Source organism: Xyrauchen texanus, chromosome 43 (genome assembly GCF_025860055.1).
Source record: "Xyrauchen texanus isolate HMW12.3.18 chromosome 43, RBS_HiC_50CHRs, whole genome shotgun sequence".
Taxonomy (NCBI): domain Eukaryota; kingdom Metazoa; phylum Chordata; class Actinopteri; order Cypriniformes; family Catostomidae; genus Xyrauchen; species Xyrauchen texanus.
This window is the reverse complement of record NC_068318.1, coordinates 15,547,863-15,619,951: the sequence shown is the minus strand read 5'-3', so window position 1 is coordinate 15,619,951 and position 72,089 is coordinate 15,547,863. Positions and strand designations below refer to the sequence as shown.

Genomic DNA, 72,089 nt, shown 5'->3' with positions numbered 1-72,089 from the left:
AAAATGTTACAAATTTTACTTACATAAACACGCAAAAACAAATAAATTCCAGTAATCAGCTATTATTTGTAGAGCTGACCAACTAACAGTTGTAGCTATCTGAATTAATGGGATAATAATGGTATTGTGAAGAAGACATCTGAAATATTTATAAAGGCAAATTTGTTAAAAACCTGTCACACTTTAGAGGAGAGAAGGTTGAACTTTGATCAAATGAAATATTTATATAGATTAAACATATACCATTCAGTATTGTCCATTAAAATTCGCGCAATTTTATAATTATTTCCAATTTTACCAATATTATTTCGATCAAAATATAAGAAAAATAGTTTTGCAAAATTAACTTAACACAATTATTAATTTGTTTAAAGACCAAAATAATAATACAAGATGGCAAAATCGTAACATATTTTGGCTCGTACAAAATGGTACGACTTTTATTCCTATATGAGACACACCAATCAAAAACAGAATTTCATATTGATACAATACAGGCATCAAATTTTAGCTAGCCTCCTATCCAATACTTTAAGAACGGAAATGTCTGTGAACAAATTTGGTTATATTAATGTATATTTATGTATACAATACAAATGATTTTTGACTGATGCGTGTCAACAACCTGTTCCAAACCAAATGTTAACTTTCTTCCGTCATGAAAGATATTTTCCTAATAAAATCATGGTTAGGTTTAGAGTTTGGGAAAGGGGTTACACTTTACTGTTACGTTCAAGTTAAGGTTTGGGGTTAAACTTAGGATAAATCATAATAATAGAAATAGTTGATTGGTTTACTTTGCTCTAAAGAAGTCGTTTTTGTACGAGCCAATTCATACAATTTCTTACAGCTTCTTATGAGACCAGATTATCCTGTTGCTAATTGCTTGTGATTGCCATTTAGTACTGTGTGAGGGATTTGTCAACCCAACCCAGTATTGCTTGGTGTATAAATATAACTAAATTAGGTTAAACTAGAAACAGAATACAGTGCAGTAAATACATATGAAAACAAGTCAAGCGACAAATGTAAATTCTCTACTCTAATTGCCCCTACTGTCCACTCTATTTTCCATCTCTTCTTTTTCCCCCCTCCATTTTCTCAATATCTCATGGCAGACGGCAGACAGCAGAGGAAAGGGAGGCAGAGCGTCAGCAGGCCAATCGGCTGATGATCCAACTCCAGCACGATGTTTTCCAGAAGTCATTGTCCGACTCAGTTCCATCTGACCCACTCTGCATCCACAACTCCTCACTGTTCGCCCTGCAGAATCTACAGCCTTGGGCCAGCGAAGAGAGTGGCAAGCTTGGGGGAGTGACAGCACTTGTATGAATATCTGAATTCAAGATGAAATTCTTGTTCTTTTTTGAAGGGCAAGGATGTTGACTGAACTTATCTCCGTCCAACAGAGAGACTTTTTCATTCCACAGACAAGTAATGAACTAATTTTGCATTACTTTGATCAAACTCGTATAAATAAAAGACATCTGCATTTTAGGAGTCTCTGCAGAATACAGTATATGATGGCTGTGTGTATGCGCATAGAGGCTTTTTCCAATCAGGGTGAGTTTCAATGTGTCAGTGATCTATAGAAAGGAACAGGCCATCTCAGCTGACCCTCAAGCTCTCTACTATACTGACTGACTACATTACAGATCCACTGTTCTCCATCATCCTTCCATTTGCCCTTCTGCACCTCTGTCTCGTTCCTCCACCACTCAGAACCATAGATTAGATGATTAATGCAGAAGAGGAAAGTAACAAGGAATTAACTATTTATAATGCGAGTTGCACAACCTAACATGCTCCCAATCTGGCCATTTGTGAAAATGTAAGGATGCAAACATGCACAACTAGGCACACACTCATTATCTACCATGTCATGTCCCTCTCATGCAGGCAACTTTGCTTATATTGTCAACCCGGGTAATACGATAATACTTAATCAATAATTTTATAATTCTCACCAGTCTTTTTGAAGTCCAAGGGCTAACCTGCTACATTTTGTCCCCTAACCATTTGGGGAAATTGCATGAAACGTCCAGCTCGTACAAGGTGGTAGCATTTTCCTTTATTCTATTCGATTTATTCAGCAGTAACTACAAACACAGCTCAGATGAGAAACTCTTACATGCTTTGATGGCTGAGTGTTGTGTGTTAGAAGGAAAGATAAAGAGAACAATTTGAGATGAAAGATTTCCATTGAAGTAAAAGTCAGTTGGACGCCCCTATGATGTTGGTGCGCTGTTGCATCCCAAACTGTGTATCATACTTTGTATTTGATAAATATGTAAATAGCAGACAAAAAGTAATAAACATTCTGTTTTGGCATTAACGCAAAACATGTGCATTGCTTACTTTATTACCCTAATGTTCTTGGATAAGGCAGAAAGCTGCAATTTTCCAAATCCCTAAGCAGCAGCATGTCTTACTTTTGGAGGTCCACCAAAGCCCACCACACTGCTATGCAACTTGATCGACAAATAAACAATGAGCCATGGTAGTTGGCTGTAGTCGATTATGCCTGCCACAGCAAAGAAGCACTTATGTCCTCAAGCAAATAAATGTGGGATCCTGAGGGACCATAAATATGCCTTTATGCCCTCTGCAACCAACCCCCTCCTCCCAAAGTGCTGACTGTCAGGAACTGACCTGTTTTAAAGGGTTGGGTGGGGGTAAATGGAGGGGTGTCCATTATAAAGTGATTTAACAGACTCCGTACATTATGATGTTGTCGTAGCCTCCGCAGGGTAAACCTGTGGAGTTCTGCAGCTGCTTTTTGTGGACATATGGTTTGTAGTGACCTGTGCCTGGTCAATTTGATTGCAGAGGGTGGGGTGAGGTGATGCGTACAGTTGAGTCAGGGCAGTCTTAGGGAGATGCTCAGGATAATTTGCATAGGAAGTATTCCTGGCTCCTTGCCACATCTACGGCAATTACACCACTCTTACGGTCGCTCAACTACAGATTCACATGTTATGGTGCTTCGTGGTGTTTTCGTGCCCTCTGCTGGCTATTACGTGCAAGAGACCCAAATGCCTAGAAACCGACGCAGTCAAGAGGTGGCGCTACAATTCAGAGGTACGTGTGAAGCTTTTGGATGAAAAACATTTTCTTCAAACCATGGTTATAGGTAAATTCAACTTTTGTTAACTGCAAATACCTGCCAATTTATATAAAGGACAAATGGTTATAGAGCAAACTTGTGGCACAAATGAAGAATCTGACACAATACTGCCAAAACCTGTTGCCACTACTGTCAAACATTCCAGTTTAAGTGAACTGCGATTGGTTAATGCTCTTTCAATAAAAAGCAAAAAAACAACAACATTTAAACAAGGTCGAAGCGAGAAACTCTAAATCAGCCGAAAGCGTTCTGAATTCGGGAAACGATTCGCGAACTACAAATTTATGACTGCACGAAAACTCACTGAGGACAGCTTCGTTCAGAGTCTGAAGAGCAAGTCTTCTAAGGTGAGGCATTTAAAAAGTGAAAAACATAAAATAACATGAGTTATTGGTTACCTACAGTTGACATCAATTTTCTGGCTCTTCTGAGCAGATGTAACTATTGTGCTTCTGAGGTGTGTAATTTCTCCGCGATTAGCGTCACACGGTCCGCAGTACTCAACGTTTTCTATTGGCTGTACAAAGAGATTACACACAATTAATTGGTCGAGCCAATGTTGCGGACGGGCGGCAGCTCCAATGTTAGAAGTTCTTTGGCTCAAGGAAACAACCTACAAATGGGTAGCAGACTATGAGCATTGAAGCCGTAATACGAGTAAGTTTAGAAGTCAAAAATTTATATTTTGGTTTCAGAGTGTAGTATTACTACATTAAGACAATTTAATTTTCAGTAAAACTCTTTAAAAACAGTGCGGGTAATGAAAAGGACTGTTCATTGTGTTCCTAACATGGCTGCCCCCATGAGGAGACCCTCTTATAACCAGATTAATTATATGACAGTGCGTCATCGTAATTTAATAGATATGCTTAAAAATATTTTATTAAGGAAAAAAAAGTTATGTACTTTTAAATTCAGTCTGTTGGAGCCTTTAAAGTGATTAAATGGATGCCCACTTCCATATCCCACATCAGCTGTAGGGTTTATTTTTGGAATCTATCACTGTATTTCCTTGACTTTTGAAGTCATTTCAGACATGTTTGAACTTTAGTGAAGCATGTCTTTCAAAAACTCTTGAAAGTACGAGGAAAATGGCCCCATATATATATATTTTTGCACTATAGTAGATGGCAAGATGTACCTCATCTCAAATATACCTGCAAGAATGCAGCTTGGCTTTAAACCGTATGAGAAAAAAAAAGTCACCGACTTAGAATAATTTGACTTACAACAGAAAACAAGTCCCTACATAATGCACATAGAAGCCGTGATAAACGCCACAAAGAAATTGGGTTTACGCTTCTGAAATAAAGTTTATTTATATTTATTTGCCAGTTTCAAAATGTCACAGAACTCACATTTAAATTTCAATCAAAAGTCTGTTTTGGTTCTGTTACCAGGATTTAGCTGCACAGACCTCATTATGAAATACAAAACTCATTGCTGACATTTGGATTTAGTTCACATCAATTCTAAACATCAGTACATTCCAACCTTTATGTTACAGAATTTTAACAATGTCAAAATGAATGCAACTGCAGAAATACTGAAATTAAGCAATGATTAATTGGAATTATTCAGGAACCCACTAATTATGTATAACAAACCAGGTCAAGTTTCACAAGATTCATGTAAATTAACATCAGGTGCTATCTGTCCTTAGAACACAAAGCAAAAATTCCATGTTTTAAAGAAACCATGGACAGATGCAGTCAACAAAGCCCCATATAAATGACTGTAGAGGGCTGAGAGATAGGTTGTGAGACTGTGCTAAGAGTCTCATTTGACCTTTAAGGTTGCCAGATTGAGGCCAGGCTCCATGGACATGACAACACATGGTTGAGGTGAGGGCGGATTGCAAAGAATGAAAGGTGTCACTTTCCGAATAGTCTTTTAAAAAGAAAAAAGGAATGGCAGGAATTTAACAAAACTCGAGAATGCAGGACAAACATAAAATTACAGGTAACAAAGTAAAATCATGGGTAACAAGAAAAAAACAAAAAAAAACAAACCCTAATAATTTAAGCAAAATAAAAGGCTGTTTAGTTCTTCTCTTTGACAGTTTGTCTCCACTTCCACAGCTCCTCAATGACCTTAAAGATACAACAAAAGAACAGATAAGATGTGTGTATTATGCTGGTGTGCATACATACACACATTCCTTTGACTTGCCACTGGTACCATTGCACATACTGCACAATTCAAGGGATAGTTCACCCAAAAATGAAAATTCTCTAATCATTTACACACATTCATGCGGTCACTGATGTGTTAAGACACATCAGTGACCACATGTGTTCTTCTGCTGAATAAAAATGAAGATTGTTAAAAGAATATTCCAGCACTGTTGGTCCTCACAATGCAAGAGAATGGGTGCCAAAAATTATCATCTCCAAAATCCACATAAAGGCAGCATAAAAGTAACCCATGACTCAAGTGATTAAATCTGTATCTTCAGAAACAGGTCAATAATTTAAGTAATTTATCATAAATTCTCCTCCCTGCCCTGTAGGGGGCAATATGCATGAAGAAAGCGAATCACCAAAAACAGTAGAATGTCAAATTGAAAGTTAAATTGGAGATTGAGCAGGGAGAAGAATTTATAGCAAAAAACAAAAACGACTTAATATTGATCTGGATTTAACCACCAGACTCGTCTAGAGTACTCTTATGTGCCCTTATTTGAAGCGTAAAAATGTTTTGCAGAAGTCATAGACATCTGAGATGGCACAAGGGCGAGTAGATGAGATTATTATCTCTTCTACTTTCCAAAGCATGTCTACGGACCATAGAACATCAAAACAATTTGCACTACAACCTGTAAAGTTAAATTTTTGTAAATAAATCACAAAAAGTATATACCTTTGCCTCACTGTTTTTGAAACAGTTCTTAACATAGTTCTCAAACTTCAGCTGTAGTTTCGGTAGTGATCCACCCTAAAAAAAAAAAAAAAACAATTTCATATGTGGCCATTACTACAATATTTGTTTATCTCTGTATCAATAAATGAACTGCAGAATTTAAATTTAATGAACATTAATTCAGTGCACAATCAAGTCAGGCAGAAAAACACTGACTAGACAGTGTGCTTTGATGAAGAGTGGACTGTGCAAAACAAACCTTTTCAACACTCGCCATCATTTTGGTCTTGATTTCTTCTACTGTGAGAGGTGCTCGATCGGTCTGTGGTGTTTTCGGCGACTGTGCTTTCTTGTTGCCCTTGTTGTTTTCTGGAGTCTTGTTCTGTGAGAACACACAACATTATCAACCTGACAAAGGCATGTAAGCCAAGGTATTGAAGTGTTGGGACGAGTTAAATGTTCAAATACAACGAAGGGTGGAAAAGTTACTGCTACTGAGGTACTAACCGGTTTAGCAGTTGGTGTGCTGGGTTTGGGTCCTTTTCCATTTTGTGCTGGGGTCTGTGGCTTGGATGGTTTCTTTTCCTGACAGAACAATGAAATAATTGTTACTTAAAAGTAACATTACATTTTTAAAAATTAGAGATTATTTGGGGCTAAAATAACTGATTTCACCTTTACAGGTGTCTCTTCTTCACTTTCCTCATCATCATCTTCCTCATCCCTGGAAGGGAAATAAAAAGACAGACACCCATTAATCACTTAATCAAAAACAGTAGATGTTGCCAGCAAAATCCCAGACTAACTGTCTGTTAAAGGGATAGTTCACCCAAAAATGAATTTTCTTGTAATTTACTCACCATCATGCCATCCCAGATGTGCATGACTTTCCTTCTTCTGCAGAACATAAATGTAGTTTGTATATTTCAGCTCTGTAGGTCCTCACAATGCAAGTGAATGTTGACCAGAACTCAGGTCCAAAAAGCACATAAATGCAACATAAAAGTAATCCATACAACTTCACTTGTTAAATCCATGTCTTCCAATCGATATGATGTGTGAGAAACAGATCAATATTTAAGTCCTTTTTTACAGTAACACTTTCACTTTCAGCCACTTACTGGTCAGGGTTGGTCACAGGTGGAGATAAATTGACTCACCCACACCTATCATATCACTTAAGACATGGATTTAACCACTGGAGTCATATGGATTACTTGCATTTTGACGACTAAAAGAGCTGAAATATTCTTCTAAAAATCTTTGTGTTAAGCGGACACATATGGGATGGCATTAGGTCGAGTAAATGATGGAAGTTTTATTTTTTTAAACAAAAACAACTTTAAGTTATAAACAATGCTAAAATACTAAACTCTACTCCAGATGATGGAGGACAAGTCAACACTTACACATCCTCTTCGTCATCATCCTCCTCCTCCATCTTTATTTTTTTCTATGGGAGAAAGTTTGTTAAATTAAAAACCACCACATTTCATTTAATCAAACATTGAATAAGCTGCTACAAATGCAGTCCAGTACTTACTGAAGGCTTCAGGGACAATGGCGCTGGCCGTTTCTTAGAAGTCTTCAACTCTTCTTCTTCCTCCTCCTCCTCTTCTTCTTCTTCTTCTTCTTCTTCTTCAAAGGACTGATCTCCTCCCATGACTAAAACAAAACAGTATATCACCACAAGGCAATGCTATGCGAGCTACAAAGTAAAAACCACTCTCCGAATGTCCTGTTAAAGGTGCTGTAAGTGATTATATTAACATCACACAGACATAAAATAAATAAATCAGGTCACCCCTAGCCAATCAGAATCAGTCTTAATTGGTAAGGGTTACGGAGCAAGCAACTTTAACAGTACAGGCACATCATCAAGCTTGCCCGTAGCATGGTGCAAGCTCTATGTTTCTTGCATGAGATGTGCAAAACGGTCTAGATTAGCATGAACCACAACAGTATCAGTTACTTACTGACAAGATGCTGTCCGCTAATGTGAACTGGACCAGAACCAGTGCGTAGTCTGAACACAACAGGTGGAGTGATCTCAAACCCGCCCAAACACACCTGCAACACAAACATGCCAGTTAGAAGACATGCAATGATGTTGTATATAAAAAAATATATATTTTCCACTTAAAACAGCAGTACATTGTGGCCACATATTTTAAGTTTTACCAGGTATTGTCCTCTAGTGTTATGTTATCAAAAGTCATATTTCAGGCATTGGAGCAATTCACCAATGATTATCAGCAACCTTAAATTTGTAGCAGGCCTGGGTAGCTCAGAGAGTATTGACACAGACTACCACCCCTGGAGTCACGAGTTTGAATCAAGGGTGTGCTGAGTGACTCCAGCCAGGTCTCCTAAGGAAACAAACTGGCCCGATTGCTAGGGAGGGTAGTCACATGGGGTAACCTCCTTGTGATCACGCTTAGTGGTTCTCTCAATGGGGTGCGTGGATTGCGGAGTTTAGCATAAGCCTCCACAGTCTCATGCACAGCAAGCAACATAAGATGTGCAGAGTGATGGTCCCAGAAGCGGAGGCAACTGAGACTTGTCCTCAAACAACCGGATTGAGGCAAGTAACCGCACCACCATGAGGACTAATGTAGTGGAAATTGGGCATTCCAACATTGGGAGAAAAGGAGATTAAAAAAATAACCTTAAATTCATTATGACATACTCATTTGGCAATGCACCATACACTGGTGCATAAAAATGTTTCTATTAATAATTTGAAAAAGCATTTGACATTATTTTTATTAAAACTACATGTTTGTCCTTATGACAATGGGATTTCGTAACCATTTTTTTTTGCCATATTTGTGTTAACTAGAATCATATTATCCAGTCTACATTTCTATGAAACTGCACGTCAAACAGAGACCCGAAATCCCACAGAGCTCGTAATAAATTGACACATCATAACAAATGAACAGAAGCAGAGTTAAATGCCGTAACAATAGATTCGCAAGTGCACAGGACAAGTTGAGCATGCACATGCCCTCTGTGAACGAGTGCAGGGAAATGTCATAAGAGCAGTGTATCTTTGAGAGCGCACATCTAGTTTAATGAGAACAAAGGAAATCGGTGTGCTAGCAGAGAGATTCACACTTGCACACCCTATAAGTGCATGTGCTCTCGACATTTACTATAAAAGTAATACAATGCCATAGAGCTAGGGTCCATTCAGCTATTAATTTTCATTCATCTTCACAGCACATTTTTATTGTATTTATGCTTTTGATTTTAAATGGCAAATGTATCACCAATCTCCACCCCCTGTGTGTGACAAGTGCAATTCCAAGGCATCAACTCAAGTTGATCCAACAGCTGCACGATAGAACACTGGTCATTTGAGTGAAAATTAACAACTCTACTTACACTGGGAAGGGTGGAAGGCTTAAGTGTGGCCAGCACTGCATTGACCTTCTGACCCTCCATGTCTTGTCCTTCGATCTCCACAACATTCAGCTCATCTTTAGTTGTGGGATCAACACACACCTGCAGGGATATTAATGAATATCTTAAATTAGATCTAAATATTACCAGAATGATTGTTATTTAAATTAAGTGGTATGCCACCTTGTAACAGCAGTTCAACCGTAAACTCCACACATACCATTCTGACTGATAACTGATGATCAAAATCATCATCCTCTGGGTTAAAAATGATATCCTTTCCTGCCTTGAGCTCACAACCTGTAAAACACAAATTAACAAATGTTAACTGCAGAAAAAGAGAACATCATGGCCCTTGGCCTTGCTGGATGAGAAGGGTTAAAGGGGTGCTTTAATATGAAGCGTTTTCCCCCACCACGTGACTTCATGGAGAATCAACCCCATTAAGTTACTATAAAGTTAATATGAAAATTCAACGAATGAGTTAATTAGTACTACTCTCCGACAACTTAAGTGTGAACGGTAAATAAAAATAAACAAACCAACAATACTCATAGGTCTGGGTATGTAAGAGTACAGAACGTAATATATAAGAGAACACATAGGCATACCATAAACAATTGTATTAAACGAAAAATGCAATATTAAACTTGAGCAAACTTTATTCACATTTGCGCTTCCAAACCCACGTGTAGCCCAATGACGCCATTTTGGAAGTTACAGGCCGGTGCACGTGCTTTCAAAGCCACGCGCGGAGAGATAGCGTGCATTGAGATTAAATCGATTTGAATGCATTATGTGCTTCATACATACTTGTGCTTTGAATATGACATATCAGACTTAAAACTAACATATATAGGCGGCCAGTCAGCAGCTGACAATCGGTATGTGCCGAATCTCGTGCTAACCGATTAGCCACTTTGAGTTCATGCTAAACACGTTGCAGTCGAGTGTCAGTCTGCGTCGAGCTATTTTAGAAAGATGTTAGATTGCATTTAATTTACTTAACAAAGGCGCTGTTAATTAGTTTGTGGTCGAGTTATATAACTTGGGTTTACTGGCAGGCTAAGTTAACTTAAAAGTGCGAATATTGCCACGTTTACGTTTGAGACTTGTGGTCTAACAGACTTCTAACTTCTTACAGAATTGATCGATGTAAGTATTTTATGATCTACATACCGTACAGGAAGGTCTGGGGACCCATTTGTTCTAGATCCATCTCAGCAGTCTGTTTGAGCGTCTGAATGTAGCCTAAACTGCCGTGTAAATGAAACAGACACACTAACCCACATTGTGTATATCACGCCCATTACTGGGACGGTCCTCCGGTAAAGCCAATGAACGAGCTCCATATACGAGACAAAAGAACTTTAGGTGTGATTTCACAATTATTGTAATCGTATGTATTTTAGTGTTGTACAGGTATGTGTTACAATATACAACAAATATAATAAAAAATGTAAATGATTTAAAACACATTAAGATATTATAATTGAATTTGGCATTATTATTACACAACTCGACAATAATAATGATGATAATAATAACAACAATAAAAACAACAACAAAAAACACGGCAAACTCAGCAGCATGGTTATTTCACAAATATTTTAATCAGTTTTGACTGAGATTGCACAGCATATATTTCAGAAAATTCCTTTTTCACAGTTTGTATTTGCCTCGTTGGACATTTCCTCATGTGGCACCATACTTGCAAGTATTTACATAGCTTATACTTCTTTTGCTTGACCTGGACCACGTGCAATCAATATAAATACTATTTTATATATATATATATATATATATATATACTGGCAGCCAAAAGTTTGGAATAATGTTATGAAAGAGATTGGTACTTTTATTCACCAAAGTGGCATTCATCTGATCACAATGTATATTCAGGACATTAATAACATGAAAAATTACTATTACAATTTACTATTACTATTACTTAAAGTACTTCAAAGAGTTCTCATATAAAAATCCTCCAGGTGCAGCAATGACAGCTTTGCAGATTTTTGGCACTCTAGCTGTCAGTTTGTCCAGATACTCAGGTGACATTTCACCCCACACTTCCTGCAGCACTTGCCATAGATGTGTCTGTCTTGTCGGGCACTTCTGATCCACCTTACAGTCTAGCTGATCCCACAAAAGCTCAATGGGATTAAGATCCATAACACTCTTTTCCAATTATCTGTTGTTCAATGTCTGTGTTTCTTTGCCCACTCAAACATTTTCTTTTTGTTTTTCTGTATCAGAAGTGGATTTTTCTTTGCAATTCTTCCCATAAGGCCTCCTGAGTCTTCTCTTTACTGTTGTACATGAAACGGGTATTGAGTGGGTAGAATTCAATGAAGCTTCAGCTCTATTTCTCAAACTAGAGACTCTGATGTACATATTCTCTAGTTTAGTTGTACATCTGGCCTTCCACATCTCTTTCTTTCCCTGCTAGTGCCAGTTGTCCTTTGTCTTTGAAGAATGTAGTGTACACCTTTGTAGGAAATCTTCAGTTTTTTGGCAATTTCAAGCATTGTATAGCCTTCATTCCTCAAAACAATGATTGACTGATGGGTTTCTAGAGAAGCTGTACCTTTTTTGCCATTTTTGACCTAATACTGACTTTAAGACATGCCAGTCTATTGTATACTGTGACACCTCAAAAACTAACACAATGTTAAGCTTCATTTAATGAACCAAATAGCTTTCAACTGTGTTTGATATAATGGCAAGTGATTTTCTAGTACCAAATTAGCAATTTAGCAGGATTACTCAAGAATAAGATGTTGGAGTGAAGGCTGCATATAGGCTTGTCTAGATTTGATAAAAAATGAATGACTGTTTTCAAATATTAATGGTGCTGTTTTTTACATCAGTAATGTCCTGACTATACTTTGTGATCAGTTGAATGCCACTTTGGTGAATTAAAGTACCAATTTCCTTCCAAAACCACAAAATATTTTTTACATTATTCCAAATGTTTGGCCCCCAGTGTATATATACTGTATGTAATTCATCTGGATTTTCCTTTGTTCCTTGGATGTATGTACTTGTATTGGGGTACAGATTGTCATTTATTGGGTTTATATATATATATATATATATATATATATATATATATATATATATATATATAGTGATTCTGCTGTCTCTTCTCAATCCTCACATACATAGACACGCACACACACACACACACACACACACACACACACACACACACACACACACCTCTAACCTTAGAGCCAGCATATTTGCTAAAATCTATTGGGCAATGGTTTGGCTGGTACTGAGACAGACATAAGTAGGCAGACTGGAGATAGCAAATACCTACAAACAACATTATTATCACTGACAACACAAGACACAAAATCAGCCTCCAATTAAGGATCCCACAAGTCCATGTCATAAATAAATGAATCATTAAATGTATATGCAGATTAATAACATCAGGTTAGTTATCTGAAGGCCAATGTTATCTTCAAGCAACTCATTGGGAACATATATGCAGTTTTTTTTTTTTACATTTTTTTTATCATGCCAGCTCTTTAGGCAAGAAAGCAAGCAAAGGAGGCTGTATACCTCCTGGATGCAGTTCCAATACAAATGTATTGGGTCCTGAGCTCTAGTGTCAAGCAAACCAAAAAAGCCTGAGAATAGCGTTCTCTTTCACAGGCAGGGGGGAGTGTGCTGATCATGGCCACCCCAATGGTCACACATCAGACAATGCACTTTCAAACATATGCAGTGTTCTGGATCAGCTTGAAGGTCTGAAAGGTTTACAAGTGACAATATTAAACATGTTACATGGTTTGAATAGAGATAGAAAAAGAAAGCCTACTGACTCTCGTGCATCCATCTACTGACCACCATGTCCCTCCAAAACTCAATTCAGTGAAATCTGGCAAATGTACATTTTAACATAAACTCCTTTTTGCTCTCTTTTCCCACTCTCTGGTTCTTTCTTTTCTTCTTCTGTTTCATCTTCTTTACATCACATTTTCAAAGAGCTGCATGGATTTCATCATATTTTCATCCTGAGAAAAAAGTGGCAAAAAAGAGACACTTTGAATGAGCATAGTTGCAGACATGCAGTTCTTTAGTTTGACCACACTGAGACAGTATAATCTTTTCAATGCAACTGGATCACATAACATGCATGTCACAGTTTATGTGGATGTTTACACAAAGTGCTAATATAGGCTATAATAAAATATATATATATTTTTAAATCTGAACATGCTACTATGCAATGTAAACTTACTTCCTGACAGGCAAGGACGAACTCCTCTAATGTTACAACTCCATCTTTGTTTTTGTCCATTTTCTATGTGAAGGTGAAAATTCATTTAGGTTGTTCTGACAATTTACTTTGCATATCATACATAGAGAATTGCTAATTTCATCTAATAATGTCTGACCTCAAAGAAAGCATCCACATGTTGCTTTGGTACATCTCCTTTTAAAGCCGGATAAGTGTACTTCCCCATCATGTCATAGATGGCTCTCACTATCTCTGTCATTTCCTGTGAGGTACATGAATACAGAATTAAGTTATTATACATACATTTTTGCTAAATTACTTTTACGTGGCTCCTTGTACACATCGCAGCAGTTTCCTGGTGAACTGAACAACAATTTCAGGGTAATCACAAATAAAATGGCAGATTATCACTTACATAAATACATACTTTTCACCCGATTCCTCCCAGAATGTTATGTTATGAAAAAATTATTTACTCTGGCCATGACTTGTAAGACGATATATTGTAACATTTGCATTACATATCCATTTAAGATTTAGGGTAGAGAGGTAGGTTTTGTTGATTTAAAACTCGATAAGCTTTTACCAACACACAGAGGACATTTTCCATTGAAACTGCCGCCACATGTGTCATTAACCACATAATTTTGAAAAATGTTGACACATTTACATAATTTTCATGAGATCAATCTGTTATTGATTTAAGTTATGATAGTAATTGTAGCTTTTGAACCAGCAAATGTGCCACACACACCTCCTTGTTGATAAATCCATCTTTGTTAATGTCATATAGATAAAATGTCCACTCAAGTTTATCTCTGACCGTCCCCCTCAATAGGGTAGATAATCCCATCACAAAGTCCTGAGAGAGCAAGAAAGTTAATCCTGTGTGCAAGGTTATACACATATGTATTCTCATACTGTGCCATGAATGCACATAAGCTATACTTTCATACCTCAAACTTTATTGATCCATCATTTCTGGTATCAAATGCATTGAAGAGGTAATGTGCATATGTGCTAGCATCTGGAAGAAGTAGAGCAGTGACAACAACAACATAAGACACTTTGTATCTTTCATAAAATGTTGGGTAAGGGGAATCCAATACAAATTCCAATACACACTCGCCCTTCAGCTTTCACAGAAATGCTAAGATATGAACATAATTCATGTTTTAAACTCTACATATATAATACTAGAAATTTTTAACCAAGTAATCTGAAAGTCAGTAACTGTAATCTACTAGATTTCTAGAAATAAAATGTCATTTGTTACACAATTGTTTTTTTACTAAAAAAGTAATTAGATTACAGTAATTTATTTGTTATCAGATTACACCCAACAATGGATATGTGCTCAGTGAAGCATGTCATACACAAGGATTCCTTGAGGTTAAATGAAAGTAACATACCGCCATGTGGAAAAAACTGTGCATAAATGTGTTTGAAGGTCTCTTCATCCACCACTCCACTTGGACACTCCTGGGGGGAAAATGAGACTTGATCTGAGACTGATTCATGTATGTGCGTAGAGTTGTGTTTCTTAACTGAGGATCTGTGGGCCCTTAACTTAATTACAGGGGGGTCCACAGAATAATTTTAAACAATACATAAAACATTTGATTAATATAATGTGCTAAAATATACATAGAATGTTAAACACATAAGATTTATTTGATTATATTATGACATTATATTTTTCAATAAAAATACAGAATATGGATAGCATGTTAAAGGAATAGTTCACATTAATTTCACAATAAATTATCACTTTTTTTTTAATGCTAACCTAAAATGGCAATTCAACTTGTACATTGTTACATTTAAACAATTACATTGTAAAAAATGTCCATTCCTGACCAAAAAATAAATTACAGCTAGTAAAAATGCAAATTTTGATATCCTTAAATTTATTCGAACCCCGCTCCTCTGCCCCATCCCCGCTTCACCGAGCACACACACGCACTCCGCGAGCATACTCGCTCGCTTCCCGCTCCCTCGCTCCGCCCCCTCGAGCTTCTACGCTCGTTTTTCTCGCTCGAGCTTGCACGCTCGTTTTACTCCTATGAGCTCACATGCTCGTACACTATCTCCCCCCCTCGGGCTCACATGCCCACTTCTATCGCCAGAATATTATGTACACCTGCACTCGCGTCATCTGCACTCCTGTTCATTGTATACACCTGCACTCGTCCCTATCACCTGTCATTGTTTACACCTGCACTCGTCTCTATAAATATCACAGCACATTCGTCTCCCGCTTGTTGGTTATTGTATTTAGTTTCCCGTGTCCTTGCCCCCCCGCTAGTCTCGTCTAGTTTTGAACTCCTCTTGTCTTCCTCTTAGCTTGCCAGCTCCCCTTGTTCCCCTGTCTTTTGCTCCCACTAGTCTTGTCATTCTCATCTACTGATTCCCCGGCTTCGACCTCACGCTCCCTTTGACTACTCTTCACTGGATTTGCCCTTTTTGTGTACTTTGCACGCTTTGTTCTCTAATAAAGCTGTTTGAATTCGACATTGTGACTGTCTCATCTTGTGCGGGTTACAGAATAACCAACCTTACCGAAGACAGTCACAAATGTCCCGCGCTGAGGATTCGCGCAGCTCACTAGAGCGGAGGTACACGTCACATTCAGCGCGAGGAGCTACGGTTTGGAGGCATGACCGAGCGCTCATGGCCCAGGGACAGCAGGTACGTGCGATTTTTGATTTGTTTCACCCTGTTCCGCCTGTGTCTGTCCCTGAGCCCGGTTATGCTCCCAACACATCCCCGAGCGCCGTAAGCCTTCAACCCCCTGAGAGGTTTGATGGCTCTTCGGGCAATGCCAAGGGTTGTTTATTCAGGGCAGCGGTTGTAGAACTTTGCGTCAGGGGAGTATGTGGTTGACTTTTGTGCCCTGGCTAACCAGGTGAATTTTGATGAGGTGGCTCTAAAAGACATTTTTCAATATGGACTGAATGAGCCAGCCTCATCATTCATGCCTGGTGGTCGCTGCTCTCTCAACCTGGCTCAGTTTATTGACCTCGCCCTACTGTACGCTGGTTCCTCGTTTACTGTGGGGGAGGCAGACACTGAACCAGCGCTCCACACCACGGCCCCCGTCTCGAAGCCTACCACGGCCCCCGTCCCGAAGCCTGTCACGGCCCCCGTCCCGAAGCCTGTCACGGCCCCCGTCCCGAAGCCTGTCACGGCCAGCGAGTCAACGCCCACGCCCGCCACGGCCAACAAGCCAGCGCCCACGCCCGCCACGGCCAACGAGCCAGCGCCCACGCCCGCCACGGCCAATGAGCCAGCGCCCACGCCCGCCACGGCCAACGAGCCAGCGCCTACGCCCGCCACGGCCGGCGAGCCAGCGCCCATGTCTGCCACGGTCAGCGAGCCAGCACCTGTAGCCTCGACCGCCCCAGAGCCAGCGCCTGTAGCCTCGACCGTCCCCATGGCCACGTCCCCTGTTGGCCGAAGACGTAAGAGAAGGAAGAGGGCCCCTTCTCCCCAGTCTCGTCTTGTGCTCAAGACCGCAGAGGTTCCCTCAGAGTCTTCCACAGCTCTACCGACCTCTGCTCCGCCCTCAGAGTCTTCCACGGCTCTGCCGGGTTCTGCTCCGCCCTCAGAGTCTTCCACGGCTCTGCCGGGTTCTGCTCCGCCCTCAGAGTCTTCCACGGCTCTGCCGGGTTCTGCTCCGCCCTCAGAGTCTTCCACGGCTCTGCCGGGTTCTGCTCCGCCCTCAGAGTCTTCCACGGCTCTGCCAGCCTCTGCTCACCCCTCAGAGTCTTCCACGGCTCTGCCAGCCTCTGCTCACCCCTCAGAGCCCTCGCGGGCTCCGCCTCACGAGCCTCCTAAGGCTCCTCCTCTTGAGCCTCCCAGAGCTCTACCTCCCAAGCCCCCCAGGGTTCTGCCTTTCAAGTCTCTCGAGCCTCCCAGAGCTCTACCCCTCGAGCCTCTCAGAGCTCTGCCTCTCAAGCCTCTCAGGGCTTCTCCTCACGAGTCTTTCAAGGCTCCTCCTCCCAAGCCTCCCAGGGCTCCTCCTCTCGAGCCTCCCAGGGCTCCGCCTCACGAGCCTCCCAAGGCTCCTCCTCCTAAGCCTCCCAGGGCTCCTCCTCTCGAGCCTCTCAGGGCTTCTCCTCTCGAGTCTTTCAGGGCTCCCCCTCCCAAGCCTCTCAGGGCTTCTCCTCTCGAGTCTTTCAGGGCTCCACCCCTCAAGCCTCTCACGGCTTCGCCTCTCGAGTCTCTCAGGGCTCCTCCCCCCCTCAAGCCTCTCAGGGCTTCCCCTCTCGAGTCTTTCAGGGCTCCTCCTCCCCTCGAGCCTCTCAGGGCTCCGTCCCTCGAGTCTTTCATGGCTCCACCCCTCAAGCCTCTCACGGCTTCGCCTCTCGAGTCTCTCAGGGCTCCTCCCCCTCTCAAGCCTCTCAGGGCTTCCCCTCTCGAGTCTTTCAGGGCTCCTCCTCCCCTTGAGCCTCTCAGGGCTCCATCCCTCGAGTCTTTCATGGCTCCACCCCTCAAGCCTCTCACGGCTTCGCCTCTCAAGTCTCTCAGGGCTCCTCCCCCTCTCAAGCCTCTCAGGGCTTCCCCTCTTGAGTCTCTCAGGGCTCCTCCTCCCCTACAGCCTCTCAGGGCTTCTCCTCTCGAGTCTTTCAGGGCTCCACCTCCTTCCAAGCCTCTCAGGGCTTCTCCTCTCGAGTCTTTCAGGGCTCCTCCTCCCCTCAAGCCTCTCAGGGCTTCTCCTCTCGAGTCTTTCAGGGCTCCACCTCCTTCCAAGCCTCTCAGGGCTTCTCCTCTCGAGTCTTTCAGGGCTCTTCTTCCCCTTGAGTCTCTCAGGGCTCCTCCTCCCCTCCGGCCTCTCGGGGCTTCGTCTCTCGAGTCTTTCATGGCTCCCCCCTCGAGCCTCTCGAGCCTTCCAGGGCCCCACCCCTAGAGCCTCTCGAGTCTTCCACGACCTTTTTCCCCGAGCCTCTCACGGCTCTACTCCCAGAGACTCCAGAGCTTCCTAGGGCTCCGCCTCCCGAGCCTCCTACGGCCTCCGCCTCCCGAGCCTCCCACGGCTCCCCTCCAGAGCCTCCCACGGCTCCACCTCCCGAGCCCCTCACGGCTCTGCTCCCAAAGACTCCAGAGCTTTCTATGGCTCCGCCTCTCGAGCCTCCTACGGCTCTACTCCCCGAGAATACAGAGCCTGCCAGGTCGTCGCCTCGGGGACCTCCCACGGCGCCACCTCCATTGGCTCCACCTCCTGAGCCTTCCAGGCCTTCCCTCCTAAAGCCTCCTTCGGCTCCACCTCCAGAGCCTTCCAGGCCTTCGCCCCTAAAGCCTCCTTCGGCTCCACCTCCAGAGCCTTCCAGGCCTCCGCCTCTAGAGCCGCCCACGGCATCACTGTCATTGGCTCCACCTCCTGAGCCTTCCAGGCCTTCCCCCCTAAAGCCTCCTTCGGCTCCACCTCCAGAGCCTTCCAGAACCCCACCTCCAGAGCCGCCTACAGTGCCGCCTCTGACGGCACCGCCTTTCACGGCTCAGCCCGGACTTTCTGACCCCCTTCCTGTCCTGTGGCCTCTTCCCTGGCCTCCGAACCCTATTCCTGTCCGGTGGTCACCTTCCAGACCCCCGGACCCAGTCCCTGTCCTCCAGTCACCTTCCAGACCCCCTGACCCAGTCTCTGCCCTTTGGATGCCCCCTAGATCTCCCGACCACCCGCCTGTCCGCTATGTTCCCCCTGACCTTGCCTTGAAACTGCCCATTGACCCCATGGACTGTCTCATTTCCCTCTGTGCCCCTTGGACTGTCCTCAATTTTGTTTTTGTGTTTTGTGGGTTGTCTGTTCAAGGTTTTTTGTTTGTTGGGATCGTCCAGCACCACTTCCCAGAGGTCGCGCTCCTCACAACCGAGCGCGGCCGTCAGGAGCCATCCGTTATAGAGGGGGGAGTACTGTCACGAACCCCGCTCCTCTGCCCCATCCCCGCTTCCTCGAGCACGCACACGCGCTCCCCTTCGTCCAGCTCACACGCACGCTCGGCTTCACCGAGCACACACACGCACTCTGCGAGCGTACTCGCTCGCTTCCCGCTCCCTCGCTCCGCCCCCTCGAGCTTCTACGCTCGTTTTGCTTGCGCGAGCTTGCACGCTCGTTTTACTCCTACGAGCTCACATGCTCGTACACTATCTCCCCCCCTCGGGCTCACATGCCCACTTCTATCGCCAGAACATTATGTACACCTGCACTCGCGTCATCTGCACTCCTGTTCATTGTATACACCTGCACTCGTCCCTATCACCTGTCATTGTTTACACCTGCACTCGTCTCTATAAATATCACAGCACATTCGTCTCCCGCTTGTTGGTTATTGTATTTAGTTTCCCGTGTCCTTGCCCCCCGCTAGTCTCATCTAGTTTTGAACTCCTCTTGTCTTCCTCTTAGCTTGCCAGCTCCCCTTGTTCCCCTGTCTTTTGCTCCCACTAGTCTCGTCATTCTCATCTACTGATTCCCCGGCTTCGACCTCACGCTCCCTTTGACTACTCTTCACAGGATTTGCCCTTTTTGTGTACTTTGCACGCTTTGTTCTCTAATAAAGCTGTTTGAATTCGACATTGTGACTGTCTCATCTTGTGCGGGTTACAATGTTAGATTTGCTATTTTAGATAGCAGGAAATGTATTCCAAATATCAATAAATTGAATAGTAATTATATCTTAAAAGGCTTTCTTACTAGCTACAATCAAAAAAGATATATGAAATAACATTGCCACTACATTGAAAACCATAAAAAAAGAAAGAAAAAAAAAGAAAGCATTTTTACCTGCTGTAATTCAATTGTTGATTTAAGCAATGATACTATTCCTTAATTTGTACTAGTAATAGTGCAATTATTGATATAAAAAAATATAATACGTTTTCACGTGTAAGAAGTTCATTGGTGATATATGTGTTAGGAATTTCCTCTTGTAAGAAATTAAAGAAATGAATAATGGATATCTGTAACTGTCTTTTGAACAGGAGCGAATGACAGATCATTGTGAAATTCCTTTTGGGATAATGCAGTTACAGATATGAAAAATACAGCTTTTTCTAATTGAAATTAAATTTTTTATATCAAGAATGGGTATTTCTGCATATAATGATGTCATTTTTTGACATTAAGAATTAACGTTTTAGTAATAAAAACCTCATTACTTTACAATAATTTGCATTTCACTAGTAGTAATTCTATTGCAGATATGAAGCATTTTGACAACTGAAAACTGAATTACAGATATCAATAATTCACATCCATGATTAAATATGGAAAGAGCTTGCAATATAAGGCAATAATGATATCAACAAGCTTATACTGCTCTGCACGCCACTGTCGGGTAAAACCTTCCTTTTGAGCACAGTACCCAAAAATGGTTAACAATCGCTGCCTTAGAATACTATTCAGTGCACAGAGGTTTTGGAATGGCTTTTTGAAGAAACAAATATGAGCTGCTGTGTGGGTGTGTTGCTGAGAATGACTGTTTGTGTGTGCGTCTAATATATTGCATGAATGCTTGTATTGTGAAATATGACTAGCTGACTATTGCTGCAGGCCTGTACGTAGTGATTAGTGACATGCTGGATAATGCAGAAAGAAAAAAATAAGAGTTTACAGAGTTTTAAAGACAGATGAGACACAACAAACAGAACCACAGGGACTGTATATGCAGATGAGAGACTATGATTCATAAGAGAGGATATTGAGGCATAGGCATAAATTTAATAAACACAACATCATCATCTTAAAAGATTCCAAAACGTGTCAAAAGACATTTGAAGAAAGTGAGTGTGAGGCTATGGGAGAGATGGGATGGATGAATGGGGAATACTGGGCAGGTATAAATGGGAGCGTACATTTTTGAAGCCTCTGTAAAGGACTTGTAGCTCTTGCTTGGTGAAGTTTGTCTGTGCTTCGAGCTGCTCGAGACCCTCCGGCCGGTGGCAGACCATCGTCATCTCTAGTTCATCATCTATTTTATCTAGAGAGAGAAAAACAGAGTCAGTTTTATTCTGATAAACGTTTATTGCTGCGAATCTCAGGGTACTTTCTTTGCAGATGAGACTTTATGTAGTGCTTTATTAGTGTCAACTTGGATGTTCCTTCTAAATTTGAGAAATAATAATAAATATTATAATTTTTTTGCTTCCAATGGGATGAACTGTTGTTTTGAAACTCAAAAGATGGGCCGAATGAACTCTGTCCTCGGAAGTCTTGATTTGAAGCAAACATGTAAACATGGTTTTTCCTCAATACAGTTTGGTGAGATTATGGGAGACATGGCAGTGGTGATTAGGAATGGACAGAGTCGCTGTTTCTCTTTTAAAAATAGAGACAAAACTCTGCTGGAACCAAATCCATAACCTACACCTGCACATCAAAGACTTTCATTTTGGTAGAAAAGAAACTCAGATGACTCATGTGTCTCAAGATACTCATACACACTCACAGATTCATACAGACTAGCACACACAGACCCCTGCAGGCCCTACTACTGCTGCTGCTGTGTCAGCTCTGGAGAAGTGATTGGCTTGCGGGTGAAGAGGCAGATGAGGTGATGGGGAAATCTGCAGAATGAATGAAAATTGGCATGGATAGCTAAGGGGGAGACCTTCATCTTTCACAGAACTCTGGAGAGCCATTGCATCCCCTTATATACAGTATGCCCCCAACCCCTTATAAATCCTGTCTCTGGCTTTCAAATGCACACACACACACACACACACACACACACACACACACACACACACACACACACACACACACACACACACACACACACACCTGTGATAAACTATTAAGAGGAAAACGGTCTAGACTGAACAATAAGTGTGTTTACATGCACAATTGTACACCGAATATGCTTCTTAAGCTGACAAAGTGTATCTTTAAGGCCATGAACAGTTTAAGCAAAAAGTGTTTATTAAAAGATAATGTGCACTTTTACTCATGATTTGTGTGAAAGTGAATTAAAGTCATTTATGGCACCTCAATTGTAGGAAAAATATAATTAGCAAAAATGTGGGTAAAGTGTGTGATTCTGTGAGACCAGGTTGCGGATCTTTCTGGTGAAGCTGGTTGACAAGATAAGTGTTGCTGGTAAGGCTAGTTAAGAATCCTGGTGGAGAAACCAGCATGAAAAATACAACATATGCTGTTATCTAGAAATGCTGGTCTTTCCAGCTGGTTTCTTTCACTTCTTTCTGTTCTTTGGATGTTCAATCAGCGGGAGATATTTCACTCTAATTTGTCTTCACAGATGCTGCTGTATATATCATAACTGTATATATCTTAATGTTAATCATGGAAATGCTTTTCTTCAATGCTGGCTATAGATGGTGAGATAAAGACTGGATAAGAAACCGTTAAAATAATCCACTCAAGGTTTTGTTTTTCTTGTGAAAACTCCAGAGCCGGTGCGTTCTTGAAAAAAATCATAAACCTACCAAATGCTAAGATGTTAAGTCTTTATCTTGCCGCAAGCTATTTTCAGATCCTCCAGCCTCTTCATTTTAATTTTTAAAATCCTGTTTGCTTCAGTTTTAATCTCACTTGATAAAAGATCTCTGACATCTTCAAACAATTTCTGAATCCATGGAGAAACTACTTTAATCTGCTTGACAAGCTAAAATCATAATGGAAAATATAAACACATGAATCTGAGGTGAATTATAACACAACTTTGCCAGATATTGTCCAGTCCATCTGATAACTGTGATAAATGAATGTAATAGATACATCTCATGACAATAAACAGATGTGAAGTTTCTGCTTATACAAGAAAACCACAAGCAACCCTCTAAATTCTTCGTCACTCAGAATAATCACCTTCCCTTTTTTAACACCTACAAACTGATTTGACAGTGAGAATGGAAAAGAGTGGTGCGAGAAAAACTATGGAAACAAACCCGAGAAAGATATGATTGTATGAAGATTCTCAGAGGAGAGAGTCAGAGAGAAACATACAGAGTAAAGGCCAATTAAACAATCATTTCCTGTGTACCTAATTACATCGGGGATGAAAATTATATGCTGACAGTTGTTTTTTTACAGAAAGGCAGTTTATTTTTCTTTGTCTGAAACTGAAAACTGAATGACCAATGAGATGTGAATGCAATAACTGAACTCAAATCTGCAATTAATAAATAATATACTGTACATTAAAAAAAATATTTTAAGACTTATGCATTTCAATTTCATAATAAATTCCATCAAATTGAATTGAGTATTCTTAAAAAATTTTTTTCATTAATTAAACTTGGTTAAAAATTACACAATTCTCTTTGATGAATTTGTTTTATAAAATAGAAATGGGAAAATCTTAAAAACAGGCAAAATCTTTTTTTTTGTTGTTGTTGTTGAGCATAATACATTTCCCCAGCAGTCCTGTATTAGTGTTTATCAAAAAGTGCCACCTAATGTATGGGAGTAAATTTGGTTTTCATTTTAACCTAATGAATATTTGGTTTGTTCTTGGTGTGAATCTTAGTAAAACTTAATATTCTTGTTGTTAAGGGTTTATAAAGGGGTTCATTAGCTATGAGTTAATGCATTATAAATCATTGATATACGGTTATAACAACAATAAAATGAGTGACTGCCATGCAGTACTTGCCAAAAAATTATTATACATAATAAATTATAACAATTATATATTCAAATGTAAATTATCAATCAGTGATTATATACAATACTTGCCAACATGTTATAAATGCTTAATAACACTTATCCAACATTAGTAACCAAGTAACACTGTTCTCATTCTTTAGTCATCTTTTGCTGGAATGGGTGTAGCCGAACTTTTTTCACCCGAGATCGGAACAGAAAACAGAGACTCACTCCCGGTTGGACATTACCAGGTGTATTAGAGAGCAAGTTCAGTTAGCCAAGCATTACCGTGGATTGCAGATGTAAAAACTATTGTTTTTAAAAATAACTCCTTCTCCACACTTGATTGCTATTCATGATAGCAAGAACGACAAATAATCTGCATAATTCTACACAGTTGTAGGTAAATGTGGGCCTGCAGCTGATTAGCAAAACTATTTCAATACAATAACATTAGTTAGCAGGTTAGCAGAGACCTACAGCTGTGCACAGGTTGTACAACGTAGCTTCAACACAAAACTCTGCATTTGAACTCTTGGTAGCAGATAAATCCACAAATAATCAAGCATATTTACAGGTTGTGATCCTGAAGCCCCAGATTGTCCCAACAAAGTGGGAACTGCACCATCTTTCAGGAGTAATCGTCTTGAAAATCCAGCATTGGTTGTGGTTGAGGAATAGTGCTAAAAATACATTTTAACCACTGATACTATCATTTGTCTGCTTTTGGAAGTCCAAACAAAGAGGTTTTGCTTTCAAAGTGAAGAAAAAAGCCAACACTAACCCAACTCATCCTGGCCTCGGCTATAACTACCTTTGTTTCAGGGCGGGACAAAGTAGCCCTTAGGGGGGCATTAAGCAAATGTCTTACATAGTGACGTAGATACTTTATGGAACAAATGGCTGGACTACAATCCAGCCATTTCTTGTAGTTCATGAGCAATGTTGTCTGTAGGAGAGAATAACTCCCTTTTGCATGGACTTTGTGCTTTGTAACTTTGCAGAACTTTTATATGCACAAACAGCTAGCACACTAAAGGAAAGGTAAAATCACAAAAGGCATAATAGGGCCTCTTTAATAAAATAATAACATCCAAGGGCAGTCATGGGAAAATGTATAAAAAAATAAATAAGTCTATTCATAACTGGAGGCTATAAGAAAAAAAAATGTCACACTGGAAAAAATAAACCAGGCCTCCAATGTCCAAACAATAAATATACCTCTGGTTAACAAAGTGGCAACCAAAGAAAAATAACTAAAACACAAAATCAAAATGTGAGTCAGCTGCCCATGACTGTAAAGGCTAACCTTAGTTCAACTGAACTGAAATGTTCTTTCACCACACCTAACTTGGTCTCTACCAAACACAAAATAAAGATAGTATCAAATAATAGATTACTCAAATAACTCCAAAACTAAAAAATAAATAAATAAAATAAATCATAACTAATATACAGTAATCAATGTCCTAAATCACTTAAATAGACAAACAGAAAAATGAAATATATTATATGAATGAACGGACCTCTCTCCAGTTCTGAAAATAATGGTCAATACCATAGTGAGATAGGGCTATCGCGATTTGTCGATTTATTTCACTTACTCATAATGCTACAACTTTATTCTCATAATTTGTACTTTATTCGCAAAATGTTACAACTTTATTATCAAAATCATAATTGTTTTTATTTAACTTGGCAATAAAATGCCATCATGGGTTCACTGAGTAAAGTTAAAAATAACTTGAATTTTATAAACGCGTCTCGAAACACCTGCGTTGAGTTTCATGATTCCAGATTGTTTTTAACAAAGCAAAGTTTCAAAGCTTGATAAAAGGCTAGAGAGTGTCTTTTTTTCCCCACTTTTTGCTCTGGTGTTTAGATTTAGGTACAATAATCTGACAAGTTCAATATCATCTGATTTTAAACAATTAAAAAATCAAGGCACCCCAAAGAGGCTATTTAAACATAGTTTAAACTACTCCATGCACATGACATGGAAATATGAACCACCATGGGCAGAGCACATTTACAGGCAGTCAGTGTTTGACTTTAATGTAAGATTTTATCATATGTTCGCACTCAATCACCATGCGCTACACGGACCGGTTTGTTGACGGGGCAGAATATGGTGGAGAAAACGTAAAAAAAACTTAGGCTAATGAATGCATTTTAGCCTAACGTGACTTCACCTCGACAACTTTTATTAAATAATTAAAGTTATTAAACAAGTAATTAACAAAACAAGATTTATTAAATAATTTTCCAGATTACTCTATTAATCTTCAGAATAATAATTCCTTTTTATTTTTGTTGTTTTTATAACTGCATATGAATGATGTATAATGCATATGTAAATGACTTATGAGTCATTAATGAACCCCTTTATAAAGCCTTAATAAAGGAAACATTAATGTAGTGTAACCTAGATATTTCATGTGTGATTTGTTTCACTTTGAATTTGGTATAAACAGGCAATGAGACAAAGACAGAGGGTGACAGAGCCTGAAGATGGGTCTCTTTAGCATCAGTGCTTAAAAAAAATGTGCTCAAGTGGAAAGTAACAAAGCACAGCAGGAGGCTGCAAACTTTCTTCTTCCACCTATTTCTCTCTCTCTTTAAAGCTTAAAAGAGTGACCATGTCTTTAAAAACAGCAGCAGCAGGAACACTAAAATAAATGTTACCAGCACATACTCCATTCAGGCAGCTATTAGTGCCATTAGATTGTTTCCTCCAAAATCAAAATAAAACAATATAAAAGTAAAAAAAAACTAACTAACAAAAAAATAAATAGAGTGTATGTTAAAATAATTTTGGAGAGTATTTTCCCTTCATATAAGGATGAGAGCTGCGCTCTTTCCCCAGAAGCGGCACCCAGCGCTCTCTCATCCTGGATGACACCCAGCGCTCTCTCACCAGAGGCTGCACCCAGCACCCTCACATCGGAAACCCTTCCACTTAGTGCTCTGGTCGTCCCCAAGATCCCTACACCTGAGGCCTCTCTGCTCCATGCTACAGTGATTTCGAAGATCCCTTCACCAGAGGCCTTTCCGGTGGTCCCGGCCTCCACTTCCAGCTTCGGTGTTCCCAGTTTCAGTGGTCTTGGTTGTCCCAGCTTCAGTGGCCTCTATTGTCCGAGCCTTGGTGGTCCCAGCTTCGGTGGTTCCGGTGATCCCAGCTTCGGTGATCCCAAAGGTTTCTGATTCGCCCTTGTCGGTGTCCCCTAGTGCCTTGACTTTTCTTGAGTCCGCTAGTTCCTTGATATTTCAAGAGTCCCCTAGTGCATTGACTCTTTCTGAGACCTCCAGTGCCGTGACCTTGCGTGAGTCCCCAGTGGTGTGACCTTGCCTGAGTCCCCCATTGCCATGATCTTGCCTGAATTCCCCAGTGCTGTTACCTTGTCCGATTCCCGGGCCATGCCCTGTACTCTTTGACCCTGCCCGAGTCCCCAGCTGACTTTAACTTGCCCTCTGAGTTCCCAGCTGCTTTGACTTCACCCTCCGAGTACCCATCTGCTTGATCTTGCCAATTGAATCCCCTATGGCTCCGCCCTCTGAGTCCCCTGTCAAGGCTATTGCCTCTCTAAATTTCCTGAGTTTCCCATGCTAGTCGCTCCTCTGTCAGTCCCGCCTGGCCTCGCTCCCCAGTCTGTTACATCCAAGACCGGCTATACTCTGCCTTATTCTCCTGTTGCTTCACTAAAGTCCCCTGTTGCCTCACCATCTGATCTCTCGTCTGATCTCCAGCAGTCTCCTGGTTGTCTGCCAGTACTCCTTTGGTCTCCAGCTTGTCCACCAGGTTCCAGGTGGACCCCTGGTCATCCATTGGCTCTACTGTGGTCTTCAGCTGGCCCGCACACACACTTAGATCTGCATCTCGCATCTCAAGACTTCTTCATTACACCATAAGGCTTTATTTCTTTTGTGGAACACATAAGGCAGTGTTATGTAGAATGTTAACCTTAGTCACCATTCACTTGAAAGTGGTGACTTATTCTAACATAATGCCTAACATCTCCTTTTGTGTTCCATGTAAGAAAGAAAGTCATATGGGTACATACAGTATGTGACTAAATATGAATTTTCATTTTTGAGGCAAACCATCCTTTTAATGAATGAACCAAGACTGATAAATGCTGTTAAAAAGAATGCATTACCTTATACAGTAAGTGATTAACATTTAGAAACTTGTTGTAATGTGTTTACCAAATTATAGTTCTTCCAGAACCATGGTGGAAGAACTATAAGGCAATATAACATACATAAGAAGAAAACATTGGACACCTGCCCTTGACGTCACACTAAACAATAGGTAACACTGTAACAGGTAATTTGATAGAGCAAGCCACCCACATTTTATGCAGATCACTATAGGGAGCTGCTTTAGATCATAGTGATATGTTAAATCTATAGGTTAAGATGTCAAATTAAAGTGCCAAATAGCAAGCAAATATTTAAATAGCAAGTTATGGATATTCATGAGCAGCTGCAATAAAGATAGTGGTAATAATTAGTTACTTCAGCTCTACACTCCCCACTCATTAAGACTGGGGCAGAGTCACTCCCCCTCAGCTAGGCATCCAGATCAGTCAAAGGTCATATGGGGCTTTTCCCCTGCATGGTACAACTCGACTCAACTCTGCTTGCTTTTTGGGGTTTTCCACTGTGGATAGTACCTGGTACCTGATTTTTTTGTACCACTTCGGTCGAGCTTCCAAGCGAGCCGAGTCGATACTAAATGTGACGTCAAAATCCTGCAGATAACTTATTGGTCAGAGAGAATCACGAACAGCGTCACTGGATTTCCGACACCACCCACCAGTTTTAACGTTAGCAACAGCGATAGTAGTTTCATCATTTGTTCACGCAACTTTCGCACTGTGAAAAAATAAATGACTGTGTGCAAAACCATGCCGTGGTCAATAAACGAGGTGCAGACGGTCCACTCGTTGGCGATGAGCGAAACAATAAAGTCTCTCAGGAAGTGTCTCAGCTGTTCGGCTACCACCGGACCTACACACAGTGTAGGAAAAAGTACAAAAAAAACATCATTAAGGAAAATTGGAAGTGGGTCGACCAAATGTACGCTATCTAAACCTGCGAGCAATTGGAGGAAGAGTGCCAAGGCGTTGATCCACGATGGTGGATGGTATGTTTTGTTACGTTAACTCTATACTCTGCTTGAAAGCTTCACTTTATTTAGTTGACCAGCTACAGGAAAGCTTGCTTCTAAAACAACCAGGCCAATTTAACAGTTACACATGTGTAAAATCACCATGCAACAACTGCTTTATGCAGCACAATGAGCTAGTAGCTAACAGCTAGTGGTTGTTATTGTTTTGGTGTTTGTGTCATGTTTAAAATGATGTCACGACAGTAGAGGCGACACAACTATGACGATCAGCCTATAATCCCACCCACGTTGAGGCGGTACTAAACTGCAGTGGAAACGCAAGCTCAGAAAAGTAAAGAGAGCAGAGTTGAGTCGAGTCGAACCATAACGCGCAGTGGAAAAGTGACATTGGATCACCAATCTTTTCATGGAGAGACATTTTGCTTAGAGCCTAATGCCCCAGTATGTTTGTCATATGGGAAACTGTTTGGCTGGAACAAGGGGAATAGAGGAGCATCTGACAGATAGCAACAATTAATTATGTCACTGAATTTGCCTTAGAATATTTAAGAGATTTTAAAGGAATAGTTCACAACAAAATGAAAATGCTATCATACTGTTCTCACCCTCATGTGATTCTAAACCCACAATGGTGTATATTTACATATGGCATGCCAAGTAGGGTCGCACCACAGTTTATAAAATATATGTTAGGGAGAGTGGGCTTTGTCAGCAGTGAAGGGATGAATGGGGGAGAGACCACAACAATTGTCTGAACCAGTCTGATCCAGTCACTCAGCTTTATTTCACCAATGGAGTTAACAGCATCAAACCTTCTCATAATTGCTTGAAATAAAATGCATGAATAAATTATACACTGTTTTGTAAGCTCACAGTACATTACAGAGAAACATTGGTAATTTTTTATCTGTAGTTTTATGCTCAATTAAATGCCAAGCCATTAACTCTGTATTGCAATTATGTGAATGCTTTTTACATTTTTAAAAACTTTTTAGACATATTCCAAAATATTGATTTACAAAAATACGAGCTTAGACCAGTTAACACACTTACGTACATTGAGGTTGATTTGATGGATCCATTGGTAGCATTTGTCTGTCAGTGTAAAATGCACCTCAAACGAGCCCCAGTCCACCTCACTGCATATCATGAAACTTTCAGGTAATAAATGTGTGATACACGGACTTTTAGAAAGTTTCTCCATTGATTGAAAACCTGTCCTATCCCTCTTTTAGCATTGCGGGGAACAAATGCAGTCTTGAGTATCGACTCAATCCCTGAAGCGCTTTCAGCAGGAAACACTGTTGTAAACAAGGAGATAATGTGCAACAGTGAAAGCTATCCTTGAAGCGCATGTTCATAGAACAACAGTCCCAGACACCCCCCACCCCTGCTCAACTACTGGCAGTGGGTTCTTATGGTACTGCGAGCCCATCAGCCCAGAAGTTAATCGCCCCTGGTCATGAATTATCATGAGATAGCGCCTTCTGATAGGATAAGGCCACACCGTCTCACAGGTAATTAGGAGAAACTGATTATGTGGCAACGCACTATAGTGTGTCGATGTTGACTTTAAACCCAGATAACAAAAATAGCACACAAAATCCCTAAATTAACCACTTTCCTCCTAAAATTAAAGGATGCTAACATTGTCTTCTGTCATGTGCAACACATATCTGTTCACATCTCAGAAAGCGTAGTTTCGTTTTTCATGACCCTTTAAGGTCAATGTCGATTGATCACGAGACACACACAACCGAAGACATTTGATGCATCAATGCAACAATGCTTGACATACCAAATTTGAATATATGCAAATACAAATGATATTAGATTTTCAGAAAATAACAACCTAAATTTTGGTCTGTTCCTCAAACAATGCTATCATATTGCTTCAGAGGACTTGGAATATAGTCATATACATTATACATCTTTATGTATAATATCTTATCTTTTTTTTCTCTCAGCTCAACTGCACCATCCGGATTGCTTTAATTGTATGAACATTTTCAGCTTGAAAACGCCACAAAATAAAAACAAAATTGTGTTCCACAGAAGAGAAAGAAAATAACAAAGGTTTGGAATGAGATTAGATTGAGTAAATAATGAAAGAATTAAAATTTTAGCTTGAACTATCACTATAACTATTTCAATATTCTTCTGTATTTTTAAAGAAATTTGGTCAAGGCAAAGCTGCTGTTTTGACTTCGTAGGGCTCCTGTGGATAATATATTCTTCAATCAATTTGTCATGCAGCTGACCTTCAATGTAGTGTAAAATCCATTACAAGAACCTCCAACGAATGGATCAAGAAAAAAATTAACAAATGAATGAATTACTGATGCCTCTTCGGCTAATTTGTATCATTCAAAATAACATGTGTGATTCATGTGAATTGACCAAGAACAGATGCACTGCTCTATAGTATTGTGTATGTGCTGTAATTCTGTCCTTGCTGCCATGTCGATCATAACATCCCATCATCTGCTCTCTCAACCCTTACAAAGCTGTCTTCATGAAAACTACACCACGGCGCATGCGAACAGGAAGAGGGCTGATATGAGTGTTTAAACTCCCTCTCACGTACCAAGAAGCCACACACACACACACACACACACACACAAAGATGCTGTCGCCGATGTTTATCTCCGATGATGTGACGTTTTGCCAGTCTACTGCAAATCTCCTTCTCTCAACCTTGTATTGGTTTTCTCCTTTCTCAGTTCATTAGTTTAAAACTGTCTGCTCATAAATGGTCTTTCTTTAATGTTTGTCTGTGAAATGGCACACTATGCATTCATGAATCAGTACATTCATTCTTTTCTTTGAACATTTGTTCAGCCATTGTGGTATTTATTTAGTACTTTTATTGATAGACAGTAACTCTTGGTGTTTGCATGTCTTTAGAACCATATTGAATTAATGCATATAGGAGACAGGCAATCTCTTTTAATCTCTCATCTTTTAACATACCTCTGGTTGTTTGTCTTTGTCTTGTCTGCAAAGTCAATGTACCCACTACAGCTCCCATGTTGTTACCACGGAGACAAGCGTGTTCAAATTAAGCGTTGAGTCCACCAATCTGCCTCTTTCTCTCCGTCTTTCTTTGTTGAAGAGCCTTTTTTGAAGAACCTGCTTTTGTTTTCTTCTCCACTTTTCTCTCACTTGTGAATGAATGAATGAATGAAGAACTGGAATTTTCTTGCTAAAAGCATATGGTTCCTTCCTTGATGCCCCTCCCACAAATTTCCCTCTCTCCTCTTTCCCTCTCTCCCTTTTCTTCATTCTCTTTGCTCTCGCCGTTGCTGTTTCTGCTGTGTCCCGTTTGTTATTCAGTGTCAGGAACTGTTGCTGTGCAGGTGGGCTCAGCATGTTGGGAAGCAGCAGGAAATGTGTGTGTGGGGATGAAATGCTCCTCGATTTCTCTCTCTGTCTCTTTCTAATACACACACAGGCACAAAGCAAGCAGATCTCTTCCTTATGGAACTCATTTTTCACACAGCCAGAATAGGGCAAAATTGATGCTGACTTTCATTTACACCCTACTGCTATTACTGTATATACACAGAAAATGAGTAGTTTCATCATCCGCTGTTCATTTCCAGTTATGAGCTTTTGTGTGCATATGTGTGCATTTGAATATGCCTGTGTGTGTGTGTGTTCGCAACTTAGTGACTCAATCATAAGAATGTTTCATCGATCAAGTACTCTTTGATGCAATATAATTGTGTGCACTATGTGCAAATGAGTGTGTGTGTTTTGTGTTCACGTACCAGTTTAATGTAATGTAACATGATGACCCAATATATATTCTTCTCTCATTTGTTTCATATTTTGCCTCATTAGTGCACAACCAACCTCACAAACTTTTCCAATAAAAGAGATATAAACAGAGATAAAGTAAGATGGAAAGATAGCAGGGGAGAAGGAACTCAGTTCAAGAGAAAGACAGCAACTACAAAGGATTAGAAATTGCTGTAGGGGAATGACTGAGTTTCAAAACAGCAGGTCTGGAACCTCATTAATAATACAAAAAAGATGAGAATTATGATGAGCATTGGGCTGGGAGTGTGGAGAGAAGTTGAAGGTAATGAGTAATTACATAATATCAATCCTCAATGCTCTGTATTACGCAAACCCCACTAGATTGACCTGAAAACCATGCCAAGATATGCAGCAATATCCTCGTTCTGCCAGATAGAGATCTGCACTTCATCACTAGAACATTATCTGCACAAATCACACTCTCTATCTCACTAACCTAACACCTTGAGGTTAGACTGTCACACCCTTAGGTTGTACCAATTTCCTAACACAAGACACAGGCAGAGAACCATAATTTAAAGGAATAGTTCACCCTGAAAAGAAAATGATGTCATTATTTGCTTACTCTCATCAATTTCTTTCTTCCATGGAACATTAAATGAGGAGTTTAACAGAATGTTCATGCTGATCTATTTTACTGTCAAGTTAAAATAAGGTCAAAAAAGTACCATTACAGTATCCTCAAGTAGTCCATTTGCAAACATTTAAATACCAATCAAGACCAGGTGTGCCAGACATCAAACATCATTAGTCGTCATGTCTTATCATTGATACCAAATGAGGCATGACGCATCTTGATGCACCATATTTGAACAACAGGATCACATGTGAAAGCATCGCATTTCTTTCAAATGTTCATGCGCCCTAAAATCAACCTAAATCTGGCAAATTACTGACATAACTGATCAGACAACTTTGCTTCAGTTCAGGTGTAAGAACATTTCCCTCAAGCGCTATTGATAGTGTGTTACAAGCAACCTTCAAGACACAGGCTTTGGTCCCATGGGAACCAAGAAGTGATCATGTTCACATAAACAATGATGAGCGAAATATGGAAGTTGCCTTTTTCGTTTACATTTTTACTCCATTGATGTTTAGGTTTAGTGTTGGGGTTTGGGTTAGGGGTCGAGTTAATAAAATTGAATTTCTGTTCACTGTATTACATAATTTACAACTAAAAATACAACTCACTTTTGGTGCCACTCTGTGGACATTTCGCCTACACTGACTAAATAGTGACAGAATTTTCATTTTTGTGTAAAGTAATTTGGTAGACAATCAACTTGCGTCTCTCTCTTTGTCAAACATTTAAATGGCCCAGTTTTGCAGATAAGCTGGGCTCTCTGAAGCACGCTGTGAGAGTTTTTCTCTGATACCCACCTCCACCCCAGCTCCACTTGCCTAGATCAGCTACCAGGGGGTTGTTGTAATGTCTATTATGTCCACATGCGTATGTGTATTTTCAAGCAGTAGCTTCCTTGTAGCAGTCATGACTGAAATATGTAAAAACAACCAATTTTTGTCATTTATGGGTTTCTGCTTCTTAAGCTCAAATCTTTGGAAGAGGAATGACTGGCATGTGTTAAATCCATAAAGGCAGGTGTAAGCCTCTTTTCTTGCTTAAACGTTTTTATGATGCTGGACTTTCCCTTGCAGGTGCCTCATTTAAACTGCTAATACGCTTCGGTGATGGGTACAGATTAATGGCTTAATTGGAAACACATTCGATGGTGCAAATCACAGTCGAAATGAGATGTTACAGAGATCCTACAATCATAACAATGTGATACAGAAATAAACTGCACCAATAGAGTACAACAGTCTGGTTCCGGAAGGTCCAGTTCGCAGTTCTTTTGTGCATATTGCGGCGCCATTTTGTGGTCCGTTCTGCACAACGTGGTGGCTCATTTTAGCTTATCTCGGCCCATTCGGCACGTTTCTCCCGATGGCCAGTCCACCCTTGATCAGCCCCAAAGAATGTTGGCCCACGACGATCGATGGACGATCTATGCCAGATTACCAGTCCAGCCCTGATTGAGTTTCTACATTTAAAGACAACAAGGCCCCTGAACGGGGAGTACTGGGAAGAGAAATCGGCCAGGGATTTTACATAGAATCTTAACTGTTTTAAACTGATCAGAAATTACATACCAAACCAGGCAGCCCTGCTGTACATGCATGCAATGGTCTTTTCGCATATTTCATACTGCATGACAGTTTGCAACAAAACACATTGGTTCACTTTACAATCGAGCAATAAAAATTATGGAAAAGAAACCAATCCGTTACCATCACTGTTACATCCTCGAGAAATATAATATATTAAGCTTTGAAAGCTTCAGTAATTTATGTTTTTTAAAATTAATTTTCAAGTGTATTAATAATTTAGCACCCGAGCCACTTAATGTATTCAAATACAGAACAGCAAAAGAGTTACCAGAAGCAGCACAAATCATAACTGTACAATACCATACTGTAGGACAAGCTTCGCACAGACAGCCTTTTCTGTTAAGAGCAGCAGACTCTGGAATTCGTTACCATCTGACATTAAGGTCATATATGACTTCAAAAAGCGCAGTTTTTTAAAGGGGCATGAAAACTATATTGTTTCCAACAGTAAACTTTCAGTCTATGAGACGGCGTAGAAAAGTGCTTTATTTATAAAAAAAAAAAGTCTCGCAAAAAACCTGACTGAAAATAAAATAAATAATGGAATCCCATTTCCACCACAATGGAAAAAATGCTTTGGTAATCAAAATAATGAAATACTAAGACCTGTACATGAGATAAAAATTCACAATTATTAGATTCAAAATCATATTTTGAGTTATAGTCATAATAATGAGATAATGTCATTATTACATTCAAAGTCACATTTATGACACAATTATGACATAAATCAAAATTAGAATATCATAAAATTCACAGTTAAGAAAAAAATTAAGTAACTCATAATTGTGAGATTGCAAGACATAATTAAGAGATTAAAAGTCATAATTATTAGATTCAAAGTCATATTCATGCCATAAAACATCATAATTATAATATATATATAAAAAGTAAAAGTTAAAATTATGGAAAGAAAATCATAATTATGAGATTAGAAGTCATTATTATGAAATACTAAGTAAACATGATTAGATTAATAGTCAAAATGATTAGACCCAAAGTCCTAATTATAATATAAAAAGTTTAAATTATGATTTAAATCAAAATTATGAGATTAAATGTCATAATTATGAGATATGAAGTCATATTGATAAGATAGTAAGTCATAATTATGTGAATAAAAGTAAAAATTATGAGATAAAATGTTTTTGAGATAATATTTTAATAATTTTGTGACTATCTACAAAGTTCGACATTATCATATTATTATGACTTAGTATCTCATTATTATGGCTTTTTATCTCATAATTATGACTTTGAATCTAATATTTATGACTTATTAATCTCTATCTCATAACTATGATTTACTGAAGCATTTGTTTTTCTTGTGGTGGATATGAGCATCCGTTGTAAATATCTTTGGGTGGTTTATATAATAAAATGTATAATAAATCTGAAGGGCCAAACAAGTACACTAATACAGACATAGTGTCAAAACATTAGTGCTTTATATAAGGCATCCTTTCAACAACAGAAAACTAAAACAATACCATATTTAAAGTCAAATGGATATCCAAATCCCCTGGTTATCATCCTCACTGTTTTCATCCACAGAACATAAGAACTAAAGCAGCATGGATATCAAACAGAAGTTTCAGCTAGTCAGGGCTGAGTGCCAAAGCTGACACACAGTTTGTGTCTTCAGTTCTAAACTCTGAGGCAGCTCATGTAACTCCTGGGGATTTTAGTGAAGACTTCAAACCATCTTTCTGTCTGTCTGCCCAGAACTAGTAATCCTCCTGGCTCCATAATCACTCTTCAAGCCGAGTGTGTGTGTATGTATGAAGTTCTGGTCTCTCTATTTATCTCACTATCTCCAGTGTGGGTATAAACACATGCTCTCACATGTGAGCACACAGTGGTGTTGATGTGATGTTGATTTGTTTCACTAGCATTGTTTTAGTGCATTCCACTAGCAGTGGAAAATCACAAATGGTGAATTCACATGAAGCGTAGGTTAATTCATCTTCAAGGCATAAATAATCATGCAAACAAACCACCTTCTCTTTATCCTCTTCATGCATGTTCTTATCGAATACTCACAGCCTGATCACTCCATTTTTCAAAACCTTCAAATCGCCCCCACCATCCTACCGGTTTGGGGCACACTTTGTGCACTACAGTAGGTAGGAATTTTGGAATAAATTGCCATGTGATTCTTTCATAACCCATTTCCTAGAATGGAGCCCAAGCTAGAATAAGCAAACGCATTTACATCATTTCAAACACACAAACACACACGTTTTCCTGGCTACCTGAATAGGAACTTCCCATTGACTTCTTTTGTACTTAAATTTGGCTAATTAAAAATAACATACACTATTTTCAACCTTAATTGAAACTCTTAAATACAAATTTGGGCATTTATGGAAGTGAATAAGTTATTATTTAGTATAATTATTAACACTTTGTCCTTTTGAAGACATCCCCAAGAGGAGCTTGTTTTTAATTTAAAAAAAAAATACGTTTTAGCCAAATTCCGAGCGCAGTTTTGCAGACATTTTGTCCCCCCCAAAATATCTAGGTTAATGCACATACTCACACACTCGCATTTGATTTACACATGAGGTAGAACAAGTGTGATAACATTGCGATAAAGACCACTGGACAAGTACAAACACAGAAACAAACTAAAATGTTCAAAACACCAATAAAAAACTATGTTTTAAACTACGCCACTGACCACCCTATCTCTCCTCTCTCTCACAAACACAAATACAACCTTTTATTAATGCATGTATTTCTATGGTTGGTTTATGTTTAAATAGGATCTTACCAGTCCTGTAGGTGACCTGTTTTGTGTGCATAGAGAAGGTCCCCAACACCACACCCATCTTCAGCAGTGTTCTTCTCTTTTCCACCTTCTTCCCTTTTTTATTCTGTTTAGATCTCACTTTGGAAAAAAATACTACTCCCTTTTCCTGTGTCTTTCTTTATCTTCTGATCTCTCTACACTTTCTCTATCACAGGGTTGTTGGTTACCTAAGTCTCGCCCTCTCTGACTATCCTCCTTGCTTTGTCTGTCTATGGACTCTGAAGGCTGCTCATCATTTCCTGAGTTTTTAATGGGGGCTAGAGAGGGAAAGAGAGATAGATAGGGAGCACGAAAGAGGGAAGAGAGATAGAGAGAGAGAGAGAGAGAGAGAGAGAGAGAGAGAGAGTATAGCAAACACAGTAGTTTTGATAGTGGTTGAGGGGAAATTTTTAGTGGAGAACAAGGGAGTTATAAAAGGTGAGTAGTTTAAAGGTTCATCCTACACTGTTGGAACAGAATAATGGCTGCTTAGAAAAAGTAACAATTTCAAACTTTGTTCAGCAATGAAAAGGTTCAGTTTTTAATGAGAAATTATACGTTTTTTTTTCATTCTTCAATTATCATTCAAATGTAGAATTCAAATTCAAAATACAAATTCAAATTGATTACTGGAACCAAAAGTGTGCTTTGCAATAGACAATATTAATATGCAATATTTTTCATTTTGAAACTAAATTGGAATTTTGATTTAACAGTCAATTAGATATCTCACTTAGATACAATTCGATTTTACGGGCTCTATCAGTGGTCAGAATATCACAATGTGAGGTTTAAGATAATCACTTTAACCACAGTGTGCTCGTTCAGCCTCTCGAACATGATGTCTTATCTATCTGGGTCACTTTAACGTTAACTTCTCTCATTACCGCTCTTTATATTGACTCGTTCACACACACAGGAAAAAGATAAGTGATTCAATTACATCCAGCAATTAAAATACAAGTGTTTAGGCTATTAAAAATAGAACGTCAAGCTGGAAAAAGTGTCACAAAGCAGGCTGAAGCATGTGTTTATAAGAGGGAAAATGCAGATAAAAGGCTTAAGAATAGAAAAAACATGGACGATCTGTGGATGGCGAGGAATTGTGAGAACAAAGCTTTGCACACTTGGTCTCTTCACAAATCTCTCTTCTCCTCTGTCATTCCTGTCCAAAGACGTCAGTGTGTGACAGCCAGATATAAGAGAAGCAGATGAAAGACCGAGAAAACAGATAAAAATGGGAAGATGATGGAAAGGAGAGAAAGACACAGAAACTGAGGTTATGGACAGATACTGAGAGTTCTTCTTTCATTCTGTCATGAGATGATCTCTGAAACACGGCTTAGCCTCCCTCTCACCAATGTGCTAACACAACACTCTTTGTCCTTTCATCTGCCCAATGCTTTCTTCTTCTCCTTCTCCTTAATCTTTAACCCCAGCATCCCCATTTCCACCCACCCGGCTCATCTCTTTTTCAGTCAGAAAATTGCTGGTGCAATGGAGGATCCAGGGGCAGCAGAGATTAGGACAGGGGGAGAGGAGGAAGAGGTTGATCTTTCTATTCCCTTGAACTACTGTTCATATGTCATGTAGGATCTGAGTAGCCAGGCAGAAGGAAATTAAAAAGAATTACACCAAGATATTTCCGGGAAATTCCTCCAAGCATTAAGAAGCTAGATATTCGGACAGGTGCCAAGGAGTCTGAGCTGACCTGCATCTGGCCAATGTAACTGTCACAAAATAAAGAAGGGTGTCCAGAAAAACCCAACCTTTACCCAAAACCCCCACAACTGGCAAGCACACTCCAGAGAAATAACCATGACTATGGAAGCCTGAGGTTTCCAAAAATCAAAAGAAGCTCTTTTGTTCCATTCATTCAGTCAGAAAACACGAACACTTAAAATGATGTACTGAATGACCATCATGTAACAGTCAGCCGTTATAACCACCACCTGCTTAAAACTCATTGTTCAAGAGAGATTGAACAGACACGCACTTGATCTGAACCATTGAACTGTTGGACGCAAACGTTTGTTTTTCTTATCTCTTTAAAAGACAGTTTTACAGTTTTAAAATGCATAAACATAGTATGAAATATAACACTATCAAAAGACTCCATTGTATCATTATTCTACACTGCCAGGGGCGGGTTTACGATTTCTGAGGCCCCAAGCAACCGACCAAACCAGGGCCCCATTTAGAGAATTTTTGCTTAAAAAATTACATAAAATGTATTTTAAATAATAATTTTAAATTCATCCTATTAACTGTTGTATCTTAGTATATTAAAAACAAATTATAAAATAAAAATCTAATTAAAGATAATTAATGGATGTTTTCCAGTTTTTCCACAAAACAGTGATTAAAAAAAGCAATATTTACATACATATACTTTTTACAAAAACATGTTTGTTTTTTTGTGAACAGGATGTGAAAAACCTACTACTTCACCCAGTAACATTTTGAAATTAAGTTTCAAGTTACAGTATATTAATATTATAACCCAACAATTATTTATTGTTTTCTAGTATGTCATTTGTATTATTATTATTATTATTATTACTTTGAGGATTTGTTGTATACAATAATAATAGTTTTCCTGTCTTTCTTACTTTCCCCTGGAGCTTATATTAGGCTGTATTTTATGTTAGCATCATAGGCAACATTCATAACATAATTATAACAGTCAACATACAAGACACAGTGGCCCCTCAGCACATTAGAGCAGAAGAAAAAAAAACATAAAACAAAAATAATAATGTTAAACATTGTCTCAGTCACCTCTTTGCAACCTGAACTTTTTGACGCCTGTGCTTAAAACAGTCTAGACACAGCGCAACGGATGAAGCAGAATGCAGGCGTCTTTACATACATTTTTGAAACCTGAAGCTCTTATTAACTTGACATAGTGTCTAAAAATGTGCCGGTCCTGCTTGAGACACTGAAGAAACAGCGAGATGTAGTGCAGCAGTCAAGGACATTTTACAGCATGTGTTTACACAGGAAAACAATGGAAAAATAGAGCAGACGCACACAAGAACACATTCGATGTGAACAGCCCCCAACTCATCCGTTCGCGCATATCTGTGAATCAGAGTGCGTGGGCGAAACAAGTTTGAATGGCCTATATATATTTATTAGGGCTATCAATGGATTAAAATTTTTAACCGAATTAATTACATGGTGTCCCGATTAATTAATCACGATTAATTGCATATACAAATATTTGCTGTGAAAGCCCCTCATATAACAATAACTCAATAATGATTTTATATATATATATATATATATATATATATATATATATATATATATATATAAAAAATTCAGATAATTAAAATGCTTTATATTCCTGTAGCAGAAGAGTTAATAATTGATAAGACAATATAAAGTGGCTTTAGAATACAATGTATTGTTTACTACCACATTATTGATCATAAGTCAAACATTGGCACGCAGTTCACAGCAATCCATTTCACAAGTGAATTTGTCAATCAGTTGGAGATTTATTATGAGGGCTTGTTTAAAAGTCCATCAAATTACACCTACGTCAGACGTCTCGGGTGTGTTGCGTCATAAACATAAAATGTTTAGGTCACTGTGTCAAGTTAAATATAGTTTAATACTATATCTTTAAACACATCTTGAGATCCCTTAGTTCGGATTTGCGCTCCTTCAAGTGTTTTGAACGCAAGAAAGTAACGCATGTTTGTGTTGTTCTGCCTACTGAAGTGTTTTCTTCACGGTATAAACTGCGCATTGCTCATACAGCTGAAATCTCACTTACTGCCCTCTGGAGTAAACAGGTGGTACTACAAGCTTGCATTTCTCAGGATTCTTCCTTATTATGGTCCGTGGGCATGCGATTAATTGCGTGATTTTTTTTAACACGTTATTTTTTGTAAAATGAATCGAACTGAATTAACGCGTTAAATCAACAGCCCTAATTTTATATTTATATGTAAGCCTGAACCAACTTGAAAAACTGACCAGTCCCGACCCGGTAGCTGCTGACATGAACCGCTCGCATGTACCCAGAACAACATGTCACCTCTCAAGCAGTTTTTGAGGAGCTTTCCTAATGTGGCGGGGCACCCCGATGTCCAGTGCCCTATGCAATTGCGTGGTTTGCGTGGTGATTAAAACTGCTATTGTACACTGCACAAAGCAGGTGTCTGTTTTTGATAGTAAAAGTCCATCTTAGACAAATGATTATAGCCTGATGTCAACTTTAAAATATGTGTTATGACAATTTTATTACTGATAAATGGGTGATTATGATTTTTAATCTTGTAATATTCATGTTGAAATAGTTAGTCAACTATTATTCTGAGCAGATATATCCTGTTTGATATGTAAAAGTTTGCCTTTCCATGAGGAAAACAAAAGGTGAATTTATTTTATCATTATAATCATTATAATTAATTTTAAATTTCATGACTAAAACATTACCATTTTCAAACAGGAAACAAAGCAATCCTTACACAAAAAGTACACATAAATTACTCTGAGGAGGAGGGAAGGAGTTGATCATGTGACAAAGACACTTCTGATTGGTTCAAGTCACCTTTGTGGTGCGGCAAACTTCAACTCAAAATTCTCCATGGCTTTAAGCTCTAGAGAGGTCTCTTCCGAGTTTTAATGTTGACACTATGTTAATTTCCATGGGAAAAGCTCCCTTAAAGGGTTATTTCTATTTCTTCTGCTCCAAACTTATTTCAGACTTCTCTGTCTGCTTGTATGAATGTAACACATCATAAGAAAGCATTTCACCGCTGTTCAAATACACTTTAGATCACATCATTTATATGTATAAATGTTTTCCATCTGAAAGGACTAAATATTAAATGAAACAAATGATAATAAAATGCAAAGTAATCTCTTCAGTAATCAAAATACTTTTTGAATGTAAATTTATTCTAAATACAGATGATTTAAATTGTAACTGTAGTGGAATACAGTTACTTATATTTTGTATTTCATATATGTGTTCCCATTAATTGTATTTCGTTACTCCCCAACCCTGCGTGTGGAGTCCCAAGGCTCAAATCTTGCACCGCTCCTGTTCAAAATGTATATGCTCCTAATAGGCCAAATTTAAAAAAAGAACCAAATTGCATACCATAGCTATGCAGACGACCCAAATCTATCTAGACCCATCACAGCCCCATAGACTCTCTGTGCCAGTGCATTGATGAAATTAACAGTTGGATGTTCCAAAACTTCCTTCAGTCCAACAACGACAAGACAGAGGTAATTGTATTTGGCAACAAAGGCGAAATTCCAAAAGTGAATATGTACCTTGACTCCAAGGGTCTAAACACAAAAAAATTAAGTAAAGAATCTTGGTGTCATTTTGGAGTCAGATCTTAGTTTTAGTAGTTACATCAATCAGCCTATACTATCATCTAAAAAGAATAGCCAGAATGAGATGTTTTGTATCCAGTCAAGACGTATTCATCATCAGTAGGGTGGACTCCTGCAATGGACTCCTCAAAAAGACCATTAGACACATTTACATTTACGTAAGGTATTGTACGTTGGTATATATGGGTTGTAAGAAAGCAGTGTTAACCTGAGTACAGGCGGACATTCGCTGTTACCCTTGAGTGCATGGCTTGTTGATAAATCTGGTTTAAATCTTTTAGGAAGCTGTAGGGAGGAGGGCGCCAATTATTTTGCATATCTTTTTCTCCTGTTTATTATATAGAGAGGGAGTTCGGATCAGTATTGCCTTTTATTTACATCTTTGTTTTGTAGATTAGTTAGTCGAACTAACGCAGGTAGACTCTTTTGTTTGTTATTCTGGCATTGCCCTCTCCTGAGGTTAATTTATTGCTTCCTTGTAAATATTCCTAATTTCTGTTGTCAAAATAAATCCTTATGATTCTAATTACTTGTGTTCAATGCTGCTGGGACGGGAAAACAGTGGCTCAGCAACTCTAGCAATTAACGTTAAAAATATTATATTTGGTTTCCTTAAAAAAAATTTTTTTAATTTTAAGCTGTTCCTCTACCCTAGACAGGGGACGTCGTAACAATCATCACACTTTCCAAGAGCCAGTTATCTGGCTTATTTTTGCATCTATTACTATGACATAAATATAATTATTGCTCCTAACTCTATGTAAACCATTGTCTCATTGCTCCTCATAAGACTTGTTAAGAGTCATTTACAGTGAAATGACACATAACAGAGAACTCCAAGTTTCCACAGCTATGCAAGAGAAACCTCAAAGCAATAACATTGTCCTCTGGGGAACTGAATTGCAGTTGTGTGTCTACTATACTCATTGCTGTAACACTGACAAGAAAGAAAAAAGAAAATGCAGCATACAGCCTGGAAATGGTTAACCCTATGAGCTAAATGAGCTAATGTAGCTCGCAGTATGTGAGATAATGACTGGGGTAGATCATCAGCCTGTACCCCCACTGGTACCCACATTTCACAGTCAGGTTCTGCTCCAGGCCTGCTGTTGACTGAATATACAGTCACACCTGACTGTTTAAGGACAGTAGTTTTGTGCAATATTATTTATGTTCATGATCCGATTAACATTACAAGTGTTACAATATAATTTGCCCGACTGCTTTACTTTGCTACAAACCCATAGCATGCAGTCAAATATGGTTGGAAGACATTCAAGACAACATATTTAGCTCTAAGTTTTCTACTTGAAGTCATACTTGAAGTTTCTTTGTGAATAGGCTAGCTGGTATGCTTTGTAGATAATTTCTTGAGATTGTTAACTGAGGAAGTATTTTTTTATTTATTTATTTGTATGTTCGGGTTGCTAGTTGGCCTCAGAACGCTTAAAGGAGCACTACATCATCTTCATACAGCTGGGGGTGGGATTTTGCGGAAGTGCTTTTATATCAGACACATACTGCCCTCTCGTGGTATTTGATAGGCTTGGTCTAAAAGTTTTTCCGAACCGTAATTAAAATAGCAAAAATACAAGACAGTGAATGATTTGTCGTTTACCTGCATCTGGCAGGATGAACGTTGATAAATTAGAACATTTCACATTCATATACACACACGTACTCTTTATGTTGTTGTTGGTTGTTTTTTTACAGTCATGAATATGCCGTTCATTGATTACAGTAATGCGTTTAGTATCTCTTTAGCAGTGATTTTTATTGGCCCTACAAATGTTCCTACTAGCATACACGTGCTGAGAAATCGCACTTCATTAAGTGACAGCCATTGGCTCTGTTAATAACAGCAAACTATATAGTTAGCACCAGTGTTGAGGAAGCTTTTTTGAAAGTAGTTTCTCACAAAGTCAAGCTACATAGTACATATTTAAAACAGTAGTTAGATACATTACAAGCTACTCACAAAAAGTTGGGATTTTTTTTTTTTTTATGATAATATTTAATTGATTCAAAATGATAAACAGCAGCAATTAACAAAATAGGCTCAAGTGAATCAGTAATTCTTTATTTGTGGTGTATTGCGATTCAAAACTACGATATGTTGCAATATTTCTCTCAATGTTTCTCATTCGGCTTCATCAGACTTAAGATAACTTTTTCCAAATCACCAAATGCATTGTTAAATTAATATAAAAGTGCCAGTTTAAAAAACAAGGCTAATTTTATCTAATATCTATGCACAGTGCAAAGCCATAAGCATGCAATAAGACATTAATGGCTCCCTATTTCTGTGGTTAGGTCAATGTAGCTAGTCTTTCTAAAAATAAACTATAGTTTTTATGAATACAATAGTAGCCTAAACACTTTAAAGCCATTATTTATTAAAAAACAGTATCAATACTCAAAAGTATTATAGACTTCACATAAAAGGTTAGCCTATTTTATATGACACTAACATTTTTGTCAAAATACCTCAGTCAATGTTACTATAAAATCGTAATAAATTTTAGTAAAGGAGGGTGATTATGTTTAAATAACTTCTAAGGGACTGTTCCTCAAAATGTTTTACCATCACCATAATATTATAGTTGAAAAATGTAAATAAAAACATTGATATTTGGCATGCAAATATCGATACAATATCACAAGAAAAATATCATGATACTTTAACAAATTAGCATTTTTTCCCACCTCTATATGTGAACTAGTTCATTAACATAAACCATCTGTAAGAACCAACTTACTTTAATGAATCAGTCCCTGCATTTCAAACAGGATAAATAACCCTCCAACGGGCACTTTAAAGGCAGAACAATCATGATAGAATTTCCAATAAAAATAACTTTTAAAACTATGTTCTGAACGACCCTTATTTTTGAGCCCCACAACTTCTTGTCCTCCAAAGCTCTCACAGTGGATGATAAAATGTTCAAAGAGAATACGGCATAGGGATGATCACTTCTGAATGCAGTGCCAATTAAGTGACATAAGCGGCTGAATATGTTCAGTGCATGCCATTAGTTTGATAGAACCTGTCAAAACTATAAAATAATATTGTATAATCATCAAAGAAAAACAATTAAGATATAAGTATGCAAAATTTACTCTTATTTTTTCAGGAATTAGTGTGGCAACATTAGTAAGACAGGTGCTATCATCACGGGTGACCAGAGTTCAAATCCACCTTTTGCCAATTTAACTCTTCTCTCCATATTCATCTCATGTAAGTGAAGAGGGACAGTGGCTGTACGTCATCGGAGAGCGTTCTATTTTAAATAAAAATAAACACAAAATATTTAAGTAAAATATCTAAGGGGGGGTGTGATATAACTAAGTAAACACAATGTCCTTGACGAGATCTGGTGGCCCACTAAACGTTGGGCAGCACAGAGAATGGTTTGGTTTAGGTAGGGCATGTGGGTGGAAGCTTTCTTCAGCGGCTCTGCATCTCATGGGCCGGTGGAGGGCAAGGGTCATGATGCGCACATGGGGAAAAGCGGTCTCTCTCTCTCAAGCAAAAAATCGATGTATTAAGAAATATTCCAGGTTTAATAAAAGTTGAGTCTTGATTAGGTTAACCTCAACTTTGAATATATAATTTAGTTTAAATCATAAAAATATTGAAAACCATACCCAACATAGTTGATGGTCAATTAAAATACTCCTTGAAAATATGATATTGTAGTTAAAATATTGATAAAAAAAATAAATAAATGAAAGGACACTAGCCATTATGTGTTCAAAATGTCCCCCACAGAGGAAAATGACATAACATGATGCTGGTCAAATGGTTTTGGGATACACCATTTTTTAGTTGCAGGGAGATGGTTGTTTGGTAACATAGTTGACAGAACTTTTGTGGACATTTCTTTCTTAAAATGTAAAACTCAATCTAAAAATACTCTTTTTCTGAAGTGTTTACAATTAAAAAAACAAATAAAATATAGATAACGATAATACAGACAATGCAAAAACTGTCAATTGTGTTTCTTGGGAATTGAACCCAAGGCCATGAGTAGCACTGCTAGCACTGGGTCTCAGTGTAAGTTCACCAGCAACTGCACTCTTGAAAACACATCAGGCTGGAATGCTGTAAAAACTTAATATGCCATTAAACTTCGAAGACACTGTACACAGCAGTGGTCGATATATTTCTTCTACTGTCTTTGTTTATGGCCAGATAATACAATCCTCCTGTGGACACTCATTTGAAATGCTGTTTCTGGAACAAGCAAACCACCACATATTGTAAACACAGATAGCAAGGGCAGTGTTATTTCAATTAATTAACTTATGAAGCCAAGTAGTCTACACTCACCTAAAGGATTATTAGGAACACCTGTTCAATTTCTCATTAATGCAATTATCTAATCAACCAATCACATGGCAGTTGCTTCAATGCATTTAGGGGTGTGGTCCTGGTCAAGACAATCTCCTGAACTCCAAACTGAATGTCAGAATGGGAAAGAAAGGTGATTTAAGCAATTTTGAGCGTGGCATGGTTGTTGGTGCCAGACGGGCCGGTCTGAGTATTTCACAATCTGCTCAGTTCCTGGTATTTTCACGCACAACCATTTCTAGGGTTTACAAAGAATGGTGTGAAAAGGGAAAAACATCCAGTATGCGGCAGTCCTGTGGGCGAAAATGCCTTGTTGATGCTAGAGGTCAGAGGACAATGGGCCGACTGATTCAAGCTGATAGAAGAGCAACTTTGACTGAAATAACCACTCATTAAAACCGAGGTATGCAGCAAAGCATTTGTGAAGCCACAACACGCACAACCTTGAGGCAGATGGGCTACAACAGCAGAAGACCCCACCGGGTACCACTCATCTCCACTACAAATAGGAAAAAGAGGCTACAATTTGCAAGAGATCACCAAAATTGGACAGTTGAAGACTGGAAAAATGTTGCCTGGTCTGATGAGTCTCGATTTCTGTTGAGACATTCAGATGGTAGAGTCAGAATTTGGCATAAACAGAATGAGAACATGGATCCATCATGCCTTGTTACCACTGTGCAGGCTGGTGGTGGTGGTGTAATGGTGTGGGGGATGTTTTCTTGGCACACTTTAGGCCCCTTAGTGCCAATTGGGCATCGTTTAAATGCCACGGCCTACCTGAGCATTGTTTCTGACCATGTCCATCCCTTTATGGCCACCATGTACCCATCCTCTGGTGGCTACTTCCAGCAGGATAATGCACCATGTCACAAAGCTCGAATCATTTCAAATTGGTTTCTTGAACATGACAATGAGTTCACTGTACTAAAATGGCCCAATCTCAACCCAATAGAGCATCTTTGGGATGTGGTGTAACGGGAGCTTCGTGCCCTGGATGTGCATCCCACAAATCTCCATCAACTGCAAGATGCTATCCTATCAATATGGGCCAACATTTCTAAAGAATGCTTTCAGCACCTTGTTGAATCAATGCCAAGTAGAATTAAGGCAGTTCTGAAGGCGAAAGGGGGTCAAACACAGTATTAGTATGGTGTTCCTTATAATCCTTTAGGTGAGTGTATAAGCTGGTGGACACAGAATGTTAATTTTGTGAAACAGCAATGAAACCAGCAGGGGGCACCATTGTATGCATAATTAGGCAGTCAAGCTGCGCATCTGAAAGCGACTTTTATACACAGCTGTGCACAAGACTGTAAATGCTCCATCTGTGTACACTATTGCCAATAAGATATCAGATTTTTTTCAGCATAATCCAAAAATTGCTTTACATTCACTGTATGGCCAATTGTTACTTGTAATCTCAGTCTATCATTTTGACTTAATATATGATAAGTGGTTAGTTCACACAAAAATGTAAATTCTCATCATTTACTCACCCTCACACCATCCCAGATATGTATGACTTTCTTTCTTCAGCAGAAAGATTGTTACCACCTCTCATCCCCCTGGAATCTACACCCTGGAATCCATGCAATGCAACTGAATGGTGACCAGAACTTTGTAGCGCCAAAAATAAACATAAAGGAAACATAAAAGTAATCCATACGAATCCAGTGTTTAAATACATATCTTCAGAAGTAATATAATAGGTGTGGGTGAGAAACAGAACAACATTTAATTCCTTTTTTACTCTAAATCTCTAATTTAACTTTCACTTTCAGATGTGAAAGTGAAACTAAACAGGCACCACAGGTGACTTTCAGATGTAAAAGTGAAAGTAGAGATTTAGAGTAAAAAAAAAAGACTTGTATTTTTATCTGTTTCACATCCACACCTATTATTTCACTTCTGAAGACATGGATTATACCAATGAAGTCATGGATTACTTTTATGTTTCCTTTATGTGATTTTTGGAGCTACAAAGATATAATCATCATTCACTTGCATTGTATGGACATAAAGAGCTGAGATATACTTCTAGAAATCTTTGTTTGTGTTCAGCAGAACAAAGAAAGTCATACACATCTAGAATGGCATGAGGGTGAGTAAATGATGAGAGAATTGTCATTTTTGGCTGAACTATTCCTTTAAGAAGGTATTTCTGTTTATTTTGGGATTTATCTTAAATCACACAATCTGGAGTTATACTATTAGCATTCCAGAATATGAGTTTATATGAGAATATGAGTTTATTAAGTACACTTAAAGAAATATTTGGGGTTCAGTATAAGTTCAGCTCAGTCGACAGCATTTGTGGCATATGTTGATTACCACAAAAATGTATTTTGACTTCCTCCTTTTATTTAAAAAAAAAAAGCAAACGTTACAGTGAGACAATTCAAAGGAAGTGAATGTGGCAAATCCGTAAACATTAAATTCCTCATTTTTTCAAAAGTATAGCCACAAGATGTTAACAATATGTGTGTTAACATTATTTTATTATGAAATCACTTACTAACTGTTTTTATGTACAACCTTCTTCCATGACAATGTAAAGCTGTAAACCCTAAAATGGCTGTGACTATGTTTTTTTCTTCTTCTTTTTTTAAGAAAAGGAGGGACTACATTTTTAAGCAGGGATTTTTAATTTTTATTATTATTTTTAATCAATATTATACCACAAAAGCTGTTGATTCAGCTTGGCTTGTATTGAACCCAGAATATACATTTAAGAAAAATATATAAATCACTTTTATATGTGGGAAGAACATCAATAAATACTAGCTTGCCACACTAATCTCCATGGAAACCAGCTGACATCTGTACAGCCTTAACACATACATTTAAATTTAACATGCAATTAAACTTTTATGCTTTTGTTTTTTGTTTTTTTTTTGCCTTTTACTGCTGTTAGTGGAACCTTTTTCTCATGATTTCAGATCATTTCAATTAACATTTCTAAGTAGGAAAACAATTTCACTCTACACAGAAAAGCACATAATAGTACACAAATAACATTTACAATATTTATAAACAAATAACCATACATTTTTATGTAGGCTATATATGGTAATACAAGATAACGTGTTAATGTGAACTTTTATTACACTCATATTAGCTACTATGCTTAACAGTTTATTGCGTATTATGAAGTTATTAGTTAGAGTAATATTAAAGTATTAACAATTTTCATAGTAACCTAATAAAAGTAACGTTAATTACACCTATTAATTGAAATACAAATTTTAAATCTTCAGACACTACTACACCACTGGTTGTATGTGTGGTGTTTTGCATATGTTGTACCAAATTTAGTACACACACTTAATAAGCAATTGATGTTCTGTTTCAAGTTGATCTACTGCACTGTTCTCTTAACTAACAGATTCATAATGTTTGTTTTAGTGGAATGGAGCTCATATACTCTTCAGTGAGCATATCTAAGCCCACAATGATAATCTCTGCAAGGATGGTTTTTGAGCTGCGCAAGATCGACCTGCTTGCAAGGTCTCTTGCTCTGGGTCAACAAGCATATATGAAGACAGAGAAGTAGGGGGTGTGTCAACATTAAAGATTGATAAAGAAACAGAGCAGAGCAAGTAAGAGAGGTAGAGAGAATAAGGGAAATGTCATGAAAATGCAGGAAATGTGGATAAAGAAGCACAGATATAGAGAGGAAGTGTAAAAAGACATGACTAGAGAGAAGTAGTGTGTAACAAAAATGACACTGGATTGAGAAACAAATAGCAGAGAAAAGAGGGAGAGAAAGACAGAATAGGGGAAATGTCATGAAAATGGAGGAAAGATGAGTAAAGAAGGAAAGAGGTAGATAGAAAGGGTACAAGAGATGGATGGGGATGCTGGGGATAAAAATAAACTGGAGGAACTAGATTACGTAAAACGGGATGAGTGATTTAAATATTAAAAGTGGAGACATGCACTGTCAGCCTCGATCTGCTGTGAAAAAGAGAGAGAGGGAAGGAGAAGGAGAGAGAGAGACAGAGATAACACAAGATACCCTAAGTTGGAGTAGTAGACGTTTATGTTCACTCTGCAGGGGAGAGAGAACTGCTGCTACCCAGACAGATGCATAACACAGAGGCTCTCTTATCCCCACTGCACACACTCCAGTGAGTTTAACGTCTGGCCTCCGTAGCTGTACAGCATGTCTCTGACACACATCTGGAATGACAGCATTTTAACAGTTGTTTCTGAGTCTTTAGTCTCACTGGATAGACAGTGAGATTACTCTCGTGAAGTCAGTCTCACTTAAGTAAAGTTTGGGAGAGCAAGGGCAGGACAGCAGTCTCAGGGTGGATGTTTAACTCTTTGGCAAAGTTATTTACTTGCGGTAATGCTTAGATATTTTTTTTGTTATTATTGTTGAAGCTTTTACTGGTTGCTTTAATTAATCTAACGTAACTCTGGGAACATTGTGTTTACTGAATGATGTAACCTCCCCCCCCCAAAAAAAATAAACAACAAAAACACAGTGTTCCTCTGAAATTTACTCTCAATTTTAGGTTTCCACCACAGATGTCGATAGAGAGCCAAAAAGTTCTATATCGCGGCTTTAAAGGGGTCATGTCATGCATTTTTCCACTTATTATTTTCCTTGAGGTTCACTTATAATGTTAGTAACTATTTTTGTACAACAAACTATCATAATATAGTATTAAATTGTCCTTTTCCACCCTATCTCTAGCCCTCTTTCTGAAACACATGGGTTCTGTGCTGTCCCCTTTAAGCCTTCAATATACCTGCTCACTGTGTTGTGATTGGCTAAGATATTTGAAGCGCAAACACCCCCACAACACATTCCTGGAACTATTTTTTACCAAGAAAAAAAGAATGAAAACATGCAAGCAATTTACAAAATCATTTAAAATGTCCCTTATAGCTATCTGTCCCAATTTATGTGAAGCACACAATCAAACTACTACAAATGTCCTGACTGAAATAACAATTGAAAACGAAACAAAGTTAGCACACTGTTGCACCCAAATACTTATACTGATTGGCATACAAGATTTGGTGATAGAATAATGCTATAAAACGCTGAGAACAGTGAAAATAGTCCAGACTTAAACAAACTGCAAATGTAAAGGGTTAATAAATCTGTGTCCAGCTGTAACCTAGGTAAGCCTACGTGTTTGTCGCTGCATCAATCAGGAGTGGAGCCAGGAGTTGTGGGGCCAGTGATCAGTTTGTAGTGGCACAGACATTTTCAGGCAGAACATGTTGTCTTTCTTTCTTTTAAATCTGCTCCACTTTGGACCTGATCATGTTTTATTTTGCCATAAAAATGGCTGACTGTACCATTCCTTTCATATCAAACAAACACAGACAGAAACAGTAGTGCACAAGGAATGTGGATTACCAAAAACAAAAGAAGGAGAACAAAAGAGTGAAGAAAAAAGGACTTAAAAATTGATTCGTTTCTCAACCACACATATCATATAGCTTCGGAAGACATTGATTTAACCATCATAGTTGTCTGGAGAAAGAAGAAACAATAAATGCACCTTTCAGACAGGAGAGGAAGATTTGAGTTCCGAAACTTACAGTATGTTTTTATCGTACAATGCCCTCTTATACAGCAAAATATCAAGGAAGATTGTATCCCTCATGGCATAACACCTTCAATGTAATTTTATATTAGTATTTTCATTTGAACCAAGTTAGAAGGTTCCCTTTATTTAGTTTACATCATTAACTAATTTATTTCATATGTTAAAAAAAATTACATTATTATAATTGAAATACACTCAAATGAATCAGAATCTTATCAAATCAAGAACATGTGAATCGTTGTCAAAGAAATCGGGAAATCTGTATTGATACTCAGCTCTATATTGCATGGTAGAGTATGTGTGTGTGTACAGAAAGAGAGAGGAAATAGGAGGGGTGTGGTCAAGGTTAAATGTGTGTCTGTTTAAGTGTGTAAAGGACAGGGGGGACAGTAAAAGAGAGAGAGAGGTAGTATATAGAAAGAAAGCTGACTGCTATCTCTAGAGAGAGCTCTGTCCAGGTGTTTCTGAAACAAGTGCGTCCAAGTGTATGCTAATGTGCATGTGTGACCATCCAAAAGCACTGAATGCCTGTGCGTGTATGTGTGTGTGTGTGGCTGATTTCCCCCTCCTTAAACTCCCGTAAACTCAAACACACCTCCGGGACACTGTAGTCAGGTGTACTCAGCTCTCATGAGTACATGCAGCGCTGTTCCCCTGCTCTCTCTGCGTTCTAGCTTATCTCTCCATTAAAAGTCAATTAAAGAGATGCTGTTAAGCACATCCAAGGTAACCATGGTTACATATGCATGCAAGCCTCAGTTCGCCTGTGCAAAATCTGTTCTCAAAACGACAGTGTGAAACTGTTTGTTTTTGTAGTTATGCTTCAGCCAACATGCTGCATTGAAATATTTACATAATAAACGTTTCTTAAGACAAAATACAAATATATAAACAACACTATATAATGCAATGAAGTCCTTCTTTTTGTTTGCATAAAATATATTGAATTTGCAAATATATGTACAATAAACGTATTTTAGAATATTACAGAATATGGGCCACACTCCTAAACACAAGATGTTTTCAAGATGTCTTTGGCTCTCACATGTCTCGTTACCATTCATGATGTGGTTTGATTCATACAACATGGCACAATGGTATGATATAATAAATTTCCCCATGTCGTACAAATTATTACAAATTGTCGTGAGACTTTGTTGGCTTCAGCTTAAACTTTAAGCAGATTCAAACCTACACATTTATGATTTTCCGCTTCATCCTCCGCCACCCGGAAAGACACAAGGACTTAGAGCACATTGGGAATTGGGCATTCCACATTGGGGAGAAAAATGGGAGGAAAAAAAAATTATTACAGAATTTTCATTTTTGGGTGAACCATCCCTTTAACAAAAGCCCTTTATCCCTGTTGTAGCCTACAATTACAGCAATTTTACAGTAATGGTTCATTTTACCTGGATCAAACCTTTCAACTCTGCGACCTTAACTGTGACCAAATCTCTGCAAGGAAATCAACCTTAATATTAATGTTTATTTATTATTAGCTGCACTGTGTTGCAGGTGCTACTTGCACCTAGTGCAAATAGTCAATCCGATAAATTAATAGTTGGGCTATTGATGTGTTATTCTACATAAATTTTGAGATTTAAGAATTATAACCAACATCTAAAATACCAAACCGAGGAAAATAAATGTAATCCTTCTATATCTGTTTCAGTCTGCTGCAGTGCATTTTACCACTGCACAGTTCTAATTTTAATATTGAATACAAATATGTAATGGACTGCAGTACAAATCCCACTCCAATGCAAAATACATGCAAGAACACAGGACCTGAATTCAGTCTCCCACACACATACAGACACATGTTAATGTAGGCATATTCTTTATAAGGTCAAAAGAAGGTTGTTAGAATTAGGATATCAGAGTGTGTTTTATCTCTCTCTCTCTTTCCTACAACTAGTTTTTTCTTCTTTTTCTCTCTCATTAAATGCAAAGAAATACTGTATGTTAGATTTATTATGAGCCTTAGGCACACACATACAGTACATATTATCTACAGCTTAGTGGGAACAAGAGGCCGAGGTGGAGGAGGTGGATGTGAACAGGCCTAAATAAATTCAAGATTGTGAAAGTGCCACATTTAATGTTACATTTGCATAAGATGATGCTGAAGAGCACTTGGCACCTTCATAGCTGCTCCAAGCAAAACCCAACAGAACCGCAGAGAAAATACTGAAATCTGAGAAGATCTGAGCGGAGAGATGGCTGAAAAATCAGCAAATGACAGAGGAGATAAAAGAGGAGAAAAGGTGTGAAGGAGTGAGAGAGTGTGGGAGAAAGTTAAATTGTATTAGCATTGTAGCTTTCAGACTGATGGTAAATACAAAAAATTGTGTCAACTTAAGAGTTTGGCTGAAACCAGATGGAAAAAAAAGGTTTCTTTAATGGAGAAAGAATCTATAATAACGCATGTGATAATGTTTATTAAAGGGTTAGTTCACCCAAAAAAGAAAATTCTGTTGCCATTTACTACCGTCATGTTATTTCAAACCTGTATGACTTTCTTGACAGCCTCAGTCTCCATTCACTTTCATTATTACATCCATGCAATTAAAAAGAATGTTGACTGAGACTGCCAGTCCTTAACATAATATCTCCTTTTAGTTTCCACAGAAGAAAAAAGTCATACAAAAATTTACAATTTCAATGACACATTTAACTGAGCTAATTTAATAAATACTTTTACTACTGTAAATCATTCCAGGAATTGACATTGACTCTTTAATTTAGATATTTATATATTACATCTTTACAGATTAACTGGTCAGTCCACAATGAACTATGGTCAACATTTACAGTGAGAGAGAGTCAGCAAGATGTCTATGAATGGAAAGAGATATTGAATCACTCAGCAAATGTATGCTTCTCTCTTTTAAGTATGAGTGTGGAACATCTTGGTCTACACTATGAATTTTGTATCTTGTTTTCTAAAATATTTCAGTGCCCTCAGGTATTCCGATGGTGAACATTGCATCAGCCCCTCAGATGTGATATAATTCATAATAATATATCAAAAGTACAAGAAATGGGAGAGATCGAGCTGCAGGCACAGTGAAATTTTGACTACAGTTAGGGCCATTAAAGGAATAGTTTATCTATTTATCAAAAATCTGCCATAATTTACTCACCCTTATTCCAATCCAAACCCATATATCTTTCTTTTTTTCTGTGGAACATAGACCAAAAGATAGACCATAAAATGGTCCGGATTTGAAAGCTATCACTGAAAAAAAAAAAAAGCAATAAAAATGTCCCTTAGTAAATTGTACAATATTACATTTCCTTTAACTTTTTTTTTTAAATGTATCTGCTGAGTTTTGAACCGATTATTTCATGTATTTGTGGGCGGCTGTGGCTCAGGTGGTAGAGCGGATCGGCTGCTAATCGCAGGGTTGGTGGTGCGATTCCCGGCCCACAACTGCACATGCCGAATTGTCCTTGGGCAAGACACTGAACCCCTGAAAGCTGTTCATGCTTTCAATTATGGTGTTTCATTTGAAATCACAATCATGGAGATGAAGTGTTCCTTCTAAATAAGGCAAATCTAGTTCTCATCAATTTAAGTTTCTTTAATTGAGTGTTTTCATTGGTTTGTATAAAAAAGCAGATACAATAGATCTGGCAGTAACTATACAAATCAAATTCCCTTAACACTTTATATTTAGCTTTGACTGGACCCTGCTGAACTATGCAGTGATTTTGAAAAAACTGAGATAACCTAAAAAGATTATTTAATTTAAGACTATTTTAGCAGAAGGGGAACATTTTGTTTACTTGAGGCATCTGAGCTGTTTTAAAAATAATTATAAAAACAAATTTGTATTTTCAACTCATTATGTATGCTAAATGAAGATAAATACATTTCCTGCAAGCACTTACCCTTAATTTTTTTCAGTACATTTAAAAAGCCATTTTATCATTGTTACTCACGTGAAGCTATCATATGACTTCACAAAACTTAGAATATAGCATACAAGTTGTATGGAATATTTTTTTGTTGGTTTTATGCAGTTTGACAATCTTGACATTCCCTTATCCCTATCAACCTTTTTTGCATATAAAATTGAAGCTTGGATACTTTGCAGAATATCATCATTTGTGTTCTACAGAAGACATCAAGCCGCACATGTTTGGGAGAACATGAAGGAGAGTGAGGACCGAATTTTCATTTTTAGGCAAGCTATTCCTTTAACCTGATGTCTTTGATTGTGAAAATACTCAATCCCGCCCCGCCCCTCCCCCTTCCCAAACCCTCAAACACAAATTAGTTTAGAGATTAAAACTTAAAGATGGTAGGCAGACTCTAGCAAATGCCCTTAGGGTTTCTCTCTTTTCCCATAGTTACACTTGATCTGGTACAATATTGCAAGTGAGTCTCCAGTATTGATTCTGTCAGTCACATGGTTTCACAGTATCTGTGGCTGTGTCTCGTTTCGAAGGCTGCATGCTAGGTAGGACGCGTCCTTTGAAGGCTGCAGTATAACAAGCGTCCTCCTTGAAACAAGCCTTGTTTAAATGAGACAGCCTTCATAGGAACAAATGAAAACAGAACATATCATGGTTGCTATGACAGCATGCCATGCTTTAACAAATGCGTGTGCTTTGAGTGAGAAGAGAACAAAAAGTTCCTTTAGAAGGGAATGTATGAATGTTTATAATGATGTAAAGAGAAAAGAAAATAGATTTTACAGGTGTACTTTTAGTCTAATATTTTATTTTAAATATATATTAATATAAATATATTTATTATATACTCTGCACCCATCTACTGTGGTACTTAAACTTGGGAATGAACATTACTTGCGTTTGAAAATCATATTTACGCACAATTTGGCATAATTTTTTACATTTCCATTGAAGCAAAGAATCGTGGGTGGTGAGTGCCCATTAAGGATACACCTCATGTATCCTCTGAATTCCTGTGAAAGAAAGTTGTATTCAAAGGCTGCATTCGAAGTGTCGTACTCACTTTTCTGAAACGAATGCAGCCGACAAATGCGACCTCCGGAGGACGCAGCCTTCCAAACGAGACACAGCATGTTGTATGCAGCATACATTCTCATCAGGAGTTGATGTGCGTGTCAGTACTACAGTTCCTTCACAAAGTAGAGGGAAAACATGCGCCATGTAGAGGTAAATTAGAAGGATTGATCGACACAGTGTTCTTTTAAAATGTCAAATGCACTTTCTCTTTTCCCTTGAGGTTCATCCTACTGAGCTGTAAAACTCAGCAAAACACCAGCATAGCCATGTTCTCTCCCATAATTGCACACACACACATAGGTACCATGCACTTAAACAGAACTCCTGCTATGTGCTCAACTGACCTTGTCACTGCTACTTGCATTTGCTACTGGTAACATCAATACTGCTTCTAGGGTATTTGTTTACAATATTATTTTATTTCTAGAATGTTCTTGACTTTTTCAGCCCAAAAAATAAAAGAGGCTCTGCTGGAAGGTCTGAATTCAAATTGCTTCATACACTTAACAGAGACATATGGTGTTTACAGTAAAGTAACACATAAAACCGTATATCGATGAAATGTTCTTCAACACCGTATTTATGGAGTGTGTTCATAAATATAGTACATATTTAGGGCAGAACTGCAGGGAAGTGTGGTATGCTCAGAAATTCATACAACATTATATCATCAGCTCCTAGAGGGGTGAATAATTGCCATTAACCCATTAGAAGAAAAGTGCTGTCATCTCGAAGAACGTCTAGGTTACTGTTGTAACCTCCGTTCCCTGATGGAGGGAACGAGACATTGTGTCGAATGAAGCGACACTAGGGGTTCCTATTCAATCATGCCATGCACTGAACCGTGTACGTGCGCTGCTGATGCAGGAGCGGGCAGGCAGTTGCGTGCCAGGGTGACAGGCTGAGCCGGACATGCCCGTACCTTCTCTCTCCCATAACCATCATCACCAGCTGCCTTTAATTCCCAGCACCCGAGCGCTAACAGCGATGTGCCAAGCATGGGAGCAGGCTGCACCAGCTATGCCTTTTCTCTATCTATGTTTCTCACATAGAGTTAAAGCGGCTGGGGCCATCTTAACACTATCACATGCATCGGGGAAGGCGTTCTTTTTCAATTCCTATTCTTTCAGGGGGAAAAGAACCTGCAGAGACCACAACCTGCCCAGGCTGGGGAGAGGTAAAGAGTGGCGGAATTTGGGAACTGGCTACATTTGGGCTACGTTTTCTGGCTACATTTGGGAACTGCACAGTGGAAGATCCTACCTGCTGTGAGGGAGGAGTTGCCACAAACACGGCGATGTTCTGGTCGTGGGAATTCTTCTGACCAGAGTGCAAGGGTGGAGTCATCCAGGGAGCTGAGGTAGTGGGATCTCCTGGGATAAGAGCGCACGTGTTTGCCTCAGTGGAGGAGAAAGGCGCTAGGTGTAAGCGAACCTGACAAAACACGGGACGAGACCGACTCAACCCTGAGATTGTAAAATCTCGTAAAGGTATTGGGTGTTGCCCAGCCCGCTGCTCTGCATATGTCTGCTAGGGAGGTGCCGTTGGCCAGTGCCCAAGAGGATGCCACACTTCTTGTCAAGTGTGCTCGAACCCGCAAGGGGGTTCTGGCTCATCCTAGCCCACTCTCGAGAGTTACTGTGCGCCCACAGGGACCAGGTGCTCAAGCACCTCAGCCTTCTAGGGCTTCAGGTCAACTGGGAAAAGAGCAAGCTCGCGTCTCGCGTCAGAGCATCTCTTTTCTTGGCATGGAGTTAGACTCAGTCTCAATGACAGCGTGCCTCACCAACGAGCATGCGCAGTCGGTGCTGAAATGCTTCACCGTATTCAAGCCAGGCCCAGCCTCTAAAACAATTCCAGAGGCTCCTGGGGCATATGGCATCCTCCGCGGCATTCTCTGGACACAGGTCAGATCGCAACCGCTCTATCCACCTGGGTAGTGAGAGCAGATGAGTGAGGAAGTCAGTTGCAGATAGTGAAAGGTGCCCTCCACGAACTCGTCAGCTCATCATGCACCTCCAGCCTCTAAAACAGCCGGAGGTGCATGATGAGCTGACGAGTTCGTGAAGGGCACCTTTCACCGACACCCGGACCCGAGGAACCAATTTTCTAGACATGATGGCTGTGGGGAGGACGGAGGGTTCCAGTCCAACCCCACGCTGACGGCGGCCCGGGCAAGCATGTCGGCCATCTGGGCGTCTGCCTCAGACTGGCCGTGTTGACCTGAAGGTGAGCAGTCCAGTCGAGTCTTCCGCGTCAGATGCTGGAACGCTCTCTGATGCAGCGGTGAACTCCTCATCCAGCTCGGGGGGCTCGAAGGAGTAAGCAGACTGGCTGTGAGGCGACCTGCTGTCACCTTTAGCCTGGATGGAAGTCAACGAGCGTGCCGGGGGGCTCGTGGGGATCTACCCGGCGAAACCGACACTGCTGCCATACCAAATCGCCTACATCACTAGCCGGGTTGTCCTCAATCCCGTGGGAAGAAGGAGAAAACCGGGGGAGGCTGGAGTGGCGTTCCTCTTTTAGAAGGAAAGCCACGACCGTAACATTGCCATCCACAAATTGTGCCTCGGTGTGATCGCTGCCCAGACACACGAGGCAGCGTCTGTGACCGGCAAGAGTGGAGAGAAATCGACCGCATCCAGGAACTACACAGGAGCGGAAGGGCATCTTTATAAAAGCGTGTCCAGAAAAGGATGTTCAACGCTGCTGTATATTGCTCTTTAGAGAAATTAAACTCTTAAGAAAATATTCTCTTTTAGAAGCACTGTTGATGCACCCAGGGGCAAAGCTGCACTGCCGTGCAGAGAAGGAGAAATCCGCTGATATGCGCCATAGATCCAACAGCATATGCTCTACAGAGATGAGTGGAACAGTGAGTGACTGCAGGTCGCTGATCACACAACCGCTCGGCTCCGAAGAAAAAATCTGAATGGACAGATGCATGACTCCCTCCGTTTATACCCGTATGTCTGGGTGAGGGACATGCAAATTCTGTCTGCCAATTTCTCATTGGCCTTTTCTCAAGTTCAGAGATACGCAAGGCTCTCAAGAAAGATCCCTAGTGTCGCTTAATTCGACACAACGTCGAAGTGAGCGACAGACAGTGAACCATGATGAAATTTCCTCCCCCCTCCTCTCTCACACTAACAAATTCACACTAATTATCAACTCTTAAATGATACTGTTCACCCAGAGAGCTTTGAACAATAGCCTTCTAAAATTTGAGAACATCATAAACAAAGCTTCTTTTCTGTTCTATTGTGTACTATTCAAAATTCTGGTTCAGTGGTCAACTACAGTAATATGGGATTTTAATGGCCGTTGTAGAAACAGCTATCTGTAAATATATACAATTTAAATAATACAATATAATAAAATTGATATATAATACAATTTGAGGACAGCAAAAAAGATGTACACAAAATTGCTGAATTTAATGCACACATATTTTACACAATACTTGCACAAAATTTTGACAGAAATTGGAAGCAAAAAATGTCAAAGGTGGATCAATATAATAAGTGCATCCATACAAGGTTGTCTGTATATTTTTAAACTAAGACAATATGAAATTACCACATCTGTTAATCAACCAATCAGGCATTGGCTGATGGTGAAAATCTCAAAATGGGTGAACAATGGCAGATTAATTGCCTGGCCAATCAATATATTGGTCTATCATGGACTGTTCAATTCTATTAAAGAAAGTTTTTTTCTAATAAAGATTATTTTCTTTTCTTTTCTATTCTAACTGAACTCCAAATGGCTCCTTTGTGTGCAAAAGGTTATCTAAACTAAGTTTCATATGCTATATTTATTTTTATTTTCACAGTCATGCACACAAACACAAACTATTTAAGTCACATGACACAGATTTATTGCTCTCTGGGCTCATTTCCTCACTATGTTGCTCTAGCGTTGTGGATAGAATGATTTAGATTCCATACTGTGGCTCCAAATCTTCAATATCCTCTTTAAATTAACCACCTGCTCCCCTGTGTAAAGGAAGACTGTCTATCTGTGAAGAAGATATAATAAAGGAATTGGTAGATAGTTCAATACGCAGTGCAAGGTGAGTTTACGGCACTCTGCATCCAGTAACAGCAGATAAACAGGCACTGTTTGGTTCCAGTGTCTCCACAGGCACTGTCGGCATGGAGACAAACCATGCAGTGTTTTTTTGCTGACACAGTGCTATCACTCTCGGAAAAAAGAAGCAATAAGAGAAATGAAAGAGAGAAAAGAATATCAGAGTGAGGAATTGGCAATACTAGATCCTAATGTTGGTGTACAGTATCTTGCTATCTTGCATTATAACACAAAGCTTGAAACATCAAACAAAGAAAAGAAAAACAGACTGAAAATCAAATGCAATTGCTAAACAAGCTAATTTTGTTCCCTTTTCTCTGAGTTTCATCCTTTAATGTAGGTGGCTTACCTTTGTTGAGGGTTCCAGACACAAGCCTCTGAATGGACCGAATTAGTTTTTGGACCCCCTGTCTGCAGCGGCTGGTACAGCCGGCCATGATGAAAGCGAATCTGTGGAGAGGGTGCACAGAGAGCCCCTAAAACAGCCTAAACACAGCACAGAGATGTGCTTTCACCAGCGGTACTGGCAGATGAGTCCCATTTGGCCTCCAGACTGCCTCTCGAGCAGCTATCTTGCACGTCCAGTCCCGCAAGAGTGGCAGTTTTAACAAACGACTCGCAAGTCCACAAATATAATGAGACGAGGAAAGTGGAAAGTGGCCACTTTCACAGCAGGATACCCTCCGTACAGAAAATACTCACACACCTTTCTCACACTCTCGCCGCACACACTCATTCATACACTCGCACAAACACACACAAGATGCTGACAAATTGTCTGGACCTGATTTTTCGGCTCTTCCTCAGTGCCAACCATTTGAAGTACAAAAGGAGACTTGCTGAAACAGTCAGCTGCTGCTGCATGAAAGTTAGAGGTGGGAAAGTTGGTGAGCACTGCAGGCTCAAAGCTCTGAGACCAACCTGATGAATTATTAAGTGGATGACAAGGACCCGCTCCTGCGCCACACACACTAAGAAGTGCTCGGAAGACGTTGAGTGTCCATGGAGACAAATGAGTGGCTTTCCTTTCCTTCAGAATTCTTCTCCTGGTTACACCTCTGCCTCTAATCGTATGTATGTGTGTTGTGTAGTGTTGTTGCGAGATATCTATGGTGTGCTATGGTGTTTTCCGACTGCTCTGTGCTGCTGGACAGATCCCTGCAGCATAAAACTGGTTACTCTACTGCACTCTCTCTCTCTCTCTCCCTCCCTCTCACTCTCATGTATACTCAGGAAGGCTCTCTTCCACACCATTCTCTTATGCTTTGTTGTGTTTTAGCTAAAATATGGAAGGTCCCCTTTTATGATTCAACCAGCCCCATGTCTGTTTCTCTTTCATCAATCTTAGTTTGCCCTGACTTTGGGAACCAAAAATAATCAGTCAGATGAGCAGGAAAGTGAGAGAGAATAAGAAAAGAGGTAATGAGAATTGACAACTCTGATAAATGGGAGGATGACTCCAAAGTCCGCTGCCTTCTTATTCTCAGATTTTAATCCTGAGAAAAAGATAAAATTAATCTCACATGTGTCTCCTCTAGACTTTCAGAAGAGATCTCAACTATGGATTGGAATCGTAAGAAATGTTACGATCCCAGTTCTGATTATTTTTAACGATGCCGGATCCTTAACAGTTCTATTAATGACTCTTACTTTAGAGCAAAACATTTTGGAAATAAAAAATACAGTTTTTAATTGCATTTATACTGCCCTTACACAAATGATGAGATCATTTTAGATTTAATCAGAGCAGACACATTAAACCAGAGATAAATTAAATACAATTGTAAAAGACTTCTTTACAGACTTTTTAATTACTTTTGAAAGACTTTTTTGAGGTATAAATTAAATCTATTAACTGGTCCTACTAGAACTAAACATTTAACTAAAAACAAAATATGTGATGCTACATATTTAATTTAATTTATATGATCAACCAGTCAGTAACTGCACTCTCTGATTTACATTTTCAAGAGTCTTAAATGCCACATAACATAAGTTCTAGTTTAAATTTGAGCAGGACATGATTGTCATAATGATTATAAAGAACTGGCTCGTAAGTCATTTGTTCGGGAATCAAACTACAATGGTTGTGCATAAGAACTGGCTCAAAGCCCCGATATACTTGAAGTGAAATCTAATGTAAACAGTGGGTTGAAAATAATCACCACAGAATACAAATGTATCTTTTGGGGTTTGTGGCAGGGCGGAGGACAAGGCCGGGTTAGGATTCAGCACATCCCGGTCCCTAAGAAGGATGATTAAGCCTGAGAGGGATAAGGCCTACCAGAGATGGCAGTGCATCAGAGAGAGAGTTACGGACAGCTGTCAGACACCTGTGTATGTGTGTGTGTGTGTGCTGTGTCTTTTTGGTTCAGTTTATTATTAAATTATCATTTATATTGTCAAGCCAGTCCTCGCCTCCTCCTTTCCATTGAAATGTGTTACAGGGTTTTATTCTGAAGGCTGTTTCAATAACAAACAATAAATAGCAGTCAATCGGGTTGTATTGTATATATATATATATATAGAGAATAAAGAAATTATTAAAAATGAAATAGAGTATAGCAAAATATGATAGAAGCTAACATTAAAAGAAAATACAAACACGGCATTAGCCTACCTATATGCTTCAGCATACATCACCTTAATGCATGCTTATATAATTCACAGTATTTTATGCATTTAGCACATACTTAAATCACTCAAAGCATTTGAGGAATTTTTAACCAGGCTTTAAGGACATGTACAACAGTTTAAAACAATACACATGTGTTCACATAGTATATCATATATTACACTTATTCACTAAACTGGAAATCACTCTGGGCTAAAAGAGATATGATTAATTAGAAATGTACATACTTAGTTCAAATGGCAGAATTCAAAGTTTTAGGTGAATTACTACTATTAAAAAAATGGCTGCTGTTTATGAGCCCTGGTCTCTTTTGAAAGAAGACACTCAGCAGATTGTTGTACAAACTGCAGAATTAAGACATAAAGAACATAGGTCAAGCTCAAGTTAATTATTAAATACTTGCAAATAAAATGTTTGAAATATATGTATACATACAGTTTGACACTGTTCTTGCCACAACCTAAAAATGTAATGACTTTAAACACAAGCCTTATGATGTTCTAGTTCAAATCTGAGTGTGATAAAATTGAGTTTATTAATCATTTTCCAAAGGGCTACTTCAAAATCTGGACAGATACACCTATTCATTCATTAACAAGATACACCTATTTTCTTTATGTCTTATGACTGATTTATGGAAAACTTCTCCGTTAATGTTGTCTTTCACATTCACAAATGTGCGTAACATTATGAGTACATATTATACATTAAAAATGTCAAATTTGTAATAACCTTTTTTTGAACTTGCTAATGCTTTGCGACGCAGCTCAATTCGATTCCAGCTTAATTTCAATGAAGCGCGACTCCCACCATCTTTAATTTGATTGGTCATCTCAAACGATATTGATGAGAGGTATTAAACCAAAAAGCATGTTAAACATTAAAATGTGTTCAACCACTATGTAATCCCTGCAACAATTTAATGTTTTTGTTCCTGGGTAGTAAGTGTTATTTCCTAATTGCTTATGCCTCAAAAGTAAAGAAAATGGCTATTATTCCCCACAAACTTTGCTTTTGTGACCAGGACAGTGATATTTTGAAATATAACTATTTCCAATGAGAAAATGGGTGAATTTGTGTCTTTTCGTTCACATAAAGTCAGAAAAAAACAACATATGAATCCAAATTAACATGTATTTATACTAAAGTGTTTTATGTATCTTTTCTATTCAATAAGACATACATCTGAAACTAGCTTGACTCTCCTATAATTAACTTGTGAGCCCCTACACACATCTCACATGTGATACCCTCGGGTGAGTTCCCCCTTCCGGTCCCTACTACAACAAATATATAAGACAATTGTTCCTATTGTCACATAAAGTAATACAAAAATGACTATAAAAGATTTAGAAGTGAGTAGTTTTTCAAGATTTATGATTATACTGTAAATCACTTTCATGAATCAGCCCCCAGATGTACTCATCATACTACAAGGTGTCCAGCAAGGTCTTGATGCTGTTGTTATCCTCTTTGTGGTGCACCGAGCGAGCCAGGGGAATAGATGGGTACTTGTTACCATTATGCAGCAGCACAGCTTTGAGGTTCCTGGATGAGCTGTCAATGAAGAGGCGCCACTCATTCTGGTTACAGGCAATTCCGACTGCCTCGAACAGACTGATAACATTATGGAAGAAGCAGAGCCCATCTTGACGGGTGAAGAAGCTGGAAAAATTTTGGTGACGCTTCCTCTGATCTGCGATGTGCACACTTTCATCCAACAAGTTCAACTGCTTGAGCATAGACATCAAAAGCTCAGCATTGGACTTGGCGAGATCTCTAATAGGTCATTGAGGTCTTTTTGGTTGGGGTAGTATGGGTTTCTCTTCTCAGCTTCACCTCTGAAATTGTCATCGGAATCTACAATGTCTTCCTCGCTCTCTGACTTGCTGCTCTCTTCTAAAGATGGCTGCTCTCTCTCCAGAGGAGTGGATACAGGGAGCTCATGGCAGTGTGGCACAGGGGTGATGGATGAAGGAAGGTCTGTATACGTGATAGCAGGTGCATTCTTGCCAGTCCAACATTTGGAAAGGTCCACCATGCAGAAGTAGCAATTGCTTGAGTGGTCAGTGGGTTCATGCTAAATTCGTGAGATAGCGAACTTCATGGCTCTCTTTGAAAGTTCTAGAAGTTACTCCAAGTTTACACAGCACTGAATCTATCTGGAATGTTCTGGAATATAGGTACATTTCAAAATATCACTGTCCTGGACACAAAAGCAAAGTTTGAGGGGAATTATAGCCATTTTCTATACTTTTGAGGCATAAGCAACTAGAAAAACTTATTACACAGGAACCAAAAGAAAATCATAATTTGTTACACAGTGTTATTTCAGTCAATGACTTGTGTGAGAGGTTTGTAGAGGTTATATATATGAGAGGGCTAAAACGCAATTAGATATGTTAGATTTGTCCCCAGAACAGTCGCATCTTGTCCTTTTAGATATGCTCATGAAAACACTTTTATGTCATGCATTGCATATTGAAATATTTTTGTACTGTGTGGGTGGAAGTGCAAAATGGTTGGAGAGCAAGCAAGAGAGAGTGAGACTTTTGGTTTTATTGATTAAGAGTCTTACACAGTTGAAGTAATAGAATATGCATTATAGACACAATAGTGTTTTTAGTCTTTTTGTTCCAGATTTTCTTTTTCATTATTTTTCAATTCTACATGCTTTAATGAGCTGAAGTGCAACTATAATATAGTACTGTCATTATGACATTATGTAAGATATTAAAATGTAAACAAAATAAATGGGTTGTCATTGTAAAAATAATAAAGTAATTTGCATATACCGTGCAGTAAAATTTAAAAATGCATGTACACAGAGAAAAGCATTAATATTAATGAGACTTACTATGAAGGAAGTAACACCGCTGTATGCTTTAAATATCTAAAATGTCTATTGTCTGCATGAGTGCACATGTATGTGTGTGTGTTGTATCTGGAGGTACCTTTGGAAGATAGAGACTGGTTTCACTCAAAATGGTGCTCACCTCAGTTCAGAACAGCTTGAGTGAGGTTTAGTCCTGCATAGCTTTCAGTTCTGCAGGTCTATATTTCCATTCGTCCTGTCACTCCACAAGCTGCTGTGATGCAAAGAGGCACAAATGATATCTCCAGAAAAACTAAACTGTATTATTAATGTAAAAATGTGACTGTGTTCATGGACACTTGAGCATCTGCTTATGCATGATTATGTTATGGTGGATTGTGCCTAATCGATTTATGCATACAAAATGAATGTTCTAATACATCTGTAAAATGTCATGTTACTACTACTGAAAGGTTGTGTAGCTTACTGAAGCCTAGCCTATATATGTATTTGTGAGGATGGGGCTAGTCGTCACATTTTTTACTCCAGTATATATTTCTAGGTTTATTTTTAAAAGGCAATTTCTGCATATCCACATACGCTACAAAAAAGTTGTTAAACATTTTCACCATGATTGCCAAGGAAAAAGATACAGTTCATTAAACAGAAATGTACCTTTTTTGTTTTGATTATGGGGCTTATCATTTTTCTATATGGGAAAAGTTGTCACAATGGAGCTTGACCCTGAACTAGTGGAGTAGGTTTTATGTGAATATTGCGGGGTGACAGAGCAATTTGTGCCCACAATCACAACCACCATAACAAAATCGAAACCTCTCTTTAAATTGACAAACAGTCTATTACAGGCTGTCCAAATTTAAAAAAGTAAAACAATATTAAGCACAAAATGATTCATGAAACAAAAATAAAAAGGTAACATGCAAAAATATCAAAATATGGCTTTAATTGGTCAAACAAATATTGTAATTAATACATTTTATATATTTATTACATTTTAAGCAAACGAGACAACCTCCCCCAATAAACAATGTGACAACATGCCCTGACCTTACTTTCACGAAAAGCAAATGCTGATCAGAGATAGACTGAAAGTTTGTGTATGTGTTTCATGTGCTATCATTTCTTTTTTCTTTTTTTTTAAGCTAATTCGACTTTAAGCTAACCCTCTCTGCCTTTTACATGTTTGGTTGTTGACATTGTGTTAGTATTGAGAAATGGTGTTTCAGAATTTCATGATCTGTTCATAACACAAAGACCTCTCAACGACTGATGATCTTCATATTGCTAACAATCCTCCTATGTGCCCATTAAAAATGGTATGCCATCCTGATCTGTCCAACTAAGTCTGTGCAACATCAAACATTTCTAAACATTTATTGCCACAAACAAACACACCAGAGAATCTGTTCTGCCATTACATCACACTGTCTGAGTACACCCATCGCAGGCTATTTTTACTGCTAACGACTCACATTTACACACACACACACACACACACACACACACACACACACACACACACACACACACACACACACACACACACACACACACACGCACACTTAAAGCATGGAACTGCACTCAGCACTGCTGAATTAACCTTCAGAATCGGTCACTCTCCTCAACCTGCTCTGTCTCAAACTGCTAAATGACATGCACTTCTTTATGTGTGCTCTTCTAAACATATATGGACAGTCTATTTGGATAGAAACATTTAAATACTTTTGTATCTTTAGCAAGGTCATGCCAAAATCTAGTGCTATATTTGCTCTCTATGAATCAGCACTGCAGTACATTTCTAACAATGAAAACATTTATTTGCAATTGCAGAGTATTTTTTACTGTGCACTTTAGTGATCTTTCTGGCAATTCAAATAGTCTTGATTTGTTCTCACTCTATTAATTTCCACTTGTGCAATCTGTGCACCTGCTAGTCTGTTGCTTTGGTAAGAAAGCGTTTGATGCACATGTAAATGTAAAGTCATATAGCTGTTTTTCATTTTTTACATGTTCTCAATACCAGTTCTGTCTAACTTTCTTACATGTGTGTATGGGAGAGAGAATATAGTTAATGATCCAGACAAAGTTAATGTGATAAAATGAGGTAGCGGTATGACAGGAGGTAATTTTAGAAATGTAGAATAATGTATGAGGAGAGATAATAATACATCAGGACATAATGATACAAAGCAGGAACAATTTGCACTCACTAGCCAAAATGATATAGCAACCTGGCTTCTAATGGATTATACCCGCCACTATTCTGCTACACCTGAAATGCAGTCAGGTTACTACAGCCGCTGTTGTCTTATATGCGATAATAGATTGATAGTGTGTGATTTAAGTGAGTCTGAAAAGTGACAGATAGCAGGTGCCAGACAGATGTGGCACCTCATCTCAGAAGTAAACTGGAGGCAGGTAACATTACCTGACAAGTCATGGCTACAGCAGTATCAAACTGACAGGAGGGTATACAACCTGGTGAAAGCAATGTATCCATCTTGTGAGATAGGAACTGTTGGCTGATGATGGTGCAGTAATGGTTTTAGGTGTGATCAGATGGGTTACTTTAAGATCACTGGCATATTTGGACAGGGTTGGGGAGTAACGGAGTACATGTAACAGGATTACGTTTTTAAAATACAAAATATAAGTAACTGTATTCCACTACAGTTACAATTTAAATAATTGGTATTTAGAATACAGTCACATTCAAAAAGTATTTTGATTACTGAAGAGATTACTTTGAATTTTATTGTCATTTGTTTAATTTAATATTTAATCCTTTCAGATGGAAAACGTTTATACATATAATGCAATCTAAAGTGCATTTGAACAGTGGTTTCTTATGATATGTTACATTCATTCGAGCAGACAGAGAAGTACATTTGAAGTAAGTTTAAAGCAGAAGAAATAGAAATAAACCTTGTGTAAATTGTCAGCTTTACGCTAAGCTAAAATTATATTTCTAGCCATTTTACATGCACATGTTACCAGGCACGATCATATTTTTTTATCAAGAAAATTCACATTGGATCATAATTTCTTTTTTTCTAGTAAGAACTTTGTTCCCTATCTGTCACTCACTCGATGTTGTGTCGATGAGTTGACACTATGGGTCGCTCCTGCGGAGCCCAGACATCTCTGATCTTGAGAAAAGGCCAATGGAAATTGGCGTGTGGAATTTGCATGCCAAGGAGTGACACTGCAAACACACATCAGATATCTTTTTCAGAGCCGATGAGCAAGTTCACAGAGCTGAAATCCTCTGCCGCCTCCATTCATCTCTCTACGCTATTGGATCTATGGCGCTTTCCAGCGGTCCTCCCCCTCGCACTCTACGGTTGTGCTGAGCAAACACCCCTGGGCGCTTCAGCAGCAGAAAATCAAAGAAAATGGAGTGAATAACTTATATATGTATATACCTGTCTATATAAACATATATATATATATATATATATATATATATATATATATATATATATATATATATAAAACATACAAAAAGAGTTTTATTTTCTCTAAAAGAGTGGCACAAACGGAAAGCGTCTTTTTCAAGATTCCTTTTCGTTTGTGTTTAGTTCCTGGTTCCGGTCAATGTCTATATATAGCCACCACCATTGTGTCCTTGAGCAAGGCACTTAACTCCAGGTTGCTCCGGGGGGGATTGTCCCTGTAATAAGTGCACTGTAAGTCACTTTGGATAAAAGCGTCTGCCAAATGCATAAATGTAAATGTAAATGTCTCTACTCGTCTGATGGCCACGATCGCTGCCTTTCGTGTCTGGGTGCTACCCACGTGGAGTCAGCATTCGTGGATGGTTCATGTCCTCACTGGAAGGAAATGACCAAGGCTACGTTGCGGTTGCGGCTCGCCCTCGTAAGAGTGCTCAGCATAGCTGATCTGTAGTCGATTCGGCCAAGCACAGGTAGACCTGTTCGCTTCCCCAGAATCCTCCCATTGACCAATGTGGAACTCTCTGACCAAGGCTCCCCTCGGCATAGATGCCTTGGCACACAGCTGGCCCCTGGGGTGCGCAAGTATG

General features: G+C 38.9%; 3 protein-coding genes across 7 annotated transcripts in view; 1 reads left to right on the top strand and 2 right to left on the bottom strand.

The window, feature by feature from the left end:
• LOC127636225 (T-cell leukemia homeobox protein 3-like) overlaps nucleotides 1–2,333 on the top strand; it is a 6,100-nt gene extending 3,767 nt beyond the window's left edge. For both annotated transcript variants that reach the window (XM_052116663.1, XM_052116662.1), the window contains exon 3: nucleotides 1,119–2,333. In XM_052116663.1, coding sequence (XP_051972623.1) covers nucleotides 1,119–1,332 — 214 coding nt within the window. In that variant the 3' untranslated portion in view covers nucleotides 1,333–2,333. The remainder of the gene's footprint in view (nucleotides 1–1,118) is intronic.
• A 2,092-nt stretch (nucleotides 2,334–4,425) lies between these two features.
• Nucleotides 4,426–10,706, bottom strand: LOC127635909 (nucleophosmin-like). Its single transcript, XM_052116197.1, has 11 exons — nucleotides 10,577–10,706; nucleotides 9,618–9,697; nucleotides 9,380–9,499; nucleotides 7,966–8,059; nucleotides 7,533–7,654; nucleotides 7,399–7,442; nucleotides 6,665–6,713; nucleotides 6,497–6,574; nucleotides 6,249–6,371; nucleotides 5,990–6,064; nucleotides 4,426–5,220 (listed from the first exon to the last, which is right to left on the bottom strand). The coding sequence occupies exons 1-11, from the start codon at nucleotides 10,614–10,616 to the stop codon at nucleotides 5,170–5,172; spliced, it is 876 nt and encodes a 291-aa protein (XP_051972157.1). The 5' UTR covers nucleotides 10,617–10,706; the 3' UTR covers nucleotides 4,426–5,169.
• A 1,835-nt stretch (nucleotides 10,707–12,541) lies between these two features.
• Nucleotides 12,542–63,637, bottom strand: LOC127635869 (Kv channel-interacting protein 1-like). Of its 4 annotated transcripts, none has more exons than XM_052116129.1 (8): nucleotides 62,923–63,637; nucleotides 21,507–21,631; nucleotides 15,068–15,137; nucleotides 14,612–14,682; nucleotides 14,410–14,517; nucleotides 13,813–13,917; nucleotides 13,656–13,718; nucleotides 12,542–13,428 (listed from the first exon to the last, which is right to left on the bottom strand). In XM_052116129.1, exons 1-8 carry the CDS (start codon nucleotides 63,008–63,010, stop codon nucleotides 13,381–13,383), a joined length of 678 nt encoding a protein of 225 aa, XP_051972089.1. In that variant the 5' UTR covers nucleotides 63,011–63,637; the 3' UTR covers nucleotides 12,542–13,380. The 4 variants fall into 4 exon arrangements, with proteins under 4 accessions (XP_051972089.1, XP_051972090.1, XP_051972091.1 ...); XM_052116130.1 differs by lacking the exon at nucleotides 62,923–63,637 and adding an exon at nucleotides 38,163–38,383; XM_052116131.1 differs by lacking the exon at nucleotides 62,923–63,637 and adding an exon at nucleotides 32,366–32,818.
• Between the last annotated feature and the right edge of the window lie 8,452 nt (nucleotides 63,638–72,089).

Excerpts from the sequence above, each read along its gene's own strand:
- LOC127635909 (XM_052116197.1), bottom strand. The coding sequence starts at position 10,616 with ATGGATCTAGAACAAATGGGTCCCCAGACCTTCCTGTACG. Across the intron at positions 9,500-9,617 it reads ATCAGTTATCAGTCAGAATG|GTGTGTGTTGATCCCACAAC; the intron begins GTATGTGTGGAG and ends ATATCCCTGCAG. Across the intron at positions 7,655-7,965 it reads TAGCGGACAGCATCTTGTCA|TCATGGGAGGAGATCAGTCC; the intron begins GTAAGTAACTGA and ends GTTTTGTTTTAG.
- LOC127635869 (XM_052116129.1), bottom strand. The coding sequence starts at position 63,010 with ATGGCCGGCTGTACCAGCCGCTGCAGACAGGGGGTCCAAAAACTAATT. Across the intron at positions 21,632-62,922 it reads GTCTGGAACCCTCAACAAAG|ATAAAATAGATGATGAACTA; the intron begins GTAAGCCACCTA and ends TTCTCTCTCTAG. Across the intron at positions 13,429-13,655 it reads TCGTCCTTGCCTGTCAGGAA|GATGAAAATATGATGAAATC; the intron begins GTAAGTTTACAT and ends CTTTTTTCTCAG.